The 72,089-nt window shown below is 40.0% G+C and overlaps 1 long non-coding RNA gene across 1 annotated transcript; it reads left to right on the forward strand.

Annotated features, from left to right (window-relative positions):
- The first annotated feature begins 9,920 nt into the window (after positions 1–9,920).
- Positions 9,921–28,780, forward strand: LOC140848705 (uncharacterized). The gene is made up of 3 exons (XR_012129812.1): positions 9,921–10,021; positions 22,508–22,728; positions 28,315–28,780. It is a non-coding gene; the product is annotated as an uncharacterized lncRNA (long non-coding RNA).
- Positions 28,781–72,089: the final 43,309 nt, after the last annotated feature.

Raw genomic sequence — 72,089 nt, forward strand, 5'->3', positions numbered from 1 at the left:
TTTTAACTGCAGCTGACATGCTTTTTGGTTATTGTTTATATCCACCTTGAGCTGGGTTCTAGAAGTTTTCCTACGGCCCTGATGGGCCCTGATGTGTGTGAACGTTCAGCGTTTGCTTGGGAACTGCTGGCCTAGTCCCCTCTGCTCCCCTGGAGTCCCTGTGAAGGTAGGTTCCCCCAGCTGAGAAGCAGCGCCTCTCTCCTGGGGCATTCTGGGCAGCCATTTGGAGTCCCAGATGTAGGAAATGAAATAATCCATGCTCATACAGTCACAAAGTGCCCATCTGGCACCCAGGAACCTTGCGCGCTGGAAGCACACAGGCATGAGCTCACTTTTGTTATGGCATTTCATAAACGGAGCTGCAGCCAGCTAGAGAAGAAGGACTTGGGGCTGATAACAATCATTTTCCACTCCCCTCCCTTTCTGCCTGCTCCCCTCAAAACACACACACATACACACACACTCACATAGTCTTAACCTTTTAAAACAAAAGGGTCAGGGAGGAAAAAAAAAGGGAGATCCATCCTCCAAAAGGTAACATTTTTTTCCAGAGGGTCTGAAGGAGAAATTTCCATTAACAGCTAAATCCCTCCTCGCCACCTCTCTGTCCACATTATTGTTTTTATGCCCTCCACGCTAGGACTCACAGGTGATGGTGTGAAATGTGACCAGTCAACTCTTGGCTAACATCTCTTCTTATACATCACCTTAAAAATAAGGAAAAGCACCAGTGGGAGGGATATCATAAATCACGTAACTACTGTGCTGCTTTCCAGTCCAGAAACCAAATTCACAGGAGGGTCTAGTAAATGACCTCAACATTCTTTCTTTAGTTTCTTTTTAAGTGTTTGTGCCAAGGTAGGAGCCACAAAAAGCCTGGCAGAGGAGGTGCTGGTTAGGGAACACCTTGGGCTCAGTGTGCGCATGTGTGTGAATGAAGGGGTGGCTGTCGCCGACAAATGCTTGCTGCTGACATTCAACCCCAAGTTACAATTAAAGAGCAAGGCCAATGTGTAAACTAAGTCTGCTGGGGCAGGGTGTAATTGTTGTACCAGCTCAGTGTTTAATCTATGGGTCTAACTCTATTATCCTTTAAAAACACAAGTTTCTAAGAGACATCGTGCTTGGGGACAAGTGCGAGATCCCTAAAGGAGCAGGTAACTCAGGACACTGTGAAGAAGTCCAGGGACAAGGATGGGGCTTAAGAGAAAGACTGATTAAGTCATGTGCGGATTTGTGTTATCCTAGCATTACAATGAAGAAAAAAATCACCTTAGACATTTCACTTGATGTTGTTCCGAACTGTAATAAAAAACATCAGGTTGCATTACCCTTCCCAAATATCACATTCTGCTCTCAGCAGTTCCAGCTTCCCAGGGAGATGTTTTCAAAGTAGCTAGTGTTTTGGACCCTAGAGGAGAACAATCACAAAAACACAGGGAGAGCCCATCTCCAGCCCCTGCTCACCAAGCAGCATGCAGGGGAAATGAGGCAGCTAGGGATGTCCCGGCAGAGGAGAGGATCCTGGACTCACGGACATTCAGGAGGAAACAAATGGGTGTCCCCTGGGGGAGCTCACCCACTCCTCTCAGGTACTGCTCCTGCCTCTCAGAGAATGGGATCTGCTTGTTTGCAAATCCAAAGCACCAAGTGGGTAGCACAATGCGCTGTTTGTAAATATGATAAACCATTGCAATATTACAGCTTTTCATTTGGAAAGCCATTTAGGCAAGAAATGATTACTGACCCATGATATGTAAATGACGGAAAAGCAGAAATTAGTATTTGGGTCAACTCGTGTATTTTTCAACCATGAAATGAAAATCTCAGTGTTCACATTCCAATTCATACATGAAAGCATCACGCTGCTATTAGTTGACTATTGTGTTAATTTATTATTGTCTTAGTTAATGTTTCCAGAGCCACCAAGAAGTTCTATCTGCACTTTCAATGAACTAGTGATGCAACCGAAGAGAGGAGCATGTTCTTCCGGGCTGGCTGGTTTCCTGAGGGAATTCTCCTTTAGTTAAGGAGAAAAGAGGTAATTCTAAAGGAGAGGCTAGGGACCTCCACCCCAAATGTTTCAAATATGGGATCAGTCTATCACTTCCCTTTCTTCTGAGCTCAAGAAAACCACAAGAATGTGTTGGACAATTAGACTACCGTAACAAATTCTTAGGTGCTATTGGGGACACAAAAGAATCCCAAAAAGACCTTTGTCTTCAAGGTTGAAGCCAAAGAAACTCACTATGAATATGGTACAAAGGCTCAGAAGGGGAGAGAATTTAGGAAGGCTTCTTGTAGGTGGTGTAATTTATCTGGTTCTGAAAGGGCTGTTAGACTTTAATAGGTGAAAGGAAGGAGTCATTTCAGTTAGGCAGCCAGAGAAAAGTCTTAGAAGATAGAGCACCACACTGCAGAACTGGGGCCTCCTTTTACTGAAACAGAAGGAGGGTGTTGATGAGCAAAAGGTGTAGGATCTCCTAGAGATGTCAGGTTGCCACTGAAACCACACAAGGTGGGCTACAGACCACCAAGCAGGGGTCCTTCCTGGAGAGAAAGAGGTGAGGGCGACTGGAAAACTGTCTGGGCCCACACAGATTATGTAGAAATGCAGCAAGGATTGGGCCTGGAGAGATTGTAGCAGGAAGGCCTGCTGGGATGTAAGACTTGCAATTTAAGGTCAGGGAGAGAAGGCCTGGAGTTGGGCGTTTTCATCACCTGTTAGGAGGAATGGCAGAAGGATGGGAAGGAGAAGGTGGTTAGGTGGACAAGAAATCGAAGTGTTAGGGATATATCTAAACACTGCATGCAGAGGATAAATTTACTGTCAACCCTTAAATTCAATGGTTTCAAAGAACAAAATGAGTATATGATGCAGAGAGTAAGTGGAATAAGGAAATGCTAATGGTTTTGCCTTTTAATCGAATTAATTGGCTAGAGGAAACTCTCGGTATATCCATTGTGCAACTAAATCTCTTCTTGTGGCCTCATACATCACATCCTTGAGATTGGGTTGTGCTGAGATCTTTGGCTCCCTCCAACCATGCCCCTTGGATCTAGGGTGTGCCAGCACCTTAAAACAGGCACTTCATCAATCCCTTTGCTCAGGGATTTCAAGGTCACAAGAGATGTCCTGCCTGAGGGGGTACTGCAGTGCAGGACAGCTTTGAAGAGGTGGGTTGCACCAGTAATTCTCAATGGAGGTAATACTTCCTCCTACAGAGTGTTTTGGAAATTCCTGGCAGCATTTCAGGATGTTGGGTGGGAGCCAGGGATGCTGGACCATCCCACACAATGAAGAATTATGTAGCCTCTCACATGGCTTTTGAATGTCCTGTCAGGCATTAATGTAGATAAACCTGTTTGTAATTATCTAAGCCTAACATCTAGCTCAAGTTTACATATTTTGCTGCCCAGTTTCATACACACTAAATTTTCCATGAATTTACAACTACCGTGTATATTAAGGGAAGATTATATTGTGTTTTGTTTAAAACTTTGCCAAGCACTCGTGATTGAGAAAATCATATTGTTGGCAGTAATGATGCTCTATGTGAGTGACATTCCTGCCTGTCATTCCACACATAGTTGCAGGTATTTGATCACGTTTTCTTGCCTTCCATATGAACATGTTTAAGCAAGTATTATTTTATTGCAAATTACTTTCCTTTTATTTCTCTTTTATATTATGTTTAGGGCATTATGTTAATGTTTTAAAAAATGTAAGTCTAGGTAATACACAATATATATGATATAAATATTCTATATATTTTACTTCAGGATAGTAAAGAGTAGAGTATACAATATTTGTTATAAAAAGGAGACATTGGGTCTAATGGGATAAGAACCACAGAGTTTGAAACACAAGAAACTTGGATATGATACCTTATGATTGGTGATCTTTTAGGTTTTTCAATTTTTTATGCTGTATCAACCAGTGAATCTTTACTGAGCTCCATGGTAAGCCTACAGTGGTTCAAGCACCATACAGAGATGCTGGTGTACAGTCATAGACACTCTTAACATCTTGTATCTCAGACCTCTGGCCTGGTGGTTTACCACAGGCTGGGTCAGGCCAGAGGAGGGTGCATAAAACATAACATCCTGGGGGGTACCGTACTGGCAAATAGTTGTGAATACGGCCCAAGGTGAGTGGTCCAATAGTGGAAACCTGAAAGCACATTCCCAGAAGGCCCAATAGGCAGGAGACTTCCAGCATCAGGAGCAAGAGGATGCAGATCATGCAGCCCCAAGCACCAGTCTGCAGATGCAATAAGGGACTGCATTCCCTGGGGCGGGGGGTGGGGGTACGGGCAAGGCCAAGCCTGTACCTCAGATGACTACAAGTTGGGGCCCAGAAACAAAGGAACAAAGCTGAAAGCTAGTAGCCAAGACATGGGTAAAGGTAGCTTCTCAGGTTCAGGGTAACAGGCCAGAACACAAATCAGGGGCTGAGTTCCAGGGCAGACGAGCAGTGAAGGGGCTCTATGTTGAGTCATAGATGCTGGGATTAGAGCAGCTTAATTAATATATTTTGTTACAAGAGCAGATGAATTCGTCTGCTGGGTTTTGAGGGGGAATCCAGGTGTGGAGGCTGGGAGCCACACTGAACCTGACACTTGGTTTTATTATCTAATTGGAAGAACCAAAGTATAAATACATAACAAATGAATCAACTGGAAAATTGTTGACAAAGAGCACCAGCAATAGTTCCAGAGAATCTGAAAACCTTGCAGAAAACCTTAGATCAAGGAAGGCATGAGACTCCAGGACAAGAGAGAGGCCTCTGAGTTGGAGTAATTTTTGAAGGTTTCATGGAAGAGCGAGAGCTTGAACAGCCCTTGAAAAGCAGATGATTGAATAGTTGAATTCATTCCTCTATTCATTCATTCATTCATTCATTCATTCAACAAATTCTTAGGAAATTCCTGCTATGAGATAGGTGCTAAGAATAAAGAGATGAACAAGAGAGACACTGACCTTGGTGATACAGATTACAGACTAATTTGGGTTTCGTACAGACGAGAGGGCTAAAATGGGTGATTCTCAGCCCACGACTTAAGGGGGTTCCTAAGACGTGGGGCTCAGCCAAGGACTACTTTCAAGGAGGCATCCTTCTTGCAGTCTGAGCTGCCGCTAAGCCTGGCATTAATTGTAGAGTGCCTGCGTTCTACCTGCTTTGAGGCTTAATCCTAAAGGAAACTCACACTACCTTTAACATAAACTCTTAGAGTTAGGGGTTAGCAAACTTTTTCTGTAAAGATCCAGACACTGTAGACTTAGCAGGTGTGTCATGAAATGGAATTCTTGTTTTGATTTTTTTCAGTTATCTAAACCTGTAACACCCATTTTTAGCTCAGAGGCTGGATTTGAGCTGCAGGCTGCAGTTTGCTGGCCCCTGGTCTGCAGAGTATCTTTTATCCAGAGACCAATATACAGCATTCAAAAGCATTGGTCCATGGTGATAAATAGTGTTTATTGTAAGTATTATTTGTAGAATGCGAAACGTCCAATCCTATGTGTGTGTGTATATATATATATATATATATATATATATATATATATATATATATATATTGCTCCACTTGGCTGTCAAAACAAATATAACTGGAGTAGGTAAATCACATGCTACCATTAGCCCTCATTTTATCTATAAGTAGATGAAGCTCAGGAATGTCCCATCAACAGATTAAGCCCTAACAGCCACAAAAACCAGAGGGACAGTGGATCTGTCTTTTGATTCCAGAGCTGATGCTTGACCTGCAGCTACTTTGAACTGGCCATAGAACCGCACTATTGACACCTCTCTCAGGAGTTCTAGTTTTGAGTCAGAATGCATTTTGAAATTAAAGGCTTACCCTTAAAAAGCAAACAAACAAACATTGGATGTGGTCTGATTATGTCATCACCATTAGGAGAAGAGGACTGAGCAGACTGTTCTATGTTGGGGAACTGTTCTAGGTGCTGGGGACACACCACTAAATTCAGGACACAACCCTGCTTTCATGAATAGGTTGCATTCTAATGAGAATCATTCTAATGATGATGACACAGTAGTATGCGGAAGAGCAGCAACCCCAATGCCACGTGTTGTGTTTGGGGTTACGAATGTTTGATTGCTGATCTTTAAAATAGTGTCAGAAAATGGGTCTGATTTCATCCATTGTAAAAATACTTTAGTACCTATACCTGACATATGGGACTTACTCTATGCTCAGAAAGAAATGCTCAGAGGAGCTACAACAGCAGATAGGTGGCCAAGGGGGATTTGAACTTGGGCCTACATACGCTAGCATCTGAAGCCTTCCACTCTGTGCTGAAGCCAAGCCCGGAGCCCTGGCCATTTGCCCATTCCCATGTCCCTCCATTTTTCTATGCCCAGTGAATTTAAATCAGATTCCTTTGTCTTTAGTATTCTGTCATTTATGAGCCAAGGCAGCCAGAGAGCTCTTACTCACTAGTGCCTTACACCGCAGTGACGGCTGAGATGGCACTCTAGTTTTATATAATGCTGTTTTCCAAAGCTTGTAACTCTGGACTAATTGCCTCATGGGTGAAAATTTCATCAATGCTCAAATGCTATTGTTCACATGCAGTTGGGCAATGTTGAGGCATAGGCATCTACCTCAAGGTTTCCAGGGGAACCTGAAGTTACTTTAAAAGTACTTAAAAAGAAAAGGTAGATGGGAATAATATGCTGGATGAAATTCCTCCCTTTCTTTGTCACACTCATTCTCTTCCCTTGCTTAATTCAAAAGAAGGCCGCCGGAAGCTCTCTCCAGGTAGTGTTCACAGTATTATGTAACTTGCGTGACTGTAGCAATATTTGAGGTTTGGAGTCCAGTGACCTTTCTTTAGCTCCTCAGCCTGTTGTGACACAGTTACACAGGGAGGTTTGGGAGAACTCGTTTTTCAGTCATTGGGAAATTACGGAACCTCAAGCCCGAGGGGGCACCCTAGGAGGCTTAAGTTTAAATTTCCCAAGTCCTTTGTGATTAAGACTGACAGAAAATAGATTTTTTCTTTTGCATTAATAAGGAATACTGAATGGTGTGTAAATTCTCCTTATAAATACATTTATCTGAAGAACTTCATTATTGCCTAATTTACTTTTACGAAATTAATTTCTACTTTTTCTAAAAAAAGATGAAACCCGTGTTTTCAATGTGCCATTAGAAAGCTCAGTGATCACATATAATAACAGTGTATTAAAAGCCATACAGAAAAGAACCCATTTTTAAAAACCCATAACTCAACAGACTAAAAAATGACAGACTAGCCATTCATGCAAATTAGCTAACTCACATTTATCAGAGGAAATATTTCACAGCATTAACAACACTGTCATTTAAGAAAAATTAAATGGGGCCCAGAACTACACATTTGTTTTTACTGCATTCATTATTCATTTACTTGTTTCTTTCCTCTCTCTCTTTCTCTGTCTTTTTTTTTTTGAATTGCAAGTTTTGAATTCAAAGTTTAGTAGAGGAAGAAGCAGATGATTTTCCCATTTTAGTGACGCTGTGGTTACCAGCAATAAAGCAACAGGAACAAATCTGGCTTGAAACATGTCCAAACCCACATCTCCCAGTGTGCACAAAAGGCAAAAAGTAAGATGTGCAGCGGATATTAACATGAGTAATCTTGGAAATCTAAATATTAAACATATGTCAAAGATTATCAGATACACACCCACGTGTCTTATAGAGACGTCTTTCGTCTGAGGAGCTCCAGCCCATTTCCCTGTGCATGGGCTGGTTCTCTAGCCCTGGAGGCCTCATAAGAGCTTGGCATATTCAGTGAGGACAGCCCAGTTTTTCAGATAGGTGTTTGTGAAATAATAACTCCTCAGCCTCCACACCTTCCTGAAAGACAGTCTTATTAATCTCTACCTCCACCTGGTGATAAAGTTATTTAAATCCAAGTTGATTAAGTCATTAATCCAGTAAGCTGCATAGTTTGGGAAGTTTCCTGGGGTCTTTGATTTGTATTCTGATGCCTAAGTCACTAGAACCCATGTTTAACCCTATCTACAGGGCTCATATCACAGTAACCCTGAGAAGAATGCTCTAGGTGTGACATTGGGAAGGAGTACTGTCCCATCTCCTGGACACTGTGTGGGGCTGTGATGTAATTCCCCATGTCCATTAGTAAAATGGGCTCTTAATACTTAGCATCTTGTTCCCTCTAAACCTTATTCTGTGGGGTCATTGAAGTTATATTTCGGATTTACTACTGGCGTACTATTGTAATAGGGAGCCAGCCTAACTATTTTTTCTGTGTGGATATTGGCTGCTGAGCAACATTAGTCTGTAAAATCTCTTAGTGCAGCGTGACCTTACTTTATCCTAGCCTCAGTTTTGTCATCTGTAAATTGCAAAAGAAAAGCTGACTTTCAATATTTCACAATGAGATCATGTTTATGAGGAGATTTTGTAAACTCTAGGGCTTTATACAAATGTAGACTATTATTATTACCATAAAGTCACTTCTACTATAAAGGGGCCCCTGAGTGATAGCTGGTGCACTGAAATGAAATTTCATGTCTGCATCCATTCATCCTTAGCAAATGTCACAGCTTTGTACAATGTGCAATCATCATTATTAAGCTAATTTTATTGCCCTGTGAGTAACACGCAGTAGGTGGGCTGCGTGAGGCAGAGAGTAATATTTATTTTTGTGCCACTGCCCTCTCAGGGCACCTAATAGTGCTCAACCAATGTGTTCTGAATTGAACTGAATTATGTGGAGGACTTGGAATGAACCAGGCAAGTGAATACAAGACACACTGCCAATGTGGTTGAGCCTCTCCAGGAGAGTGGTGGGACAGGCAGTGTTCCAGGGCACTCACTGCCCAGAGACAGGTGGCTTGGGAGCTTGAGAGAGACACCAGCCATCCTCCACCAAGGGGAGCGCCCAGAGCAGCTGCACTGGGAGCGCTGCCTTCGGGTCCCCTCCTTCCTCCTGCTGCCGCCTTGTCATCCATCTTTTACCACGTGCAGAAGGGAAAGCTGTAAGGCCTTTTCTTAACTGTTGCATGTAGGCTTTTTCTCAGTCTATGAGGTAGAAGAAGCTTAGAATCTTTGGGGAATAGCATGGCTCCTCCAGCTCTGTTCTTTAGGGAATTTGCAGGAGCTGTAAAGCCAATGTGCAGACTGTCACTTGGTGGCAGTTTGGGAGGGGTCAGAAAGGAATAACATTTTAAGGAAAGACCTGAAATATGTCAGCACATACTTTTGGGTGGAAGACATGGTTGTTGAAAAAAAAGTATGTTTTGCTCATTAAAATAAGACATCACTTATAAGAATAATTACCTTTCTAATGTGTCTCTTTGACCTTGCATATTCTCCTAGACTATAATTTGAGAAACAAAGAAAAATAAATCCTAAAATTGTTTAACTGGCTTTTGTCAATGAGTTCCCAAATAATATGACTTGATTCTCTCCAAACACATTTGACACCCACCATCTCCAACCTTTGGAACAGAAACTATTATCAACTAAAGAATCTCAAAACTGAGCACACTCTTCTCTTTCAAGAACAAAGGGTTAAATGAAAGGCATGGCCTCCTTGCTAGTGTCTGAATTATGCAGGGTATATACTCAGGCATCACACTCAGGCTGCTCTCTTCTCTTCCTGCCTACCTGGCTTTCTTCCATCTGTATCTTTATCGTTAACCTACATGTCATAAGCTGAGTGTGCAAGACTCTGAGTCCCTCAGAGCGTCATCTACTCAGGTAGAGATGCAAATAGCTCTGGGGCTGTAGCCACAGCCTGGACCATCTCCCTCTGGACTAAGGGAACTGTGCTCTGAAAGAAAAACCTAAGCACAAAAGTCTTATTTTGGCTGCTCTGTAATTATTTCCTTTTTGTCTTTTTCCCAGCCATTTTCTCAGAAATACATAGAAGGCTTCTCCTTTGATTGTGAGCTCCAGGGAATTGAAGAAAGAAGAGTGAGCTTGGAGAAGATCTAGATTTGGGGTCATTGAGACAGAGAATTATTCTTCAGCTGTTTCAGGTGAAACTATCCATAGCTAATGAAAGTTGCTGTATGTGACGGCAGATCAGCCCTCCAATGCTTGTATACTTTCTCATTTCTATATTAGAGCAAAATATTAGATGAAAATAAAAAGAATGTGTCTAGAATAAAACTCTAATAACTTATATAAGTTCACATTTCAGAGAATGGAGGATGTTCAAAAGAAAATATTTATAAAATATTGACTTAAATCTATCACACTCAACTCCTAACTGATCAAAGGCTTAAAGTTTGTTTATACTGAGAAACTCTTTAGTGAAAACGATTCACTTGTCATTTGCATACATGTGTACATACATTTCCTGGAATCAGCCAAAATGGTAAACTGCAGCTAAATGGAAAGTCAACATGTTCATTGCTAGTTAGTTTATTGAAGAATGTGTTTAATTCTTTAGAGACACCATATGAAGATTATCATGGACAGCTATAGGCATACATGTTTTTGCTTGGGCCTTGACTACTATAATTCAAGTATTTTGAAACTGTTATTCAGAACCAGTGAGACACTATAGTTGTATCAGATGTTCAGAATCTTAGAAGTTGGGAAGGATATTAGAGGTCATCTAGTCCAGTGTTTTTCAGATTCGCTGATGATGATAATAATTCCTGGTCCTTATTTCAGACCTATTAAATTTGAATCTCTAGGGGTAGGGCCTCAGAAATAGTATTTGTTTAAACAATATGGTATTTTTATCATCGGGAAGCATGAAACAGACCTAGTCCACTGGTTTTCAGCCCCGTTATGTATCAGGATTGTCTGTAGTGGTTGTTGACAGCACAGAAGGTTAGGTAGGGGCCACTATGTCTTAGATTCCAATCCCATTTTATGCATCTACACAGGCAATGCCAAAGCAGGTTTGGGAATCAGTGACTGAGTCTGACCTCCTACATGTTAGAAATCTCTTCCACAATATTCTTACTCAAAACCAGTCCTTCCCTTTTGGAGGGATCATAATTTTAGACATTACTTCCATTTACTGTGCCAAATTATGACTTCCTATAACCTCTACCCACCAGATTGTTTGTTCTCTAGAGCAACAGAATAATTATTTTAAATGTGCAGTCCTTAGATTAGGTTCTGTGAATGACAGGCCTGTTCCCTTGTCCCCACATAACTGTCCTCCAAGTATGAAAGATCCCATACTTGAACAATTCCTTCACAAGTGGGGAGCACAGATCATCTCCTTTTTATACAAAATATTTTCATTCTTAAGAGCACCCTTTGTGGTTTCCATATTTTTAAAATCCACGTGCTGTAATATCTGTATTAAAATTAATTTATTGCACAAGTATTATTGAGTATTCACTGAATGTCAAACTCTACTTTAGACACAGTGGTTACTGCAATGACCAGAACTAAAACCAGGATGCCAGATGAGGACTCTAAGTGTACTTAGTGGGGATATGGCTCTGACCCCATTGTTTCAGTAATGTAGCCCATGACTCTCCTGGCTATTTTGAAAGCTATGTCATACTGTTCATTTACTCTAGGTTAGAATTTAACTGAAACCTCAGGACTTCATTTGAGTTACTGTTACTATCATTACTATCCCATTACTATTACAAGCATTATAAGAGATAACTTTTGGAGAGTAATACAGTTTACAAAGAATTTTCCACATCACTAATTCTCACAGCAGCTTTGTGAACTTGCATTATTATTTCTAAATTACAGATGGAAAAATTGAGGCTCAGTTACTTAATTTTACTTAAAGTTGCATATGTAACATTGAATCAAACTAGGACTTGAACTCAGGCCTATGACTCCAAATTTGAAGTATTTCCTATTGCTTCATGATGTTATAGTAAGTGAGTTTCCCTGCCTGTGTTTTAGCAAGTGGGACAAAGCAGGGCAGGATATTACTTTTTCCTTCTTAGTTATATATGATTACCTTAGACTTTTTATTCCTGCCTCTTGAGATCTTTATAAATCCTTGATTGATCTTAGTATATTGGCTGTATTTGTCTTCAATTACTATCACCCACAAATTGATCACGTTTCTATGTCCTTATCTAAATTATTACTTCGAACAGACTTTGAACAACTTCGAACAGAGCACAGCCACAGAGAGAACTCACTGGCATATTTCAGTGAGACCTTTCTCTGGGTTAGCATTAAAATAGCAATTAATGTGTTGGCAACCATTTTTCAACCAGCTAGAATTTTATGTACTTGTGCCATCATTCTGCTCACAGGTCCCAATCTTGACAAAGAGATCATGAAAGCCTTAGTTAAATGTCTTGCTGAAGTCTCGCTATGTCTATGGAATTTGCCTGATCCATAAGAGATCCAAAGAGAAAATGGTCATCTTTCAGCTGAGTGGACCATTTTAACTGTCACACAAATCAAGTTACCTCATTATTCAGAAGAAAACACTCTAGGTGTTCTTTTAAATCTTGGAAGGGTCCTGTGAGAGCCCCATCTTTCAAGATCCAGCTTGGATGTATCCTCCTCTGAGAAGCCTTTTTTGATCCTTCAGGCAGATTTACTAACATCCTTTGCTCTGTCCCAGCATGCTGATCATTTCTGTAGGGTAGCACTTAACCACATTACCTTGTCATTATTTATATTTCCTTTTCACCCTCAATCTTTGAACTTCTTGGGTAGGACTGCATTTTTCTACCTTTGAAGTCTTCCACAGTATCTAGTATGGTAAATGGTGCAAATAAGAGAGTCACAGTATTTGCTGAATGAATGAATGTGTGATTGTACACATACAAGAGTATGATATAAAGTTCTCATAAAGTTTTTATTTGATAAGCAACATTAACAAGAATCCTCTTTCAATTTCTTTTGGGCTTTGGCACTTCTTATTGAAGATATTCAGGAACAATGGACAAAGCCTGATTACAAAAGTCCAACATTTATCTGTTCCTGAAAATGAAGAACTATGCCTTTGGCCCCCTAGAGTAGTTGTAGTTTTAAGATTAATCTTAACTCTGTTTGTAGCCTATAAAACAAAACTAATTGCAGAATGCAAAGCTTTAGAGCATTTTTAGGTGGCTTGATGGGAAAGCATTGAAATAAATACAAACATTTAGATAAAACAACCATTTTAATAGTATTAACTCTGCCAATTAATGATAATGGAAGAGCCGTCCAATTAGCTAAATCGCTAATAGTTTTATCAAGCAGAGGTTGGTAATTTAAAGCAAACAAATTCTTTCTAATTTTAGCCACTTGTGCACCAAGATATTTAAAGGATAACAGGGGATCCAATAAAGAGTATTACTCAAGAAGAGCTATATTTAAATCTCCTAATGGCTATAGCATAGAGTTACCCCAATTAGTCAGAAAACCCAAGCAGTCAGTAAATTCTTTCAAGCCTCCATAATTTGGGGTAAAAATAAATGAGATACAACAAAGGTGCTGCTTATAATCATTAGCATCATTACTGTGGTATATTTGGAAGATGGAGAGTTCCCTGAGACAGTCAGTGGTGTAAATTTAACTTATGGAATCCAACAATTTGAGTGCTCTGTCCTCACGCTGTGCTTCACGCCACAGCATTTCTGAGGGGGTTTTCATGGAGCACACTGCTCAACTCCCCTTTTCAGGGCAAAAGCTCAGGGGCGAAGTTCATGTTTTCAGTGCCACACCAAGGCTAGATCTTTCCCTATCAAACCTCTATGGAGGAGTCAGGCTCGCCAATTGGGTCATACAGGAAAATCCGCTTAGGAACAGCATAATGTTAGCATTTCTTATAATGCCAATTTTATTTTTCTCAAGAGAACAGACTTTTTTAAACATTTGTGGTGTCTGGTTATGTGAACTTCATCCACAGAGATCAGTTAAGGATAAGTGGCAAATGACAGACTGAAAAGGGCCTTTGTGTCTACTGCTTGAGAAGAACAACACTTAAGATTTCAGAATGAATGATGCTGCTTATTCCATGTTAGGGTATTGCTGACCAAGTACTGTGCTCCGATGGACAGGCTCTAGTGGGAAAGAGCACAGTGGAGAGCATCTCCAAAGCATGGGCTCTGTTGGCATTAGCAAGAAGGAAGGATTCGTTGGTGATAGTAACAGCTACAGTTTATTCAGCCACTTACTGTGAGCCTAGCACTGTGTCAGTATCTTTATATTCACTATTTCATCAAGCTTCCTATCACTAAAGTGGGTATTGTCCCTATTATATAGATGAGTTTACTGAGGTTTACAGGTTAAAGCGGCTTGCCCACAGTGACTAGTCTTGGAGACAGGATTCAGAGTTGGGTCTCTCTTAACTAGAAAGACTCTGCTCTTTATCCACATCATACACGGCCATCCTGGTCCCAGCAGCTGGCATATTGTCAGTGCTCAATGTATATTGCAGGAGAATGATGGTCTCCATGTGTTCCAGTGGTACAGAGAACAAATACCCTGTGGACAGCCCTGTGGGGTAAATACAGAATGAACTGGACCCAGCTGGGCATTTGCATCAAAGCGCCTCACCAGAGATCCCAGCTGCTCTGGCACAATGCCCGAGCACTGCCTTGGAGTCCAAAAGGAATGCTCTTTGAGATGTCTCTGGTTTTCATTTTCTGAACATTGCCACACACTACAAGTGGGTTTGGGACAGGCTTCAGAGTTGCAACCCTGCCTTACTTTTTGTGAAGAGTGAAAGGTTGTGGAAATAAAAGTAACTGATGTCAATACCTTGGTAGCAAGAATAATCTTTCTCTAAACTGTTAAAAGACTTGTCAAACCCATTCATGGAATCAACTCTCAACGAAGATCATTAGATAAAAGACTGTCAGTGATACTCGTGTCCACCAAGAAATAAGAGCAAAGGCTAGTTGAAAGATTTAAATGTAGCTTACAGTTTTCAGGATGAGGGCAGAGTGGGCTGAAACAACATTTACCCAGACACCTAAGCAGGCAGGCTTGCCTGAGCACGTCCTGATCAATATTAGGAAGCAGTCTTAATTTCTCTCCCTTTATATTCTCTACTGTTCAGTTAGGTTACTAAATATGTCCCTCTCAGGGAGGCGACTGTGGAGACAGAGCTACTTCTCACACTAAGTTCAGATATTGGCTATGCCACTTAGTAGCTTGGAGAGGATGGACTGTCATTTAACCACCCTCAAGCACAGGTCTTGTGGATAAAAGGATCTTGCAGATTTTAGATACTCAGTGAACAGTTTTTTTCTTTCCAATTCTGCTATTCTTCACTTCTTGCAGAACAGTATAAGTGATAAGTGGGACTGGTCCTCAGCAGAGCTGGCACTTAGGTTGAGAAAGAATGATAAAAAAAAGAGCTGAAAAATGCTAGGAGCAAACAAAGTTTAGTCCTAGAGATTTTCGCAGTAAGTGCTACCTGCCTTTAGCCAAGTGTGGGGGTAAAATGCTGGCTGGGAGTTGGAATCTTTGGGGTTTTATTCACTTTGGCCACTACCTTAGGTCGGGTTTCCTGAGAAACATACTCTAATATGGAGATGGCTATGCAGGAGGTTTATGGGGGACACTCTCAACAATGCCTGTGAGGGGCTAGGATAAGATGAAATGTAATGTAGCTGTAACAAAGGCCTTGGCAGATCGCGCAGGCCTTTGTTACAGGAACTGGGGTAGCCTTTCAAATCTGTCCTGAATTGAGGCAAAGTGGCCAGGCCTTTAAACTGCTGCATTGACCAGTCACTGTATACAGGCTGACCCAGGGGAGGGGTCATAATCCTAGTAGAGGGCAATGCCTGCATGGGGCTCAGCTGTAAACCATTAGCAGGTAGCACTTTTCACAGCTGGGAAAATGAATGCCTTCAGGAGAAGGCTAGAGGGTCTGGGCAGGGTGTCATAGCATCCATTATAACTATCCACTATAACCATTATAGCTACCAAATGAGGCAGGCACTTTGCTATCTTTAAATCAAACAATGCTTTCAACAAATATTTATGAACACCTATTTTGTGCATTTTGTTTCATTTATGTGGAATGTCTTCACCTCACTCAGATACCTGATGAATTAATACATTAACATTCAGATAATATGCCAGTTTCTCTAAGAAGCCACTTTTAACTATCAGGCACAATTATACACTATCTTCCCTATTTTTGTGCCATCAAAACGTTTCATACTTACCTTTCTCAGGACTTATTTCATGTATTAAAATTATTGTGGTCAGGGAATCTTATTTATATGTGTTTCTTTCTCTTTTTTCTCCAACACAAAACTTTAGTGAACAAGTCATTATTTAAAGTCCATTTTGTCTAATATTAGCATAGGTATGCCTTCTTTCTTTTGGTGAGTATTTGCATGGTTTAGTCTTTTCATGACTTTACTTCCATTTTTTTCTGTATTGTTATATTTTAGATAGTCTCCTGTAAATGACATTTAATTTAAGTTAACTTTGTTATTATCCTGTCTGACAATCTATGTATTTTAGCTATAGCATTTAAGCCATTTATATTTATGTCATCACTGATGTATTTAGGTTAAAATCAACCATTTTGTGCTGGTTTTGATCTACCTGATCTATGTCATTTGTTTTTTTATCACTTTTCTTAACTTCTTTTGGATTGAATTTTTTTCTTTACCATCTTTTTTTCCCTCTCTGTTTATTTGGAAATCATATGCTTTTTTCTATTATTTTAGTGTTACTGTAGAAATCATAACAGTCACCCTTCACTTAGCAAGGTCTAATATTAATGAACACTTTTACTCTCCTGAAATACATATAAGGACCTCAAAATAATTTAACTGATTTCCCCCTTTCTCCCCAAATTATAGTTGACAGTATATGGTTGCCATGAATTTTAATTCTCTAGATATTAAAACTCTATAAGATGTTCATATTATAGCTTTTAAAGTCAATGTTTATGTTATCCTACATACTTAATTTTCTAGTTCTTTAATCCTTCTCCGTCTCTGGTACTTTAGACTAATCTAGTAGTTGCGAATTCGTAGTTTTTGCTCATCTGAAAATTTCTATATTTTACTTTCATGCTTGATGGATATTTTGCTGGGCATAAGGTTCTATGGTAGTTTTTATTTTCTATGAGAACATTGAAAATAAATACTCTTTTTCCTTGATTTTCATTTTTGCTCTTGAGAAATTTAACTGTTGTTCCTTTGAAGGTAAATCTGTTATTTTTTTTTCTGTTGTAAACATTTTTCACTTTTTCTTTAGTTTTTGGTAGTTTCACAGTGATACATTTTATATATATAATTTTCTTTTTCCTGCTTGGTATCCTTAGATTTTGTTAAATTTGTTCTGGAAAATTTTTCCATTTCAGCCATACCATTTTAAGTATTATTTTTGCCCCATTTCTTTCTCTTCCTTTATTTCTCAACCTACAATTAAACATATGATAGGCCTTTTCAATATATGCTCTGTCTGTTTGTCTTCTATAGCTCTATATCTTTTTGTATATCTTCTACATTTTTTGACTCATTGCGCTATATTAGAATATTTATTCTGACCTATTTTCCTGTTCAATAATTCTCTCTTAAGCTATGTCTAATCTGCCATTAAACTCATTCCATCTTTAATTTATTATATTTTTCCTTTTTAAATAGATCTCATTTTTTCTGGTTTCATCCTGAAATTTTCAGGCTTGGTTTTTCTTTTTTCTTCAGCTTAGTAAGTGTAGTTGTTTTACATTGTGCATCAGATAATTCCAATATATGAAGTCTTGTTGGTCTGTTTCTATCATGTATTTTTATGATTGGTTCTTGCTCATGGTGTCTTGTTTCCTGTGTACCTCATTTACATTGATTGTGTGCTATGAATTGCATTTGATAATTTATTTTAAGAATACATTGAGACATAAGAATAGTGGGTGTTATATCTGAGTTCTAAACTTCCTAAACTTTGGTAAACCCCATGCTTTGACTTGTTCCCTCTGCCCTCAAAGACCTACAAAAGTAAAGGCAGTTTCACTATTATTTCTTCCAGATAGAAAAATGTCCTTAGGGAAACACAGATTTGAATATAGGACTTTCATTTGCTCCTAGATTTTTGACTGAGAAATTTTTATTCTTTGATTATCTCTTTGGTGCTTTTGAAAATATTGGGTTTAAACATTTTTTTCCCAATTTCATTTTACTTTTTCTCAGCAGAAGGGTTAATCTGAGATAAATAGTCTACTAGTCCACTAGGAAGTAGCATTCAATTGTTACATTTTAGGGTTTAGCACAGTTCTTGTCACTCAATATTTACTGAATAATAACTACAGCCATACCTATAGATATTGCAGACTTTGTTTCAGACCACCACAATAAATTGAATATTGCAGTAAAGGGAGTCAAATGATTTTTTTGTTTCCCAGTGCATATAAAAGTTTTGTTGACACTACACAGTATCTATTGAGTGTGCACTAACATTATGTCTAAAAAAATTGTACATACTTTAATTAAAAAAATACAAACCACCATAAAGTTTCAGTAATTGTTTTACTGGTGGAGGGTCTTGCCTCAGTGTCGATGGCTGCTCACCTATTAGAGTGGTAGTTGCTGAAGGCTGGGGTGGCTGCGGCAGTATCTTTAAATAAGACAACAATGAAGTTTGCCTCCTTGATTGACTCTTTCTTTTATGAATGTTTTCTCTGTAGCATGAGATGCTGTTTGATAGCATTTCACCCACATAAGAACTTCTTTCAAAATTGTAGTCAGTCCTCTCAAAGCTTGCTACTACTTTACCAACTAAATAAAGGCAATATTCTTAATCCTTTTTTATCATTTCAACAATCTTCATAGAATCTTCAGCAGGAGTTGATTTTATCTCAAGAAATCACTATCTTTACTCATTTATAAGAAGCAGCTCCTTCTCCATTCCAGTTTTATCCTGAGATTTCAGCAATTCAATCACATCTTCAGGCACCACTTCTAATTCTAGTTTTATTACTGTTTCTACTACATCTGTGGTTACTTCCTTCACTGAAGTCTTGAATCCCTCAAAGTCATCTGTAGGGTTATAATCAGCTTCTTCCAAACTCCTGTGAATGTTGATGTTTTGATCTTTTCTCATGAATCATAAATGTTCTTAATTCATCTAAAATGGTGAATCCTTTCCAGAAGCTTTTCATATGATTGCCTAGATCCACCAGAGGGATCACTAGCTATGGCAGTTGTAGCCTTATGAAATGTATGTCTTTAATAAGACTTGAAATTTGAAATTACTTCTTGATGCATGGGCTGTAGTATAGATGTTGTGTTAGCAGGCATGAAAACAACACTAATCTCATGATAGGTCTCCATCAGAGCTCTTGGGTGGCCAGATGCACTGTCAATGAGCAGTTGTATTTGAAAAAAAATTTTTTTTCTCAAGCAGTAGGCCTCAACAGTGGGCTTGAAATAGTAAATGATGTTATAAACAGATGCACTTTTGTCCAGGACTTCTTATTACATTTATAGAGTACAGGCAAAGTAGATATAGCAGAGTTCTTAAGGGTCCTAGGATTTTTCAAAATGGTCAATAAGCATTGGCTTCAACTTGAAGTCAGCAAGTGCATTAGCTGTCCTTTGATGCTTTGAAGCCGGGACTGACTTCTCCTCTCTAGCTATAAAGTCCAAGAAGGCATCTTCTTCCAACAGAAAGCTATTTCCTCTACTTTGGAAATGTGTTGTTTAGCATAGCTACCTTCATTATCTTAGCTAGACCTGGATAACTTGCTGCAGCTTCTCTATCAGCATTTGCTGCTTCACCTGCACCTTTAATTTGTGGTGATGGCTTCTTTCCTTAAACCTCATGAACCATCCTCTACTAGCTGCAAACATTTCCTTTGCAGCTTCCTCATTTTTCTCAGACTTCATAGAAGTGCAGAGAGTTAGGACCTTACTCTGGACTAGGCTTTGGCTTAAGGGAATATTGTGGCTGGCTTGATTGTCTATCCAGACTACTAAAACTTTCCCCCTATCAGCAATAAGGCTGTTTCACTTCCTTATGTGTTCACTGGATTAGCTCTTTCAAGTTCCTTCAAGAAATTTTCCTTTGCAGTCACAGCTTGGCTAACTGTAAAGGAGGCATAGCTTTTGGCCCATCTTAGCTTTCAACTCCTTCTTCACTAAGCTTAATCATTTCTAACTTTTGATATAAAATGAGAGATGCATGACTTACTTTCACTTGAGCATTTAGAGGCCCTCATAAAGTTATTAATCTAATTTCAATATTATTGTGTCTTCAGGAACAGGGAGGTCTGAGAAGAGGGAGAGGGATGGGGAACAATTGGTCAGTGGAGCAAACAGAAAACATAACATTAATTAATTAAGTTTGTAGTTTTATATGGACACTGCTGGTGGTGCCCCCAAAACAATTACAATAGTAATGACATCAAAGATTACTGATCACAAAATACCATAACAAATATAATAACAATGAAAAATTTTGATATTTTGTGAGAATTACCAAAATGTGATAGAAAGATACGAAGTGAACAAATGCTGTTGGAAAAATTGCACCTACAGATCTGCTTTATGCAGGGTTGCCACAAACCTTCAATTAGTTAGAAACGCAGTACTGATAGAAGTATTTTGTAATAAAAGACAAAGCAATCTAAATATCAACAGGGGTTAGTTAAATAAATTATGCTGTAGCATATAGTGGCTATTAAGAAAAATGGGAGGTTTCTATGTATTGATAAGGAATAATTTCTATGTCATTTTTAGTAAAAAAAAAAATAGAGAAGAAGCATAAGAGTATATATAATATGCTACACACACATATTTGCTTAGAAATTTATAGTGTCTCTGAAAGGCTCTTCATGGAAGTGCTAACAGGGTCCTACCTGAAGAGAAGAGCTGGGGCTTGACATACAGGGATAGGAAGGAAAATTTTTACTGGGTGCTTTTGTGTTCTTATATTACTGTGTTACACCATATCATATCATAATTTATTTTTACCATGTGCATGGTTTTAACCACTCCATTAAAATACAAAAAGTGCTAGGAATGTACTGTATTAGCAGATACACCATGCTGGTGATCAGTTGACCTATACTGTCGTTTGGTTTTGTTCTGGCAAAGTCCCACGACCTTTCCAGCACTCAATATCTTCCTCTATGAAATGAGGACACTGACCTAGATAATCTCTAAGGCCTCTTTCAATTTTAACATTTCCCAATTCCATTTACTAACATGGAGCTACTTCTATTGCAGAAATACATCAGTCAGGCAGTATCTTTGAAGATAATTTGGCAAATGGAAGTAGTAGTATTAGTATTAAATGAAAAAATTGGTTGCAGAGAATGCTAACCACCCTTTTGGTTCTCCTTGAAGTATTACACTGTGCTTTTACTAAGACAATAAAATAAAATATTAGATTTGTTTGGCTTCACACTTTGAAACTGTGATTTTTTAATATAACCTCACATTTGAAATATTTTAGGCCTGTTTTTCTTTAAGATTGGGCAGGTGTAAGTCTCTGACAGACTGTTCAAATCATATTACTTTCTATTTATTGTACAACAAAAGCCTGTTTGTAAGTGTTGCCGTGTTTTATGCTCATATAGATCTAAGTGGCCAAAACATTTAATTAAGTGGACTATTCATACAATCTCATTTCCAGGCTGGTCATCTATGTCAATGATAACAGTAGCATCCACTCCATGGCTAGGACTCTGAATCTTAAAAAAATGAGAATAACTATTTAAATCTAAACTATGCTCAGAATAATGATTTGAAATATTTTTAAATTCTAAAAGTAATTCAAGTTTATTTTCAAAAGTTCAAATAGTAGGTAAGTGTAGAGTAAGAATTGAAAGTTTCTTCTCCTTATCCACTCTTCAGTGGTAAACACTATTAGTATGGCATAAATTGCCCCCTCATCCACACACACACACAAGAATATTTTTTACAATAATAGGCTTATACTGAAAATACTGTTTTACAGTTTGTATTTTCTACTCAGCAATATATTATACTTGGGTTACATGTAGCTGTCTCCTTTAAAGGCTGTAGCCTATTCAATCACAGATGTATGATGGCCTGTTTATAAATTTTTTAGTAATGGACATTTGGACTTAGTTTTCATTTACATGCTGTCAGAACTTAGATAAATGGCTAGAATTTTTGTAGAATATATTCCTAGAAATGGCATGTTTGGTTACATGGTGCTTCCTGTGTACCAAGCACCATTATAAACACTTTACAAATATTACCTTTTATCATTCCCATAATAGTAGAGATACTATTATCTCCATTTTGCAGATAGCAATCAGGTTTAGAGAGGTTAAATAACTTGCTTGAGGTCTCACAGCTCTAAGTGGTAGAGATAGGATTAGAATCCAGGATCTCTGAACATAAGGTCTGTGCTTAAGTCCTACATTCTGCTGCCCCATAGGATGGGTATATTTGGAATTTTGGCATGATAGACACCACCAAAGGATTGTCTTGATTTATACTTTCACCAACTGAATGTGAGAGTTCACCTGTTTCCTCATTTCCTTCCCAGATACTACCTTCTTCCCTGAAAAGTATTTTGCTGATTTGAGTTTGGAAAAATAGTATTATATTATTATTTTAATTTATAATTAATGTATTATTAACTTTCAGGATACTTAACTTCTGTAGGATGTTTACTACAATAAAGCGGACCAAAGAATTTGTCACCATGCCCAGATTATTGTACCAAAGCAGTGAAGCCCACACACAGCCTCTTCAGGAAATGCTGATGACATGGTGCACACATGGCTTCCATGTCTGTGCTGCTTCCAAAGTTTGCTTTTGAGTTTAATTTTTTTTTCTTGTGGATAAACTTCTCACAGAGGACCTGGGTAAGTAGAAGCCTTTCAAAATTACAGGCCAAACTAGCTCTTGAGCAATCCAGGAACTGATGTACAGTACAGTCCCCAGATTCACAGAGCCGAGTTTGTGAGAGGGTGTCCCAGGCAGTTAGGAAAAGCAAAACAGCATTTTAACAGTGAGGGATTTAGCAGGAAGATCTGACCCAACAAGTAGAAAACTCTTTTAAAGGTTCAATCAAGTTTATTCCCATCACATTCCTCTGGAATGCCCAACAGGCACATGCTTTGTCAATGAAAATTATTTTCAATCTCATTGATGTTTTGTTTGGCAAGAATCATTTCTTTGAACAATTTCTTATTACTCATCTATGATATTTCATTTCTGACAGTGTTATCACCAGCTGCATATTTATGAAAGAGCCAAACTTCAACCTGTATTCAGTTTTAATCTGTTTGTTTCTTGAGAATGTAATTTGAAAAAGAATTGCCAATCTATTTGCAACCAAATTTTAGATCTTCACCATTACACAGGGTAAGAAATGTGAACTCACATAATTCTTCTATCGTCCTTATTTTGTGAGACCACATTACTACATGTCTACCTTACCAGTCCTTCATTTAGCTTCCTCCCCCACTTTGTGGCTGACGGTTTTCCTTTTCTCCGTACCTGGTTTTCCCTCTGGTACTCCAAACATGAATAACAATACCTAATATCGTACCGATGTCTTGCTTCCCAAAAACCTCACGGTGGCTGTCTTCCTGCAGTGCTGATGCAAACTGTTTGGGTCACACCGCCCTCTGCACAGGCATATCCAAAGTACACTCAGGACTAGATGAAGGCGTGTGGCTCGTATTATTTTAAATGCTGGGGGCAGTGTTGGGCCGCCCTGCCTCCCGGTTCGGAGCCTCCTGGGGGTCCCCAAGGAACATTTCACAGGGCTTCAGCTTGAATGGTGTTTATACATAGCCACTGATTTCCTTTACCAAGAGCTGAGAACCCTGGAATTAGCTCCACCTGTCAAGCAACTCCACTCTCTCCTCAACAAAGTGAGAGGCACAGAAGCTGCGTGAGGGGAGGGAGAAATGGCCACGCTGGCAATCCAGCGCCATGGTTCTCAGGTTCTCAAAGGCGCAGCCTCGGCATTTCCTGGGATCTTGTTAGAAATGCAAATCCCTTGCCACACCCCATGTCTCCTGGTGATTTGGTGGCAAGCCACAGAGTTTTGGTATCACTGCTCTAGCTTAATAGGTCAGAATCTTCTGCTTTTTCTCTTTTTACCCTTATGCTATATATCCCTCTTAGTCCCTGTTACACTTTTCCCCCATGGATTCACTCTCTGAGTGTCTTCGGACTGTCCTGTGGAAGGGGCTAACCCTGGGCAGTGAGAGGTGTGCTGGCAAACGTTTAACAACAGGTTCGGGGGGAGGAGGACTGGCTGGATAGCTGATCACCGTCTCTGTGTTGTAAATAGACCCACCATGGCTGCTTTCAAATTACTCATATGGTGTTACTGAAATTGGAGTGAAGAAGAGATGGGCAGAATTGCTCTTGAGAGCTGGTGTGAGCTGGCTTCAACGCCTTATGGGAAGGTATACATAATCCTATAGGTATTGGCTCAACACGGTGTAACTCACTAGGGAATTTAGATTGGGTTTACATGCAAAACTGGAGTCATTATTTGCAGGCCATTTGTTGAATTATTGAATACTTTTGATCATTAATGTGACTTAAATATTCAGCTGATATCCTTTAAGATTACGCTGGAAATATTCAAAATCAGCCTCAGCCTACAAATGGCATTTGGGGGTCCCACACACAGCATAGATTTAAACCTACACCTATATACGATACCTCTCTTCGGCATGCCCTGTCAAAGTCACTTGTTTGGTAGACAGTAAGCCCTAAAGCAACATGCACTTTGTTTTGCTTGCCCTTCTATCTTTATTACTCTGTCTTGCCAATGGGTTTCAGCCCTGGGCAAGATGGATTCAGTGTGACCAAAGAAATGACAGTAGAAAATTCTTGAGGTGAAAGGGTTATACCCAACTTTATTTCCATGGTGGCAGGTCAATCACTAAAATTCTGTTCACTCAGAGTGAGTCTGCATGCAGCAAGCTGGTCTCTGCCTCTGGGCCTCTCTGCCCACACAGCTGTCTCAGGCTCTGTCCTCGGCATTGCCACCACTCCAGGCTCCGCTCTGCTCTCCTGCAGCCTTGCAGCTGTGCTACCACGTCACGCAGAGTGCTGGGCAGGGCTCCTAATAAAGAGTCAAAAATGATGCATTGCCCACATGTGTGTAGTGAGCTAGCCAACCAGGTCCAGGTGAGAATCCTGGCCACAGGAACCTTCCCTTTATCCACATGCTCCCACTCAGAAATGGTCAGAAAATGTTAGTTGGACTAATAAATTAGTAACTATATTAGTTTAGTAGGGCTGCCACAGAGCAGGAGGCTTAAACAACACACATTTATTTTCTTACAGTTCTGAAGGTCAGAAGGTCAAGATCAAGGTTTATTTCTTCTGAGGCCTTTGTCCTTGGCTGGCAGATGGCTGCTTTCTTGCTGTGTCCTAACATAGTTGTCCTTTTGTCTGCTGTCTTTCTGTGTGTCCAGATTTCTTCTTTTGACATTAGTCATATAGGATTAGAGTTTCTCCTAACAACTTATGTAACTTCATTGACTCTTTAAAGACCTTATCTCTACACAGAGTTATATCCTGAGTACTGGGGGTTAAGACATCAACATAGGAATTTGGTGGGAGAGACAATTCAGTCCATAATTGTAACAATCAAAGCTTCTATATCTTAAGGCTCTAATAGTACAATAGAAAAGCAAAACATTTGTCTTGCCAATGGGTTTTAAGCCCCAGGCAAGTTCACTATGGATTCAGTGTGACCAAAGAAAATGACAGCAAAATGTTTTTGGGGTAAAAGGGTTATACCCAGCTTTATCCAGGTGGCAGGTCAGTCACTAAATCCCATTCACTCAGAGCGAGTCTGCATGCAGCAAGCCAGTCTCTGCCTCTGGGCCCCTCTGGGCCTCTCTGTCCACACTGCTGTCCTGCACAGCCGTCCTCTGGGCCTCTGTCCTCTGCAGCTCTGCTCTCCTGCAGCCTTGCAGCCCTGCCACTGTGTAGTGCCTAGAGCACTGGGTGGGGCTCTTTTTATAGAGTCAACAGCCATGTATTGCCCACAGGTATGCAGTGAGGTAGTCAGCCACGGCCAGGTGAGAATCCTGGCCACAGGAACTCTCATTTTATCCACAACATTCGTTGTAGATTTGGAGTATGTTGGGCACATGCCTCTACATTTGCTTTGATATGATAACTCGTATTGATTATAAAGTGGATGCAATCTCATTTAAGAAATGACAGACTAATCTTATAAATTGCAAAAATTTCCTTCCAATGTCTTTTCTCATATCATTGTTGGCAATAAGGTTTTGTTCCTGCTAAATGAGTTAGAAGAATTGAGAGATGGAAATGTAATTAGCTTACATACACAAAAAAAATCAGAACTTAATTTTTAAAATATATATATTCATATAACTATATTGCACTGTAAAATAAGATAGATATATATATATATATATATATATATATATATATATATATATTGCACTGTAAAAATAAGAACTTTATCCCAGCACATACTTTCACCTGAAGGAAAGCACCATTGAGAAGGTTCACCTGCAAAATAGTTTCAGCCTCTCACATTTCTGAGATTACTTTCTGATTTGATGACTATCAGAGCAATAGGAAGGTAGTTCAAAGTGAGGCAAGTCTAAAAAGCCTTTGGAGTGTCTCTGCTGGGGAAAAGTAGGCTTTGCAGAATGGAAATTTTCTTGGTTGAGAAATGTATCCACTTGAACCAAAAATTCTGGGCTGGTATGAAAAGGGTAATGTGTCATCAGAAGTCCAGCTTCTGTTTTCTTCCTTATTGTCATTCTGTCACCTTATATCCTGAGGTGACATGAGTGAATCCTAACACAACATTTTACTTTTACATTATAGGTTTTGTTAGGTTAGGTATAATTTTTCTGCTACCCTTTGTGATTCACTTAGACCTAAAAATTATTTATTTTATTGCTTTTTAAGTTGAGGGTCTCTTTTGATCAGTAAACTTTCCTTGGAAACCCTCAAAATAATTTTAACATGCCTGGAGGGCATATGTTCTTGTAATATAATAGCATGACTAGGTGGTTCTTGGCGATCAGCCTAGCACGGTGAGGCATGCTGTTATTACACAATTGCACACATCCTGGTGTATGTCTTATTTTGTAATTGTTCTTCTCATTTAAAGATGCTGCTGAAAATAATTATGTAAGTCCTGTTCAATCCATGGGGAATCTAAAGGGTGGAAGGAACACAGAGCCAAGCTCATAGGCACTGAGGGCAGCTGTACTTCAGATGCAACATTGCATCTCGTGATAGAACATTGAGCTACATTCTCTGGAGACTGAGTTGGCACATTTTGGCCTTCTTATCCACTAGCCTTTATTATTTTTTTCTTTCCCTACCAGCAAGCAACAAGAGCAGCACCTGTAAGTCCTGCTTGTAGAGTTAATTTTAGAGTTTTTCATAAAGTGAAATTGAGTGATAAGAATGGTGACATTCTGTGCTTCATGACTGCAAAACTCGACTCTGTGTGTCTAACAGTGTGACACATCTTAGATTGAGTAAAATAAAGGCCACTGACTCCCAAAAGAAACATAGGGAAGAGGGCCAGGAGAATTGCTTCCATAATAGAAGGTGGCTCTCAAAATCAGGGACAGAAGGGGGAACCAACTGTAAATGGGGGTCACCTAGGATCAGACTGGCCTGATCTTAGCTTCTGCTAAGCTTTTAGGGTCCAGTGTACAGGTCTGTGGAGGGAGAATCCTGAAAACTGCCGAGTTCACGTGGGAATTTTCAACCTGCCCCATGGACAATGTGCAGTTGAGGATACATTTGTGGATTGCAGATTGAGGACTGTGAAATGTATCAGATTGCCATATAACATTTTGAATGAATGACTTATTAATGAGAAAGCAGCCTGCTTCCTTTTCCCTTTTATTGCAGTATCTCTTCAGATCCAAAGGAAGCTTTGATCTGCTTGGTAGCTTTGTGTCAGGTCGAAGTGACAGGAATTTGGTTTGGAAAGGGCAGGCTGTCTTCTGTGTGGTAAGGGTTCCCTCATACCAGTGCCTTCTCTTGAGAATGTAGCTGAGAGCACCCCCACCCACGTGCCTCAGGAGGGTATCCTGAGACATTTCAAAGAGAAAGCAAGGGATGGAACCAGCTATTGATTCTGTTGGGCTGTGGAATTTTGTTGTGAAATCTTGGTAGCAGTGATGGGGTAGACCGTAAGATCCTTGAGGCCAGGACTGTGACACTAATTTTATTTTGCCAGGGTCAAACCTAGGACTTGATTATAAGAGATGCTTAAAATATGATGCTGTTCTCATGTCTGATGTCTATATTACTAATTTTGTGTGGCAACTTGATTGGGCTAGGGTACCCAGGTATCTGGTCAGATATAGATAGATGTTGCTATGATGGTCTTTTAAAAATGAGGTTAACATTTGTGTCAGTAGATTTTGAGTAAAGCAGATTACCCTCTGTGATGTTAATTTTAGGAGCCATCATGTGGGTGGGCCTCCTCTGTCAGTCAAAGGCCATAAGAAAGAAGACTGGCCTCCAAGGAAGAGGGAATTGTGCCAGCAGACCACCGTTGGACTTGAACTGCAATATCAATTCTTCCCTGAGTCTCCAGCCAGCAGGCCAACCCCAGAAAATGTGACCTTGCCAGCTTCCACAACTGCATGAGCCAATTCCTTATGAATGAATAAACAAATGCCTCCAGTCTTTGCTTTATGCTGCTGCTCTCTCCCCCACCCCCAATTCCAGTGAAGTTGGGGGAGACTATTTTGCCAAGTTAAAACTTTGAATCTTTGTCCTAAAATCCCAAATAGTCTTCCTCTTGAACAGAGAGTGAAAGCCCTGATACTGACAAGGATGCCAAGCCAGTGGGAAGATGATCTGCCATGGTGGACGAGGAGAAGAATTCCACAAGCCTTACCCAAATCCTTGATTTTATATTTACTGTTAACATCCATTGTAAAAATTGTTGGCTTGGTTGAAGTGTCTCTGTTGGGTTCAAAGCCCCCTCACCACCACCACCAGCCGCTCTGCCTGCTGTGGCCTGGAGAGGCTGAAGACCACTTTTCAGCCTGATGTGATTTCGAACAGCTGAGATATTAAAACACTGAAAAACGGGGTTTATAATGGAAATGCTGACAGACTATTAACTATAGCAGCACTGCTCTAATAAATGGAATGGCCTGTCATAATCTCTAGTTCATAAATATGCAAATACAAGACTGGGGATTTGCTCCAAAGGATGTCTCTATAATTTTAACTGACCTTTACTGATACCAAATGAGCCTGTTGCTTCTGTTTTTGTACATTGGATATAAAGTACAGGAAATCCAGCTGCCTGTCAGCCTAAAGTATATAAAGTTTAAACTGCCAGCTACTAAACTCTGGGCTCAGATTCCATTTCTCTTCACATTCATACTCTTTATTGACATTTTCATTTTTTTTTTCCCCAGGGGGTGGAAGCAGAGTGGGGGCAAAATCAAACATTGTTCATCCCCCTTTCCCCCCACATTATTTCCACATGTCACAGTGCCTGCCTGGCCAAAATTCATGGATTGCCTCAAGGACAAACAGGCCATCTACACTGAATTATAAATTTGAGTTTTATCCAGTTTTCTGCTTTTGGACCAAATGGGCAGCAAATCCAGTGACTTCATATTTAATAACCTAGATGTCATTTGTCCCATGTCTTTCAGCACAGAGCAGAGTTGGAAGGCTAGTGATTTTGCAGATTTTTTCCCCTAATTATTTTAAGCTATTCAGCCTGGTATCCGAACTATTGATGCAGAGCCAAATTGCCAGCAGGGGAGAGATCTGTCCAATCCAGGAGCTAAATGAGTCACTGCAAGTCAATCTGTTTTTCCCTCGCTGCTGGGGTTTCCCCAGGCCCCGGCCCCTCTCTGGCCAGTCACACACAGAGCTGCAGGGCGGCCCTGGTTGGCTTCCACCGTTTCCCCCTTCCTGCCTTGACCCTGCTCGCCGCAGCTGTTGACGCGTTCTGACCGGCTGGTCTTGGAAATCTAGGGCTTCAATCACACTGTAGTTGAGGCCTCGCTTTGATAGGAAATAAAGACATCTTGGCCTTGTTGAGTTTGCTTCCGCAGTAATACATCAGGTATCTGGAAAGCAAAGGAAGACACATAAACAGAATGTGTGATTGGGGTGCCCAGCCAGTTCGCTACTCCGTCTGCCCCAGTCCCTCAAAGCCCTCTCCCACTTTGCCCAAGTGTGCAGCTGGAGTCCTCAGGCACAGAATGCTGCAGTTAGTCACAGAAAAATAAAAAATAAAGGTGGAACGCAGAGGACGTGGGGCTATGCTAGGAGTGGTGGGTGGGAGGAACGCTGTTAGCCTAAAGCCAGAAGCCGCTGAAGTGGTAGCTTTTCAAATGCTGGGGAAAGAACTCAGAGTGCTTGAATAGCATTCTTTTTTTTTTTAAGTTGAAACATTTCATTTCTAACAATATTGACTAAACAGAAAAATCCTTGAATTCTTCCTGGTAGGACCAGTATTCAATTACACAAAAATATGCAACCAACTTAAGGACTGCACAGAAGATTAAGATAACTGGTATTTCATGGTAAATGATTAAATTAGCTGACACAGTTCTATCCCGAACTTTGTCATTAGGACTCACATTTTTGTGCAGGGTGCATTGAGAATCGTGGGTAATCTAAACTGGTATGAGCTCGTCTCTTTGAAACTCAGGCACTGCCAAGGATCAGTACTCTCTGCAAATATATAGAGAAGTTAATACGGAGTTTGAAAAAACAACCACAAAAAATTCTACTGTAGTAAGCTGAGCTGCCCTAGGAGCACTTATAAATGAGAAAACTTGGGGTTCTTGAGAAACAAGGAAAGGGACAGGAGGCAGGGGAGAAATATTGATTCATTGGTTACCTATAATTTTCAGATAGAAATGTCTGGAAAAAAAAACCCTCCCAAGGGACAGAGTTGTTTCTTTTTCACAGAGAAGGCTCGAAGGCTTGGAGAAGTGAAAGCCTTGTTCGCTTTGGGGCAGCCACTTCTATTTCTGGAGTGCTAACGAACTTCACCTTTTTACATGTTCATGCTGATTTTGGGCTTCCCTTCTCCCCCCTGCCCTGCTAGTGAGGTGACAAGGGCAGTTAGAGAAAAGAGTCAGATTTCTGTATCACAGAACAGTTTCTCACTGAAATCAGGTGTGTATGAGGGAATTGCTTTTCTCTTTTTTCCTGCTGTCACTCCTATGATGGGGTCAACCGCTTCACTGAGGTTTTATAGTGGCTTTCTGGATTCCAGAGATCCAGGAAGTTCCGGGAAGCACTCCCAACATCTTAGTCATGAGTAATTAACTAAAAAAACCTAGGCCCCTCTTTGTCTTCACATTCTGAACCGCAGATCAGCTAATACCAAGCATGAAACATTAGTTTTCAGATCATTAGTAGAAAGCATCTTCTGCAGGAGGTAAAATGTTGCTACAGTCACACTGCTTTCAGCAAGCAGGAATCCCCGTGAAAAGAAATTTACATGAAAACAGTCCCATTGTTTGAGAACTTAGGCAAATGTCACACACAAGGGTTGACAGTGATTTAAAAAAATTAAATCGTTATCATTGTCTCGAAGATACCCAGAAACTTGGCTCCCTATGGAGAATTCCATTGCATTTATTACTTAAAAAAATGTGTACAATATAGAATTGTTTACATTTTTTTTTTTTCTCTAAGCACTGAACTTTTTTCTAAGCTTCAAAGCCTTCTATAATCAATGTCCTGCAGAAAGTCTAGTGCTTTTCGGTTTAACACTTAGGAGGATCACTCATTACTAGTTAAGAAAATTGAAGATAACCACCACAAAAACTGACATAGCTTCAAGTATTTGGAACAACAGAAAACGTTTCTTTTGTGGGTGTAGCTTTTAGGGACCCATGGGTATACATACCCCTCAGCGCTCAATCAGCACAAGATGAAGCTCTAAGTGTGTCAATTCATTTTGATTGCCTCCCAAACTCCCTGGTGCTAGGAATCTGGATGTGTCCATTACCGCACATTTAAACAATAGAAGTGCCTGTGCCAGGAATCCGTTGAAAGATACTAAGGGGATGGATGAGGAATAAGGTATTGGACCAAAAATTTTGACATTTCCCTTTGATTTTTACTCTCTTTAAATTCTTCTGCATTTACTACCTATTGTCTGTCTGGTTTGGTATCCCCTTTTCCTCTTCTTTTCCTCCTAATTCAGTGTGGGAGATGATCAAATTACGGAGTTTCTTCTGCCCTAGAGGTTGGCACTCTGTGGGCACAGCCCTGCCCTTTACCATCTTTGACACTTTGGACAAGCCATTTTAAACTCTATGAGCTTCAGTTTCCTGTTCTTGAAATGGGAATCATCATCATCATCATCATCATCATCATCATCATCATCATCCTACTCATCAGTCAAAGAAAAAAGACTGACCAATTGCTATTCACATACTCTCAACATATGTGTGTGTGTATGCATATATACATTTATTTTTATACAGGTACTGTGGAACTATACATTATGTAAATTATAAAATACACAAAAATGGAAATTGAATGAGATTAAAAAATAAATAGAAATTAATATTTTAATATTTTCTTCTCATCTTGCACAACTCCTGGGGTATATAACTTGGCCCTGGAAAAGCATAAAACATATAACATGCTCAGCACATTGCCTGGCACAAAGCAATACTCAGTACATGTCAGGTATTATTTATTTTTATGCCAAAGGAGAAGTCCAGTTGCAATGGAGAGCATGCAGCCTCCTACTGGCTACTTTTGGAACATGACTTTGCTCTTCTGTAAGCGGCAGAGAATGGCGGAGTTGTAAGTCAGGCTCTTCCAACACAAAGGAATCTCATTGCACAATTCTGCCAGCGTTTTCTTTGGTAAGAGATGCTCTTCAGTCACAATTATTTTCAACAGTGCCTCATGTTCCAAGGAAGGTTGGTGACTTCTCCCCTTCAGACAATGAAGATGCAGTTGTGTCCCCTGGTGTGAGGCTGGAGTGACATTGCCTACCTGAGAAACGAAAACTATATTATGAAAATTTGTGTAAATGGGGAAGAGAATAGGGACAGATTCAAAACTGGAGAAAAACAAAAATCTCTGCCTTTCCTTAATTATCTTTTTACTGCAATAGTAACTGCCCTTGGCATTCCTTCTATGCAATTGGTAAGACACACTGATTTTGTTGCTGTGGCATTGACTGTAAGTCTAGAAATTTATGTAAATACTCTTGGTATAAATACTTCTAATTTCACACTCATTCATTTTTTTATTCCTAAGCATTATTATATATATGGAACATTGATTATATGTCAGTACAGGGCTGAGCACTATTTCGGATATGAATTTCTCTTCAGAACAAAGACCAGTAAGCCAAGTGAACTGATGGAAATAAATAAACTAAAGAGCCTAAGCTCCCACAGAGGAACTTGAGATTTTCTAGTGAATTTGATGTGAACCAAGCAGCAATTGATCTCACACTTTTAAATTGGGAAGAATCTTTCTCCTTGGAAATTATTTTATTATCTAACATGTAAAACCTTGACACAAAATATTACAACAAAATATGGAAAAAAAACCCATGGAAATATGAGCAGAATAAGAATTTGCATTCATTGTGACCAGAGCACACAGTAAGTATGTTAGTTCTATTTTGGTTATTCTGGATGCACTGGATATCCAGGCTTAGAACTTCCTTTGTGTACAACCTTTCTGTTGATGTCACACTTTTTGAGGCATAAAATCGTAATGCAGACAGTGGTGATGTGTATGTGTGTGTGTGTTTGTGTTAGACATTTCTGGTTCTCATTAGTATCTGGTTTTCTCCTCTTATTTTTGCACACAGAGCAGACCACATCCCCGTGTCCTTAACATGACCTGTGACTAGTTCTTGCTAATGGGCTGTCAGCTGAAGTGGGATGATGTCCATTCTGGGTCAAGGCATAGAAGGGTCCTGACGAGATCCTCCTGACTCCTCTTCCTTCTGCTGTGGAGGCAGGACCAGGTGGTCTAAGCTCCTTCAACCTGCGTCCCTGAGTAAGCACATGAGTGGAGCATCTCACTGTGAATGTGTATTGGACAGCAATGAAGACCTTTGTATTGATCATCCACTGGGATTTCAGGGTTAATTTGTTACCTCAGCAGAAACAATTTTATCCTGACAGTTACAGGGTTTTTGTTTTTGTTTTTCCTGGAAAAAGAAGGGATATCTAGATCTTTCTCCAAAGATGTTCTGCTATGAGAAATTGTGAGCAAAGTACTAAGATTTGAAACCATCTTGGGATTGAAGTGAGAGCAACTTATGAAAACATGAAGAAAAAGACTCAAGTATCTGGAATAAAATAAATGTTTTGCTGGCCGGGTTTGCATGATCAGATGCTGGAGAGGCAACATCACCTGGTCATTTTTCAAACAATTCCTCTATGCATTTTGACCTGTGATAAGACTTATTCTTTATTAAAGAATGGGGCACAGTGTCCAGTCAGGCTTTGAAAAGTGAGAAATGAAGGATGACTTCTCAATATGAGGATTTCAGGAACTTACAAAATGAAGACATTTTACTATGAAAATCTCTAGGAATGATGACCACTCAGGTCTCTGAGAAAGAGGTCCTAAAAAGTAAATCATAAATGGAAGCAAACAGAACTTGCTACAAGAAAGTTCCAAGGGAAAAACAACAGTTTGTGCAAAAGCTGTCATTAAAAGCGTATTGAGAAACTCCTAGGGTAACATTTTTCTTCATGGAGCTAATAGGCCACTACGTGAGGTAAAATAATTATCATAAACTGCCAACTAAGAGGCCTCATGGAATAAAACTAGTATGAGTAGAGTGGATATAATGAATGTTCTGAGTTTTAAATATAGGGATATTTCTGAGCCCCCTAATGACCTGGGAGCAATGGTAGAGTGGTAGGATATAAGGATGACTTGTTGATCTGTGTAGCTTTTATAAATGTACTTTTAAGGCTGCTTTCTCCCTAATCTTAAACACTTGACCTTTCAGTCTGATATTCTTCAGTATTATTAGATTAGATGATTAGTTATTAAATATACTGTCTCCAGTAAATAGGTAATTGTATAATGTGATGGCCTTCAGCTCATCCAGGCCATGTTCCCATGACATTTAGAGCTGGAACACCGAGTCTTTTTTGTAGTAGGAATGTTTAACCCTTTCTGTGGGTAGAAGAATGTGCAGGGATTTCTCTGGCTCTCACGTTCAAGCTGATTGAATGAAGGGCAGTCAAAAATGCAGAGTATCACATGTTTCTGAAAATTATAAAACTCAAGGATCATAGAATTCTTATTACATTCATGCTTACATAATTACAGTGAAAACCACATAATCCAAAATTTTCCCGTGACAGTCTGGGTGTGATAAACACCTGTGTTTATCACACCATAGGCTTTAGGTTGGGGAGCTTGAGAAAAACTGGTGCTATTCTGCAACCAAAAGCACACCGGTGGAGAAGTTTTAAATGTCTCTGTTGGTTTCTGCCCAATTTTGCCTGGTATGAAAGGATGGGTATGGAGAGAGGTGGAAGAATAGAGGAAGAGACAGGATCTAGCATGTTTTAGTCTCTTAATATGTGCCAAGCATTGTGCCAGGCATTTTACATACACAGACTCAATTAATCATCCCCTGAATAGAAATAAAGTTTGTATTAATCTTTGTTTTACATTTTAGGAACTTGATGTTCAAAAAAGTTAAACTAGCTCAAGATTAAACAACCAGGATAATTCAGTTGGGATTTGAACTTGGGTCTCCGACTTCAAAGTCCTTGCTCTTTCCTGAATCTTCTGCGCCTACTGTGCGCAGATGTGGTGTCACTTATGTCTGAAAGGGGGATGATGGTAAGGAAAACCTAGGGACTAATTATCCTCTGATGTCTTTTTAACTGAGTGCCTACTGTGTTCCCAGTGGCACACTGTGAAGAGCACAGAGGAAGTATTGAGACATAATTATAGGCCTTCAAATTAGAGGTTGAAATCTATTTGAGAAAGCAAACCAACACACATAAAACAATTCCGTAAGTGGGTCCGGTGAAGGGTAAATCTAAAAGTTCACCATGGCTGGGGTAAGTATGGTCTGAGATGATTACTGGAACCTGAGGAAATATGATCTTTTAAAGTAATCAAGATTTGGATAGAAGGCTGTTTCAGGTATGAAGTATGGATGATATGAGCCAAGGCATAGTGTTAGTGCTGCAAAGGAGAGACTCTCCTGGCTGGGGACGAGGAGAGGGCAGACTTGTGGGCTCCCCCAACACCTCACTCTGGACCTTCAGAATATCCTGAACTTCTTTTTTACTGTTTTTACCACACCGAGGTAATTAGCCACATGTGAGGCAGACATGTCCACCTTTCCCTGGGTACTCCCTGAGAATCAGAACTACATCTTATTCACCTTCCTATTCCCAATACTTCCATCAGTGCGTGGTTCCCATGAGGTGCACAATAACTGCTTGTGAGATGGATGGATGGAAAGATGGATGCTGGAAGTAATAGGGAAAGAAATGGGGCCAGACTGACCCAGACGAAAGAAAAATGTTGAGCCAGATACCATGGTATAAAAGGTCTTGATTGAGTATGTAAACAAGATAAGCAGTGTTTATGAACGGATGAGAATGGTGAGACTGGGTGGGAACCATGAGGTAATAAGAGGGTGGGGCAGTAGAAGTAAGAACGGGAAAAATGAAGAACGGAAGTCAGAGAGGAGGGAGCAACACGAGGCTCTGGTAAGAGGTCTGACCTAAGGGAAAGGGGAGGCTAGGAATCCTGTAAGAAGAAGTGTGAATGCAGGGGAGAAGGACCTTGTTTTAGGGATTAACGAACTACTTCTAGACAAGTTGAAGATTTTGTAAATAAACTTAAATGATTATGTGGTGTGTTAAGTGATAGGATGCTCAGCATGATTTCAGGTACTGAGAAGACATCTGAAAAGAGGCTGAGAGTGTGGATGTGGATGGATTCATATGTTCGAGCTTCAAGCTGTTGGAGGAAGGGTCCAGATGTCTGGAGGTGAATGATTGCCTCATAAACTCCCAAAGCTTATGGGTTGTTCCTGGAAGCCATGGGGAAGATTTGAGCTATGAAATGACCCACTTGATTTAGTTCACCATGAGATCTCCTAAGGCCTTGATGTGTGACTTCAATCTCCGATTAATCAAATAAAATTATTTTTTGAAGCCTCTTGACTGGTGGTTAGTGCTTCACAGACAAAAGCACTCTCACAAGCTACCGGCGTGTTAGATTTCTACCCTGGTTGACTTGAACTTCTTCCCCTCTGGGACAGAGAGAAACACACACACACACACACACACACACACACACACACACACACACACACACACACACCACACACACACACACACACACACACACACACACACACAGACACACACACACACACACACACACACACACACACTGAATGTCCTTACATCACCAGAGGATGCTGAGCACTGAATACACAGCCGAAACAGTGGTTAGTGTTCTTATCACAGCACAGCATGTCCGCTTACAGACAAACCCCTGATGCTCTCCACTCTTCCAAAGTCATGAGCCAAGGCCGACTCACAACTGAGAACTCGAGGCATCAGTCATTTCTCCTGGTCATGAAGCCAGTCCATTTTTGAACTTGAAATAAAACCTTAAATAAACATCCCATCCCCCTCTCCCCCCACCCCCAGCATCCCAGACAACTTGGTGGACAGAGAACTCTGCAATTCACAGGAGATGCTTGCAGATGTTCTAGTGAGCTTCCAAAAATAAAAGCACAAACATTTTGCCTCATATTTAATTGTAATGATAGCTACAGGACCAAGAAGAAATACAGGTCATCCTGGGGGTACAGAATGCATGAGGACTAGATTTTACCCATTTTCATAAACATCATGGAGCACAGTTAGCTCAGAATCCTACAGAGTCTACTTGGCATATTTACAGAGCTCAGACCCATATCAGTGCATCAGGATGGTTTAAGGTTTGGGGAACAGGTTCCCCTACTGACAAATAGCATAATTAGGCATAATGTCTTAACTGAACATATTAGCTTGGGCTTTTAACAGTGTGCAAGCCTCAGCTTCCACAATAACAGCCTAATCTTGCATGGAAGCCATCCCAGGCTTGGCTTGAACATAGGCACTGTGCGTCCACCCGCAGATAAACCTTGGGATGGTTTTACTTCTGTCTCCTTCTTAGTCATGCAGTCTGTGAGCAAACAAAACAACATTATTCTTATCAGCTCAGAAAGTTTAATTCATCAGCAATTAAGAGCTGATGCAGGAAAAGGGCCAGGCATCAGGCAGAGGTTCATCCGTCCCAGACAGAACATTTGTGGGGCCAGCTCTCACAGATAACAGCACCACAGTGTCTGCCGAACTGTTTTTAAGAAGTAGTTTACCCACGTAAGGATGATCCTGTTGTAATTAAATAAGAAAATGTCACCAGCAATCTCTTCAACAGCACTCTGTTGAAACTTGTTGTCCTCAGGCTCTTGCCAGAGCCCGTTCCTGCCTCCTGCTCCCTGTCTGGTCTGGCTGGCTTGTGGGGGAGGTGGCCGCTGGGCTAGGTTCCTGTTGTGGCTGAGTGTTCAGGAGAGGGACTGGCTGGTCCTGGCAGCTCTGAAGGCCTCTGGATTGAGTGCTGTTTGGAACAGGGCTGTGCCTGCCCATGTTCTTTGTCATCTTAAGGTCAGGGACCTTAAGAACCGCAAACCTGGACCACACCAGCAAAAACTCCTGCTCCGGGCCAGGTGTTAATAAGGAGTGTGTGTGTGTGTGTGTGTGTGTGTGTGTGTGTGTGTGTGTGTGTGTGTGTGTGTGTGTGTGTGTGTGTGTGTGGTGGAGGGGCTGTGGGAGTGGGGGTAGGGCAGGAGAGGGGTATATGGGAACTTTGCACTTTCTGCTCTGTTTTCTGTGAACCTAAAACAGCTCTAAAAAAAATAAAGTCTACTATTAAGAACAAATAAAGTCATGCTCACCCATGGTTCTGGGGTGTGAGGGGCCAAGATTTATTTGAAAAGGCTTTTTCTTCCTCTCTGTAAGAGACTGAACAGGAAGAGACCCACAGGTTTGGAGGGCTACACCCAGGACAGAGAATTAGACACAAAAATATTCCCTCCTCTGAGCATTAGCAGTTTTGTTGATAGGGTGGAAAGTGAGACTTCACCTGACTGAGAGGTTTAGGGTGACCTGCGTTTTGCGGGACCCTGTAGCAAATAATACATACATTTGTCTGTTGGACATTGCATGGGTCAACTTGTTACTTGATTAAGTGTTTTACTTTTGAACTGCTCAGCTTTATATAGGTCAGCCTCTGTGCTGGATGAAGAATTGTACTAAAAATAATATACAGTTTTGGAAATAGGTTGAATCTAAAATAAATAAGGTTAATAAAATAGTAATCAATCTTGGGGTAGAGAGGACTTCAGTCATCATCTGGTGCAAATCTTGCTCACTCTTAAGTGGGCATGAAAGAGTTAAATAATAAAACCCCAGCCAGGCCTGCCAGTGGAAGTTTTAATCCCAGCTGCTGCCCCTGGGGGTGAGAGGAAGAGATATTTGATAGTCCAAAGCAGAAAGTAAATATAGAGTAAATTACTTCCATGTAATTGGGGAGATTATTTCAAGTAGATTGCAACTTGGAAATGGATTGCTTCTTTTCAAAACGTGGGGTGACTTGTACATCTCTCATCGTGGCTTCAAGGTAGCACTGAGGGAAAGAGCAATTCCTGGCTTTCAAGGGAAGCTGTAGATGGTATATTTTGTTAAGTCAAAGCTAAACATCTTTGAGACTGGAATTACTCAGATCTGTGCAGTAGTTAGTAGGAACAGAAATAATGAGAGACAAAGAGATGTAGCCAGCAGACACACACCACCTTAAAAATCTGAACTGTGAGCCCTTGAAGACAGAAAACAGAAAACTCTTTGCAATTAATGTAATTACCCTCATTTAAGAAAATGGTCAATTTGATTTGAAATGGTGTGGAAAAGTGTGGGAGGGGATCTGTGTGAGACACCTTAAAGAAGTATTTATTATACATTTTTTTCATATAATGAGTCAATTTCCCCAGTAACTTCCATTCTTTTGTTCTAGTGCTCTCTCTCAAAGCTTGAATAAGTATGCTCCAATTCTCTGTTCATGTACTAGTCTCTCTAATATTTGTCTCCTCTTCTTAAGAGTCTGAGTTCTAGATCCAGAGAAACCTTATTGATACTTCTGGCTGCCTCCATCTACTACCTCTCTGACTTTGGGCAAATTGCCTGGCCTCTCTCAGCCTTTATTTTCTTATTTGTGAAATGGAGATAATAAGAGGACTTGCCTCATAGGCAAAATGTTGTGAGAACTAAATGAGAAAATGCATGTAAAGCAGCGGGCATGTAGTTAGTTTTATGATTCTGATGATAATCATACACAATGAATTATTTCTCACACAATGCGATGGTTAGCCGACTCACCGTTCGTTTTTCTGTCAGTTCAGTGTGTAGCATCCAGAATTGAACAAAATGCTCCAGATATAGCCTGAGAGTGCAAAGTAAACTATCATCTCCTTCATTCTAGGTTCTACACTTCTGCTAATACAATCAATTCAAGTATTAAATTTATGTTTATGTTTTATCTTTTTTTGAGGGGTGGGTGAGGACTATTCCAATCAAATTTCAATTAAATGTCTTCTCCTAGTTGTACTTTGGTGTTTAGTTTTAGACCTTGGTGCAGGACCTTACATTTATCCCATTACATGTAATCTTTTTAGTATTAGATCCTCTCTCAAACCTAGGCCATCCACTCGTTCATTTCATTCATTTATTATAGAAACTGTCAGAGTCATATTTATCATGGGTCAGGCACAGTGCCAGTTATTTGCCATGATCTGAGAATTCTTAATTCATCAGTGTTTCAGTAGAGCACACTTTCTACATCTTCATTCCAATTCTGTAACATGTTGGATAATACAGGGCTAAGGGGGCAGACCTAACGAATGTTTTTAGAAACTTTCCTCAGGTGTGACCAGCACCCTTAGGGCTCTATAGAGTAATCCTTATGAATTCATCTTCTCATGGTACCATTTAGTACAAATTATTTTTCGAATTGACCAAGCAGGAAATCTTGAGACCTACTCAGAATTCTTGTTCAAGTCAAGTGTCACCAGGTCTATCAAATCACCTAATCTGGTGTGATTTCTTTTTTAAGTAAAATTAGGCTGGCTTCTATTCTAATGGGCTCAAAGGACATTTTTTTCAAAGTGCATTCTAGAAGTTTGAAGAATTTAGAAACAGAACATAATGTCTGAACATGCAAATGTCTGTTTCAGATGCTCATCACCAAGTACAGTATGGCAAGGCATTCATGAGAAGGTTGGGAAGTTTCCTTAGGTGAAAAAGTCTGCCCTTAACCTTCATTGTGGAGCCTTTACTTTATATTTTACCCTGCTTTTTACAGATTTTTCTCCCCTCCTGGGCTCCTTGTGCTCAGGGGCATGCTTTAACTCATCTCTATCTCAGGGCATAACTCATTAATCATTTTTAAAATTGATATATTCCAGGATTATTTGTAAAAACCTAATGCCTAATCTAGTTCAATTAAGGAAAAAGAATACTAGTCCCTTTCAGTCCAGCATATGGCAAATGGAGAAGCTGTCTATAGATCTAGGGCATCCCTAGAAACTTTTGGAAAGGCTTAGGAGATGTCCCTTTACACTGCATGATACTCTCATATAATTAGTAACATAGTCTAATGAATGAGAAACACAGAGAAATGGCTTTCTCAAAATATTTGGAAATTGGTGATCTTTATTCTCCTTTATCATTATTAGGATTTTGGAATTCTAGGGGGAAGTTTGCATGTTATAAAATCATTGTCCCATTCTGATCTTTGTAAAGACTTTCCATTCCTTAAATTTGTTCAGGGTAGAGGTTGCTTCTATGGGCTTCATAAAGGTAAGTATTATCTCCTTATATTTGTATCTCCAGTGTTTAGCACAATGCTTAGCAGAGAGGAGGAACTCCTTAAATGTGGGATGAGCAAATAATCATGAAAGTGCTTTGAAGACTGAAACCTTGGACAAATGAGATATGTCTTATGAGGCTTATGAGGCTTATGCTTATGAGGCTCAGAAATTGAAGTGGAACTCTTATCTTCTCGATCACACACACACACACACACACACACACACACACGCAGATATGTTTTCCCTTTGAGCAGTGGGTACATTTTTTTTTTAAGTGGAAAACATGTGGGACACTGGGAACTTTTTAAAATTTAAATAAGAATGTGTTTGTCCATTTCTTATTTTTGGTTGCTCCATTTGCTCTTTTGGATTTTGTTGGCAAACATGTATTTGCATACTTAATATCACTGTTCTTAGTTACCCTGATGCCATCCCATTTTACCCATCTTTATTCTGCCATACAGTCTTAAGTTAGCTTTTCCAGCTGTTACACTGTCAGGCTTTGGGGGATGCATTTCTAAAAATCAGTTTCTTTGGAAGCACTTGAACCAGAACCCAAACAGCATGATGTAAACCAATAGTTTTTCAATGAAGAAATGAAAAGTCTCAATAATGACAAATAAGGAATCGAACCTGTTGACACCAATTTGGTTACACTGTATTGATTCCTACAGAACTAGTAGCAAAGAGATGCTGCATATGTGCTACTGAGCAGATTACAAGTATACTTCTTGGTCAACACAAAAATAGTGCAGGACCCAAGAGTTTGCCTTAAAGTGTCACCTGATATTAGTTGTTCCTCATTGATTCAAGTATTTTCCTGGATTCCATTGAGCCTGACCATCAGTGGAGAACCTACAAATCGCATGTGGCCATGGCTGCACAATTGACTAGGAGTCATCTGCAGATGTAGTAGGTGAGTCCAGCATGTTCAGGCAGACAACAATGACCTGAAAAAACTGGTCCTGCTACTTACTCAGTGACCGTGATGAGCAGGGTGTAAGAAGAGATACAAATTCTACAGTTTTCCATAAACATCTCCATTTCTTAATTAGGGCTCCAGGGTCTTTAGAGATATACTCCAGATTGGGTTCTTGGCTATTTCACTCATTTTGGTGTAAACTGGTAGGAGCGGGGATGGCTTGGGTGGAGTGGGTACTCAGTGTACCAGGAGGAGTCCCTTGACAAGCCAAGGCAGTTCTACATGCCAGCTTCACATGGCTCAGCAGGGACTTGACAATCTCACACTGCATAGCTCTCATCCTGCTGAAAAGTTGGCAAATCCCAAATTCCTAGATAGAGGGCATTGGGGGGCAATCTGAAAGTGGGGGCAGAGCAGGGGCTTTGTCTTCGGCTACTTTTCCCTGGCAAGCATAAAAATTTTACTTAGTTTGAATACTTATTTTGCCATATTTTGGAGGTGGACAGATAGAGATGATGGAAAGGGATGCTAAGGAAACCCCAACACAGCCCTGGATACAGCCTGTGGAACCTAGGTTTGGTAAATGCTCTAAAGCTTCTCATATCTAATTATGCTATATTTACACATACATCAATGCAAATACTTTTTAGGGTTTCTACTGCTTTATTTTGATCATCTTGATTTAATGCCTGTGAGCTTATGTTCTTTGATTAGTCATCAAATTAAAGAAGGAAAAGGGATGTTGGAGGCCCATGTTTGATTTCCCTAAAGATGGGCCCAGCGTGCACCCGTCCAACCTCTGCTGTGTCCTTCCTGTGATAGGGACACATTGTCAGGGATGCAGCTCATAATACCTAGACCCCTCTCATTGTCATATAATCCCTCCCTTACATTGGGCTAAACATTTCAACCTTTATCTTCCATATATATTGATACTTATTTTGATTTCTTAAGTAAACAGATGTCTTGTTCCTTGCTCTCATGTGTGAGTTCTTCAAATATAGGAGCCAGTCATCATGTAGAGCCAAACTTACAGAATTTGGGGATGATATGGGCTGAATTATACTCTCCTAAAATTCATATGTTGAAGTCCTAACCTCCAGTAACTCAGAATGTACTGTATTTGGCAATAGTCTTTAAAGTGGCAATAAGTTAAAACGAGGTCACTAGGATGGGCCCCAATCCAATACGGCTGGTGTTCTCGCAGGAAGGGGAAATCAGGAAACAAGGACACGTGGAGGGATGCGTGTGAAGGCGCAGGGAGAAGGTGGCCTTCCACAAGCCAAGCAGAGAGGACTCAGCTGCAACCAACACTTCTGACTTCTTGTCTTGGATTTCTAGCCTCCAGAACTGTGAGAAAATAAATTCCTGCTCTGTGAGCTGCCCAGGCTTCTGTACTTTGCTATGGCAGCCCAGTGGAAAAATTCAGGAGTCAAATTATACGGGGCTGGAGCCAGGGCCTTAGGGAAGGTCATCCAGATGAGTATGTAGGGTGAGAGGGAAGGAGGGCCACGGGGAAAACCTTTGCAGAGCAGGTGCAGGGAGAAGGGCCTGGGCGCCAAACCCAGAGAAGAATCAAGAGGGCACAGAGCTAAAGAAGACGAGGGAAGTAAGAATTCTTTCCTTTTTTAATCTTGGGCTGTAAATTCCTTAATCTTGTGTTCACTTTTGTGAAAACTCTCTTCTGCCTTTAAGTCCTCTCTCCTTTTCTTGTCTCCATGTACCCAGTTAAGAAGGCATGGGTTTTAAATCTGAAAACCAGTCATCCCAACATTCAGAGCTAAAGGGTTTGTGTAAGTGCTGTTGAATTAGGGGTCAATCTTAGAACTCACTTGGAGAATTTGTGAAAGTACACATTTGTTTGACACCAGATTACGAAATTCATTTTCAATATACATTTGTAGTGGGGTACTACCACTTACTGTGGAAAGAAGCAAATAAACAAAATGCCACATAATTTTCCAGGTGTTCTGATGTGCACATTGATTGAGAGACACTAATGCAGGTGGAAACAAGTAAGAATTTTTTTTTCTACATGCCTGGAAATGGTGCCCGGCAATTACAGATTTCAAACTTCACAGGAAGTGGAAATTTTCCATTTATTTAGGGAAAATTTTATGAATCAAGCAAACCCTCATATGTTTCCTATTCCTATTGTTCATTACTTTCAAGGTGCTGTTGAAAGTGACTGCTGTCCTGGTAGTATGGGGCCTGCTCACTTTCCTCCCCCAGCGGTGGTCTCCCTCGTCCAGCAGGCACTGTTCTTTCCCCATATTTCAGGACTGCAGTCTGAAACGAGCTATGAAAGCTTTCAACAGTCAATCATACTGACCATCACATTATTCTTTCTGACTTGGGAGAATACCTCTGTTTTCTCAAATGCTCTATCTGCTGAGAATTAGGAACCATTTCTATGTAATAAAGAACTATCACTCACTGGGAAGTATACTCTTCCTTCTTGTGGAAGAAAACTTATGACATTGAACTTGATAAAAGCCATCATTTTCACAAGCTCATATAAAACAAGTCTTCTCTGTCTCACCTCCCATCTCTGTAGGTTCAAGTATGTGGAAGAGACCAAACTGGAAAGAAGATATTGTAGGCTTTAGGCTGACACAAATCAGAGCTAACCGGGGTAATCAAATTCTTTATAAAAACAATGAATTGTGCAACATTAGCTTAGCTGTTGTAAAGAAACCCTATCATGCTCTTTATTCATTTATGGGAAACTTGTTAACCACTGCTTCTTTCTTTTTTGGGGGTGAGACAGCAATAGGGTTTTGAGAAAAACAACTAGACTCTGTTAATGTGGTTTAGGTATTCAGGTGTTCAGGTACCAGGTATTAGGTTAATTAGAACTAAATAGTACTAGGTTCTGAATAGGTGGGTAGAGCTATTATACACTATGCCTAAAACCTCACAGTGGGAAGTTGTGTGTGTGTGGTGGGGAGAACACCCTGTCCCGAATTTACCAGGTCTGCCTGAAGGGCATTGACTGGTTCCTCTGCTTTAGGGATGCTGAGAATACGCTTCTCTGCCCTAAACGATATTTTATCCAGGTGTCATGGTGTCTGACATTCAACTTCTAAAGATTCATTCCTGCAGCTTTTCTTCCCTTAAAATGAAATTTCTCTTGGTTTGTGCAAAACACAAAGCTAATTCATGCAGGCATTACACTAAGGTAGTTATAAGCTTTGTTTTCCAGTGACAAAAAGGGACTTTCAGAGTTGGAAGAACGTTGGAAGTTCATCAGTGGGAATGTAGGGTCAGTTTGCTAAGGAGGTGAGAGAAACACACAGAGGGGAGAGGAGGGCCAAGCGACACACATTTGCCCACTTGGGTATTTCGAATGGGGCAACTGCCCACTCATTGCTGCCTCAAAACAAATTGAAACAAAACCAGCATTGTATCTTTGAGAGTTGTTTTAATCTACTGCACTATTTCAATAGTTGAACTGATCAAAAGGAGGGAAGTACAATGAACTTTCATTAAAGGGTGATTAAATCATGACATTTATTTGGTCACAGAGGCTAGATCTTGAATGTTTGTGGAACTCCTTTCAAAACTCAAATGCAGAGGGTAGAAAATGGTATATTTGAATTGACTGTGTTTCAGGAGGGAAAATAATTCTAGTGACCTCCCTACAGATAGGAGCCTCTGGTGTGTTATCAGACTGCCAGGCTGGTCTACAAAGTGAACTCTTTGCCTTGGTGTAGGAGAATAACACAGTAGGTTAACATTCTAAAGTCATGGCCAAGTTGTTAAGCGTGTGGGGAGTCCTAAGCACCGTTGTGGGTAGGGAGACATGGCTACCACTTGCACCTGCCTTCAGCTATGCAGGTGGAGTTCTGGTTTGTGAGAAGAGTATGGAGTATGGAGTCTGTGGTGTGCTGACCTTTCTTCCTCGTGCTGCTTCTGAGGACACAAGGGAGGGGTGTTCTGGACACAGTAGTTGGTTACTGGCTCCCCACGTAACTCTGGCTGCACGCACCTGACTTGACTCTGTGAGTGAGCGGGAGGCTCTTTTCCTTGAGTGCCTTTGCATGCTGGCTTTCATGTCACTGAAGGAACATTCATCCCACAGAGCGCTGCTATCTAATCAGGTGCATCAGTCCACGGTGGGGGTGGGAGGGGAGGAACGCCCCTCTGACTCAGATTTTGCACAAACAAAACTCAGCCTTGTTAGCAAAGACAGGGAGAGCACCCTTGGCTGATCAGATCAGATCTTCCCCCAGCAATCTGCAGGGCAGTGCAAATGGGTGAGTTTTTATGGCAACAGAAGCAAAGCAAGGGCTCCACTCTGGTATGCTAAATAAAATTAAAATGTCAATATTTACACATGACCTTCAAGGCTCTTACACTCTTCCTTTCTTAGGATTCCGTACAGACTGCATTTTCTTTAGTCCGTTACCAACAGCTTGGAAATTCAGTTAGAGGACAGAACCCAAATGTTCTCCAAATGTTGCTTCCAAATGGTCATCTTCAAAAGGGCTGTTTTCAGGAGTGCCTCCTCTCTGCACTGTGAGAGAGAGGGCTGTTCTCTCTGCTTACCCAACTGCAGGGAATTATCTGAAGATTAAGACCACTGATGAAAAAGATAGTGCTGCACAGCATACTTTAATTTGTCGATAGCTGAGGCACAAGAGGCCTTTGTACAGGCTTCTAGAAGCCTCACTATTGTGTATGGCACATTCAAGCCCTGCTTGTGTGCTGACACAAACAAATAAATGCGATCATAACGGTTGAAATGTAGTTAGAAACACAATTGAGAACATCTGTATTGTAAGCAGAAATAAATTAGGAATACTGAAGTGTTTTGTAGCTGTGAAAACGAAGGAATAAAAAAATAACCTACAGTACCTGGATTAAGTGGTTATAAATAATGTATAAAGCAAAAATCTCATTACCCCCTGTGTAAACTCCCCCCTAATGAAATATATTTTATGAATGTAGTAACACTGTAATAACCAAAGCATTTGTTTTTTCCCCCACAAACTTTCCACTTCATAACTGTGAGATTGTTTGGATTTACAAGTTCAGGACAAACACCCCCAAATTTACCGGGTTTGTTTCACTTCCTCGTGACCTTCAGCTCCAGGACTCTGCACACAGCTCCATGCTCCACCATTTATCAGAATGCCACTTTGCACACGTGAAAGGTTCTCCCAAATACAGCCATGTAAAAACCACCTGAGGTGAACACAAATCCCCTCAGCTCTGGAGGAAAGGCCTTGAAACCCTCGCATTACAAGCCACTGGGAGGACGCGTTCTACCTGAGCAGATCAGAAACACCTGCTGTAGCTCCCAGGCCCGGGCAGCTGTCCATAGAATCCATCATGCTTCTGATGTCACTGTAAGTAATGTGACAGCTGCCAGAATAGTGAGCTTTGTCCATCGGAGCTATGGGGCCATTCTAGCGGTGGCCAGAATGTTCCCCAGGGCATATTTTCTGCACAGAGGGAAACTGGCAAGATAGCACCCCTGCCAGCTGCCCTTCCTTCTAAAGTTCCTTGGTTCTTATTTTCAATCATAAACCCAGGTCAGGCTCTGGAACTTCATGGAAACCCAGCAGCATGTTGAAGGGTCAAGCCTGACTCTGGAGTCCTGTTGTTTATGAAACCCTGTTCTCCTGGGTTAGGTAAGGGGATCACCATGTCTTTAAGATATACTAGGGCAAGAAGTAAAGCATACAGAGCTGGCTCTATACAATTTTGTTGTATAATAGGAGCCACCCTAAGCCTAATCATTTCCTGCTTCAAATACTTAATGATTCCTCCAAGCTTTTAGTTAATGAATTAATGTATATCCTATCTGGCTCTCCTAGCCTCCTTGGAATGGTTCCTAAGTGAAGCACAGATACCCATGCAGATAACTGCCAGAATCCTAGTCTGATGCCCGAACACGTGCTGCTCTTACTAGAGTGACTTGCCTCATGTTCTGTTTTCGCTCAGCCCCATCGGGATAGTAGTGGTGGCTAAGCAGCTAAGCAGTGATCCCACTCGATTCCATTCTGGTATGAAGTCATGCATGGACTCATTTTTGGAGTCATAGTCAGAAACTTGTAATTTCTCCTCACTGTGGTTTGTAGCTGTGGCATAGTGGGGGAAACATTCATCAGAAGACTTGCCCTGAGTCTCATCTTCCCTCTCCCTCTCTCTGTGACACGGGGTCAGTCTGTCTATGCACCTTGGTTATCTAGAAAATGGGGATTATAGGAACTCATACTTTTTTCTTTTAGTGGGATATAAATAAGGGAATGCAAACAAAGGGGCTTTACACAGCTTAAGGTGTTATATTGAACAGTGTGGTGTTATTTGTCTTAGTCCATCGGGTTGCTGATAAAATATCAGGAGCTGAATAGCTTATAAACAATAATAATTTTTTTCTCATAGTTCTGCAGGCTGGATCCAGTTTCTAGCAGGGCTGGGTGGGGCCTTCCTCTGGGTTTCAGACATCTCCTTTTCTTGCTGTGTGTTTCCATGGTGGAAGGGCTGGAAGGATCTCTCTGGAGCTTCTTTAATAAGGGCACTAATCCAGTTCATGAGGCCTCCACCCTCATGACCTCATCACCTCCCAAAGGCCTCATTTCCTAATTCCTTATAGGCTAGGACATCAACATGAATTTTGGAGAGACATGGCATCATTGTTAGATATTATTAAACATAAATATTGTCATGTCTTAAATACATGACAATGCAGTTTGAGGGTCAAACTAAATAAAAAATGTGAAGAGTCGTTTGCAAAGTGTAAAGAGCTAAGCAGCGCAAAGTTCATCACTCCAATATGGATGTAACAGCTATAAGCATGTCAGCCAAATTACGTGTGGTGACTAGTTCATGGACACATTTGCCAGAGTCACAGTCTTCTAAACCAAAAAGAGGATGTAGAGGCTTATTAGGTGTTATGTTTACCAAAATCCTTTTTTCATGAGCACCTGAATTATTTTGAAATCTTTGTCTCATTTCTTTTACTTGTAATATGAAGAAAAAACAGTCCTCTCCTAATATGGGCATTGGGAAAACATAACTGAAATTGATTCCAAAAATAACATTTACGAACAAAGTTATGTGAAGGACATAAACTGTGCATGAACTCTTTCAGCAGTGAATAGGCACATCTCCACATACCCCTAGGATCTCAAGCTGATAATGTAATAACAAGAACCTACTGAATCAGGACAAGGTGATGGTTCTGCTCGCGTGACAATCTAGGTCTGAGTCTGGTATGCGGGCAGGGTGTAAAGAGCAGATTGCATGTTCAGGAGAAAGGTTAAGCTTGAATGTTTTGGACAGGAGGTGGTTAGATGCATTTTTAAAAAGTCCTTGAATTTACCTGATGAGTTTTATGTCCTTGTGATAGTTGTAGCCCATTGCAGGTTACAATATAAATTTAGCAACACAAAAGAGGTCACTTAAAAATCTCTCCCTCAGCCACTCCATTTCCTTTGGTACCCCTTCCAGCTTTCTCTTCTTCACTAATTTGGCAACCTGCAAGGCCGCCCTTCTGATCATTGGTGAGCTTCAGATTAGTGATATGTGGTTTTAGAAATGTTTTGAAACTTTTATAGGAGAATTGTGGAAAGGTGGAGGTTCTTAGAAAACCCTTAATAGAACTTAAGAGATCCATTTATTTATTTATTTTTGGCTTTAAAACAACATCTTCAACTAAATTTAGGCTTAAAAATGTTGAAAAAAATTCTGTAAAGTGTCCCTTTATAGCCCTCACTTGGCTTCCACTTATGTCAACATCTGTCATTATCATAATTATCAAGAATAGGAAATTAACATTACTACAATATTATTAATTGAACTATGGACCTTATTAGAAATTCACTAACTTAATCTCATTTTCCTGTTCCAGGATCCTATCCAGGACTCCACATTGCATTTTGTTTTCAATCTGTGACAGTTCCTTAGTTTTTCTTTGTCCTTCATGACTCTGAGACTTTTTGAAGATCAGTAAGATTTTGTAGAATGTCCTTTAATTTAGGTTTATCTATTTTTTTTTCATGATTGGGGGAAGATCATATATGAAGTTTTAGAAACAATATCACAGAAATGATACTGTGTCCTATCTCAACACATTATACCAAGGGATTCATGATGTTGATATGTCTTATTACTGTTAATATTTACCTTGATCATTTGGTTAAGCTGATGTCTGCTGGTTTTGCCATCAAATTACTGTCTTTCCCTTTATATTGGTAAGTATTTTGAGGGAGATATTTGAGTTTATTCAAATCTGGTTTATACTTCTTGAGTCTCTTTTGCACAAAGGAGCAGGCATTAGTGTATTTTCTTATATCAAACTGACACAAAGGATCACATACTCAAGATACTTTTTGGTGTGCTAAAGAATAAAAATTCAACTGAGTAAATTTGAAGATCTAATTGGCTTTATTCAGTGATTCATGTATTGGGCAGCATCCCATCTAGCAAGTAGAAAGGAGCTCTAAGGAGTTGTATAAAATGGAAGATTTTTATAGGCAGGAGGAGGGTGGGACAAGGAAATTAAAAGAGTGGATTATTTCAGGCAATGTTACCTTCCCTTAGGGAAAGGCAAGTGTTTTATCATGCAGATTACTTCACTAGTGCTAATCAGGAAATTCCAGACTGATTAGTTTAAAATTCCACTCCTGGGAAAGGCTGAAACTGCAATTAGGTTAAATATGAAGTCTTGGTGGAACTTAGCAAAAGTTATTCCATTTTGGGCCTGTTATTTCTTTTTAACAAGGTCTGTGCCTTTTTCTTTTAATATGTTTCTTGGTTTCCCTTGTTCTTTTATATAGTTACATAGTACTCCACTGTGTAGATATACCGTTTTTTTCCAAGCATTCTCCCACATATGGGCATTTAAGTTGTTTCCAATGCTTTGGAATTATAAATAATGCAATGATGAATAAGTTTATGCATTTTTTTTTTGTATTGTTGGAGATATATCCTCTAGAAGTGGGATTGTTAGGTCAAAGAGAAAATGCATATGGAATTTTGTTAGCTGTCTCTCTGGAAGACTTATACCAACTTGCATTCCTATCAGGAATGTATGGAAGTATCTGTTTCCCCACAGCTTTAGCAAAGAACTTTGTTAATAGAAAGTATTCTCATATTTAAAATTGTCTATTTGGTGGGTGAGAAATGGATTTATTTAATTTTAAGTGATCTGAGCCTTTTTAATGTTTGGAACAATTTTTATCTCTTTTTAGTGAATTATCTGTTTATGTCTTTTATTTTTCTATTAGGATTTTGGTCCTTTGCCTTTCAACTTTTATGATTTCCATATACATGAATAATATTAGCCTCTTTTCTCTAGTATATGCTAAAATATTTTGTCCCCATTTGTTAGTTGTCCTTTGATTTTGTTTATGGTGTTTTTTGTCATATGAAAATTTAATTTGTATGTAGTCAAATTAATCAAATTTTTTTTCTGAAATTGCTCTGGATTTTAAATCATAGTTAGAAAGCCTTTTCCTTATCAAGGTCAAAGAATAACTTAGCAATATTTTCCTCTATAATGTATGGTTTTAGCTGTTGTATTTAAACCCCTAATCTACTTGGAGTTTATTCCACTGTATGATGTGAGATAAAGGTCTAATTTTATCTTTTTCCATATGGCTACCTAGTTGTCCCAGAAGTATTTATTTTAAAAGTTCATTTTTACCCCTGTGGTTTGACATGCCACTTTTGTCATATACTAAATTTCTATATGTATTTGGGTTTGATTCTGGACTATTTTATTCCCCTAGTCTATTCATCTGTTTCTCTATTTATGTTTCAGCACCACACTATTCTAATTATCAAGGCTTTACAGAATGTTTTAATTTCTTGTAAGACTAGTCATAACATGCATTTTGTCCTTTTTCTACTACTCTTGCATTTTATTCTCCATATGAACTTTGTTGTTAAATTGTCTAACTCCAGAACATGATTTGATGGTATTTTATTGTAATTGTATTAAATTTACAAATTAACTTAGGGAGAACTAACATTTTTATAATGCTATAATCCTATCCAATAACCAGGGATATATTTCCATTTTTCACACCTTTATTAGTGTTTTCAGGGGTGTTTAAAATTTTTCCTTGTGCATATTTTCATACTTTTTGTTAAAATTATTCGTAAGTATTTATTACATTGTGACAATGTTGTAAATGGGATTTTTTCTATCATTAGTTTCCTTATTTGTATGAAGGCTATTGATTTTTATATTTTAACTTCATATCCTGTTACTTCAATAAATTTTTTGTTTGAGTTAGTTTTATTACTAATTTTCTGGGGTTTTCCAGGTATCATATCATCTGCAAATATAGTTTCCTTCTTCTTTAATCATCCTTACACCTCCAATTGATTTCTCTTGTCTAATTGAATTGGCTAATACCTCTACTATTAGAAGAGATAGTGGACATTTTTGTCTTGTTCCAGATCCTAGTGAAAATGTTTCTAGTGTTTCTCCATTACATAAGACACTGGCTTTAGAACTAGTCATCATGTTGGGAAAGTATACATCAGTTCCTGGAATACTATTATGCTGAATGTACGTTAAATTTTTGTCAAATGCTTTCTCAATGTCTGTGGAGATAGTTGTATTGTTTTTCTCCTTTTGACTTATTATTATGTACAGTGGGCTGAATAATGGCCATTAGTACTTGGAATCTATAAATGCTACCTCATGTTATAAAGTTTTTGGACATGTGATCAAATTGAAGATCTTAAGATGAGGAAAATATCCTGCGTTATCCAACTGGGCTCAGAATGCCATCACAAATATGGTTATAAGAGAGAGGCAGAGTGAGATTAGATACCATAGAGAAGAAGGCAGTATGTAAATGAAAGCAAAGGTTGGAGTGATGTTGTCAACAAGCCAAGGAATGGTGGCAACTATCTGAAGGTGGAAGAGGCAAGGAAAAGTTTCCCCCAGAGTCTGTGGAGGGTGTGTGGCCCTCATAACACCTTGAGTTCAGACTTCTCACCTCCAGAACTATGAAAGAATACATTCCTTTGTTTCAAGCCACCAAGTTTGTGATAATTGTGACAGTGGCCATAGAAAACTGATGGAAATTTTGGTATTGGGAAATGAAGTGCTGCTGTAACAAAAAGATGTGGAACTGGATTTGGTTTTGATAATGGGTAGAGGCAAGAAGAATTTTGAGGTAGGTATGTAATAGAAAAAGCCTGCATTGCCTTAAACAGACTGGTGGTAGAAATACAAAATGTTAAAGAGGCACTTTTGGTGAGGACTCGTAAGGAAATAAAGGGCATGTTACTGGACACTGGGAGAGAGAAGATCTCTGATATATAGTGATAGAAAAGTTAGATGAATTGTGTCCTACAGCTGTGTGTAAAGCAGAATTTGTAAGCAATGAACCTGGATATTTAGCTGAGGAAATTTCCAAGCAAGATATTGAAGTTGCAGCCTGGTTTCTTCTTGTTGCTTAGAGTAAAATGACAGAGGAAAGAGATAAATTGAGAAAAGAATTGTTAAGCGAGAAGAAAACAGCACTCCATGTTTAGGAAAATCTCTGCCTACCTTGATTGCAAATAATGCCAAAATAAGGAGATTTACTGTTAGGAAAGTGGGCTCTGCAGAGAAGGCCAGGGGTGTGGCTAGACAACCTTGTGTTAGAATTGAAGAGATTTAAGCATGTTAGATACTTTGCTAATACAGACAGTCTAATTTACAGTAGTTTGACCTGTTTTGACTTCAGGATGGTGCAAAAGTGATACACATTCAGTAGAAATTGCACTTCAAATCTTGAATTTTGATCTTTTCTCAGGCTATCGATAGGTGTTAGGATACTCTCTCATGATGCTGGGCCATGGCAGTAGATCACAGCCTCTAGTCATCCATGCTATCACAAGGATAAAAAGCCCATACTTGCAACCATTCTGTACCTATACAACCATTCTGCTTGTCTCTCAATATAATATTCAGTAAGTTACATGAGATATTCATACTTCATTATAAAATAGGCTTTGTATTAGAAATTTTGCCCGGCTATAGGCTAATGTGTTCTGAGCCCTTTTAAGATTTAAAAAGCTATGTTGCTTGTTAGGTTTGATGTATTAAATGAATTTTTGACTTAGACATTTTCAACTTAATGGTTTATTGGGACATTACCCCATCATAAGTTGAGGAAAACCTGTATTTTGTTTAGAATTTTTATACTGGTATTTGTGAGTATTGTTTTGTAGATTTATATCTTTGTGTTGTCTTTATCTGTTTAGGTATGATGAGTATTATATTTATATCATAAAAAGGAACAAAAAGGTTTCTCTTATTTTCAATATTCTGGAATAAGTTGTAGAGCATTGGGACTAGCTAGTATTTGAAGGTTTGGTAGAATTCTTCTTGGAAATTGTGTATAGTGATTTTTTTGTGTGTGAGGGAGTTCCTTAATAACATTCTCTGCTGCTTATATGGAAATTGGTCTGTTTAAGCTTTCTAACCCTATATATGGGTTCTATATATATTTCACTATATATAGGGATCTATATATATTTCCCTAGAAAATTATTTGTTTCATCTAGGTTTTGAATTTATTTGTATAGACTGCAACATTGTCTCTTAGGATTCTTAAATATTTTTTGTTGGGTTATTTCCCTTTTTTTCATTTTCTTAAATATTTGTACATTTTCCTTTTTTGGGGGATCAAGTTAGCTAGTGACTTACCTATTTTTTAAAACTTTTTCCTAAAATCAGGATTTTGATTCATTACTATCTACTTAATGCCTACACAGCAATGTAAGCATATTCACTGTTCTCTCCCTTCTTTTCCTATATTTTAATTGCAGCATTTTTACTTTGTCACAATACAGAACAGCTGTATGCTATCTTTCACTCCCATCTCCACTTTTGTTTTAGTATGTATGTATGTACATTCATATATTTTAAAATTCTCCATATCAGTCCTTTTAAGTTTTTGACTTAGACATTTTCAACTTAATGGTTTATTGGGACATTACCCCATCATAAGTTGAGGAAAACCTGTATTTTGTTTAGAATTTTTATACTGGTATTTGTGAGTATTGTTTTGTAGATTTATGTCTTTGTGTTGTCTTTATCTGTTTAGGTATGATGAGTATTATATTTATATCATAGAAAGGAACAAAAAGTTTTCTCTTATTTTCAATATTCTGGACTCCAATATTACAAATATTATTCCTTCTTTGCCTGTGTCTATTTTCACTATTTCACTATTTTGACTATTAGTCAAGGTTTGGTTGTTTGAAGCTCATTCTTTAGTAGATTCTTCAAGAACAGTTTATGGGTACAGAATTCCATAAGTTCTTATATATTGAAAATTGTTGTTTTATATATTATACTGTTAATCGAAATAGTCAAATTCAGCTTGGGCACATATAAAATCCTTTGTTCACAATTTCTTTCATTGAACTTTTAACAAATGTTACTCTATTGTTTAAAAAATGTTACTCTTTGTAGGTTGGTTTAAAAAACCCTAATGCCAATTGAGCTCTTTTACCATTACTAATTTTGCAAAAAATACTTTCCCAAAAGTTATTTGTTCTTTTTTCCTGGAAGTCTTGAAGATTTTATCTTTGTCTTTGAAATCTCATAGTTTCACTAGAATATGTCTCAGTTTTGATCATTCTAGGCTAATTTTCCCAGGTACCTAGTAATCTTTTCTAAGTCGAGATTCAGGTCTTTTTCTATTTCCAGAAAAATTTATTAGATTAGAGTTTTAAAGAGTAGTCGTATTTCATTTATTTTCTTTTCCTTCTTTAGGGACTCCAATATTACAAATATTATTCCTTCTTTGCCTGTGTCTATTTTCACTATTTTTCTCTGATCCACTTCCTTTTTGTCATTTTCATTCTCTTGCTTATTTTTCAGTCTCTTTTCAGTGTCCCTTAAAAACTTTTCATTTGAGTCTATTTTCTTCTGGGTTCTTTGTAATTTCTTCTTTGTTTCTAAGATAATGTCATCTTTTTTCTTCCATATCTTTCCTAAGTTCAACTATTTTCTCATTTCTCCTCCTCCCCTTTTTCATTCTTTTATCACTTCTGTTCTCAGTGCTTGAAATTTTTACCTAAAGTGGTTTTTCATATCTTGAAATGCTTAAATTTTAGAGTATACTTAATTCAGTATAAAATGTAAAAAAAGTTTCCTTCTGCTTCATGTTTTTTCTTTTTCTTTTTTCTTTTTTTTTTTTTTTTTTTGGTGGGGAAAGCCTGGCTTTTCCTCAGTTGATTTGTGTGAAAATCCATTCTGCAATTGTCCTTTTTGGATTTCACTTTTCTGTTTATCATTTTGTAGTATTGGAATGTTTTACATAATTGCTAGTTAAATGACCCTTTTTTTTACCAGTATAGTAAAATTCAGGTGCTTGAGCAGGTTTCTGTTTGTTTGGGTAGTGAGGAAGGAATTGTGAATCTACCTTTTTGTTGACAGTTTTTTTTTCTTACTGGAGCCTACATTTTTCTTTGTTTCTGCTTCACCACCTAATGGCTCAAGTACTGTCTCCCTTCTTCTCCTTTTTCCCTCCTAGAAACTACGTGTTTGAAAGGCTGTCTCTTAAAGTCTAACTTGCTCATTTCAACGGTGTCTCTCCCTTCATATTGTGTATTTGGCCCTTTAAGTAAGCTACCTATCCTTTAAAAGGCACATACTCTGAAATCTCCTTTCTGAAGTCCTGCTTTATTTAATCTTTCTGGTGCCCTCTCGAACCTTCCCTAAGGCCCCCTTGCCTGCGCCTTCTCTGATTGCTAGCAGTTTTTATTGGTCTCCCTTTGCTGGCAGCAGAGCTCTGTGGTGGCGAAAGGGAGAGGCAGAAGGGCATGGGGTTTCTTTTTCTCTTTTTACTCACAATTTTTTTTAAGCACTCTTGATATTCTCTTCAAGTAATATTGAGAGTGTGGTTTTGCATAGAGCTTTCATAGTTCTGAGTTTATTTCATATTGCTAGTTTCGGAGGTTGCTTAATATGCACCTGTCATTGTCTTCAGCTACTTTAAAGTCCTCAAAGAGTACATGTTTGCGTGTTACATTAGCAATTTCATCCTTGCCTATGGTTTTACTTAACAGCTATACAACTAATGGCACTCATATTTAGGTTTTGAATTCAGACTTTTTTCTAGAGTTTGATCCATGCATCCAAGTCCAATCACACAAACTCAAACTCACCAAGTTAAAGACTCAATAATTTCCTTCCTCTTGAAGCTTGATCTACCCCCTCCCCTCACACATTCTGTTTCTTATTGAATGAAAGCAGCAAAGCAGCATTCTCTATTTGGAAACTCAAGCTAGAAATCTGAGATTCATCTATTTTCCTTGCTCACACATCAAAGTGGTACTTAGAAATAAATGGCTATTGGATGAATGTCCTCACAGTTTTTTGGGAGGTGAAAAAAGAAACATTTCTGTCCCTTAATGATACCTGGCATAAGATTGGATGGGGTGTTCTTTGCTACTCAGGTATAGATCTTGTTAGTGGCTTATAATTTAATAAGGAGTTTATAGGAATGATAAACTTTTTTTTAGAGTCCAAAATCTTGGAGGACGGGATACTGTCTTATTCATTTGATAAAAAGGTCATTAGGAATATTACGTAAATGAATGGTGAAGTGAATGAATGACTATGATAGCATCTGTGATAATAGCACACACCAATTAATGCAAAAAAAAAACTGATCTAAAACATCACGAAACTTAAGCAAGTCAATCCCAAATCCTACAAGAATTAGGAAAGTCACAGAAATGAATGACATGGACATTCAGGAAATCAGGCAAAGTGGGGAATGTAAAGGAGGGTTCTTACCCATTTTTTTGTGTGTGCCATGATCCCCTTTGGCATCTGGTGAAGCCTATGGACCCTTCTCAGAATAATGCTTCAAAATGCATAAGATAAAACACATAAAATTACAAAGGAAACCAATTATGTAGAAATATAATTATCAAAATATTAAAAAACACAAGTGTGTGATAAAGTAATATATGTGCATCTTTATTAATGCATTAAATAATAAAATCTAGCAGCCAGACTAATACCTACCATATTTTCAAGTAGTGGTAAATATAAGCAATTTTTAAAGATATCTTCAACCACTGTAATGTGCTATGAAAATGTCTGTGATTTCTACTGGTGACACAGTTAAGGTACTGCTAATACCACAATAGTTCTTGCCTATATTCTTAATTGAATAAAAGGCTACATTTCAGTTAGATGTTAGTAAAAATAAATGTGCAACTTTTTTTCCATTCAAGTTCCTGGCATGAACCCTATCCACACACCTACATTTGTGAATTCCATGTTAAGAATCCCTGGATTGGAAGGTGCAGCTGCCTGTCAGCATTATCTGACTATAGCCGTGCGAAACTGGGAGCTCTGTGGTCTACGGGTCTTCAGTTTTGGGACCTTTGACCTAAGGCCCAGTGAAATTATAGGTCCATCAACTTATGTTCCCTCTAAGAGTTGCCTTTATGGGGAAAAAAAGATCGAAAAAAAATTTGTCCTTTGGCAGGATGAAAGGTCTGTTTTGCCCAAGACAAAATAGACTTGCAATTTACAAAGTTAAAGATGATACGCACAAGCCATTCTCTCCCAACGCTAGCTGAAGTGCTCATGGTGCTCTGGGCCATTTAGAGAAGGGTGTGGAAGGTGATGGAGGGGGGCTGGGACCTGGAAAACAAATTCTACAACCTGTAGATAATAAATGAAAAGGGTAGGGACTTCCCACTGGCTGATAGAAAGAAAATGTCGCAAACATGAAAACATAATAAAGCTGGGTTTGAGTCCTTGGTGCCTTCCCTTCATGATTAATGATTGGTCTCAAATAGGATGGGTAAGGGAAAGTGAAGTTCCTCCTGAAGTAGCTTTAAAAATGCCACAGCTTAAAAAAATTATTGTGACATCAATTTAAGGAAAAAATAAAACTCTGCTAAAATGTAAAGGTCAAGAAAGATTTGGGTGTTTTTAAATGCTGTCTTGAAGAAATTCTTATAAAGGTTAAGATGTCATGTAGTTGCAGAGTTATGGGCATGGGAGGGGGTCCTGGGCGAAAGCCGCTTTACCTCGGGGCCCTGGGAGACTGTGACCCACACCAGCAGCAGGCAGCAGGCAGATCAGGGTGTCACCGTGTCAGCGGAGAAAACCGGGCCCCGCCCTCTCAGCGCCTGGAAACCATGGGGACACTTCACGCCAGAGCCCAGGTCTGGCTACCTGCATGCTGTATGATTACTGGCCATTGTACCCCCAGATAGCCGCACCCAAGGCAGCCCTTACAGGCCGAGCGCAGGGCACCGGAGCTCCTGCTGTCTCTCGTGCGTCCTCTCATTTTGCCCTGAACTACTCAGTCCTTCAGCAGGAAGTTTCCACAGAGAAAGCCACCCTGGTTTTTAGATCTGTAGGATATGGGAGAATCTCCTGACCTCTACATCTATTCTGTGGACATGGCAGAGATTTCCATGACTTCACACTTCAGTGGTCTGGGAATAGGTGTCCATGTGGTCTCAGGTGTTGTAGGCACAAGCTAACAGACACTTAAGAGCCCTCTCCTGCTCACGGTAGTCCTCCCCCCGGGAATGCAGAGCAGATTGCCTGCACAGCACCCATCCCGCAGGATTATGCCTCAGGGCCTCGGGGGTCACCGGCCTTTGGAGAGCAGTGGTTCTCACCCAGGCCTCACAGTCATGACACCCGAATCACCTGAAGCATCCAACTGAGCCTCACAATATGACCTGTGGAACAGCAGTGCTGGCATCGCCCAGGAGGCCATTAGAAATGTAGAATCTCAGGCCTCATCTCAGACTTACTGAACCAGAATCTGCACTTTAGCAAGATGCCCAGTCATGGGTATGCCCATTAAAGTCTAAGGAGCACTGCTCGCTAGAGATCTGTCTTCTGCGTGAGTCCACTCACATGTGTGGACACCCACAGAGGCCAGCTCTCCCATTGCCAACCTCCACTGAATGCTGAGGGTAGGTCATAGACCTCAGAAGGAAAGGCAGAAACTATCATTGTGGAGGGTTCTAATCTGACTTGCCAATAGCTATGAAAGGAAATACGAGCTTGCCACTACACACTTGTTATGGGTAGTTATCACTATGTGCTCTCTGTGGGAGTTATCTTAGTGAGCTCGGTCTGGATGATGTAGGTCCTCTGAAGAGCCAGCTAAGACATTTGACCTCTCACACCACCTGATCTTGAAAAGTTCTTTTTGACTTTAATTGATCTTATGTGGCAGAGCTGGGCTGTCAAGTAGGAGGCTACACCTTTGCAAAACATAATTTGCCGGACATTGGGAAGCAATTCTCAAAATGCAATCTGAGAGCCCTGTTAATTGAGCCTGGAATCCACCATCAAAGAGCCAATCACTTGGGTCACCCTGGAGTTTTTTGTTAAATATGCAAGCCTTGCTGTTGCTGCCCAGGCCACGTACCCTGGCACGCATGGCATGCTATTCCGTTCTTCCCTTCTGGGGTGTCTGTCCCAAACTCTCCCCAGGAACAAGCTTATTACCTTGGCACTTCCTGTGTATTACTGCATCTTCTTGTTCCTGGTTGTATTCATTTTCTATTTCATTCATTTAGCCCAGGAAATATACTCTTTTGCTATTTCATATAGCCTGTCTTTCAACTAACTTTTTAAGCACATCAAGGACAGGGACACCCTCTTTCTTATATTACAGCCCCTGGCTAAGGGCATTGCATCCAGGAGGGGTGTAATAAACTTAAAAAAAATGTATCATCATCAGTTGTTAATAATACTAGTTCTGGGTGCCAGTGCTTTCCAGACCCTGGCCAGTTCACACATGCAGCTCGTGGGAGCCTCACAATTACCTCAGGTGGTTCCTGTGATGCCCATTCTAAGAGAAGGAGACCAAGGCTCAGGAACCACAGGGAACTTTGCTAAGTCACATGGCTTGTGTGAGGCCAGGCCAAATTTGAACACAGATGTGTCTGTGACGTGTGTCGCTTTTCACTAATACTTCTGTGGGAATGAATTTTTGTTGCCTCCTGAAAGCAAAGCAAACAAGGGCTGTGGTTGGAAAGGGTTGGCTTCTTAGAGTGATAGAAGGCTAGGTCCCCATGAGCAGGCATCACATGTATGATACTGGGAAAGTTGTTTCTTCTTCTGCATCCCAGTGTTTCAGTCTCTAGCATGGAGAGGTTATCCCTGACTCACGGTGTAACTGGGATGTTCAACACTGTAGTGGGATTCAAGAAGCATCAGGGAAGGGGAAGGTTGCTGAATGTGAGACTCCATCTCAGGGGCAGTCGCCAGGAATTGGGGTCCTTCAACACTCCCGAGGAAGGGAGGGCCATTCTGTGTACAGCCACCACAGCTGTAGGGTCTTACTTTTTCTCTCTCTCTTTGTCTCTGATTTCTTAAAGGAGTGGCAGCAGATCTTTTTGCAGGTGGCCCTCTGACCGTGAATGAGCCCGCAAAGGTCTATCTCCTACCTATGTCATCAGAAAGAGCGTCTCTATTCTCCACACTCAGGATGCAGAAGCCAGAAATTGCGGATTTATGAACCTATGTTGATTCGAGGAAACAGTTCATGCTGAAGAGCCTGGGTTACTTTGACATTCACTACAAACATCTTTGCTTTTGCAGACCTCCAAAGAGCAAAACAAAACAAAACAAGCCCCGAAGCCCTGCAACATCCTGGATTCAGGAGCAAGCAGATCTGGTGTAATTCTTCCCAATCAATAGGCAGTGAGGGATTTTAATCCGTGAACACAATCACCGTGATTACGATGACCCCTGTGGAGTCACTGCATTTCACAGCCCTTCCTGGGAACTGGATTTCTATATTCAGGAAGGAAAGCAAATGCTATCGGGAATCTTGTGGGGCTATATAAAAGTCTTTCCTAAATATGGAGTGCTTTTCCAAGAACCCTTTCTGACTAAATGATTCAAACTAATATAAAAATGTCTTATGGACATATAGTTCACCACTCCAGTTAAAACAAATGTTAAGTAAAGGAGAAGAAAGTCAAGGTGTCTGATGTTTCTCTCGGAGCTGCCCCTACTACACAGATGTCCTCTTTGAGCTGACCCTAATGACCGAGATTCTTGCATTTGAATGATTCTTACAATTAGAGAAATTTATTTGGGTTAAGGCATTGTCTTTAGAAGAAACCTATTAAAAATACAGGTTACTTGGGCCTCCTAACGTAATTCCCACAATAACCATTATTCTAGCTGCATGAATTACTTTATCAGATTAATTAGCTGTCACCTATCAGACAATATGGCTCTGAGGAAATAAGGCATATTTTTATGGACATCATTGTCTGAAATACGAAGCTGTTCTATGAGGGACAAACTTGCTTGGGGGCCTTATGCTGGGGGTTATGGGAGGATGAAGACAGAGAAAGACACTAATCAAGAAGGGGGTGCAGAGGAGAGATCACAATGAAACTTCTATCCTCTTCACAGTTTTGCCTCTGATCACCACAGTCTTACTTTCTGCTTAAATGTTTTTTTATATAAAGTGATCAATATGATCTCTTCTTTGGCCCAGGCCTCCAAAATATAGGTCCTACTTGTATCAAAATATAGGTCCTACTAGAAGTGAAATAATTCCTCTCACCCACCTCTTCTGGAATGTTCACTCATGTCTGGTTCTCCTCTCCTTCCTGGGCACATGGCTCAGCAGCATATCCCAGCCTTCTGGGTCTAGAGGAGTTCATGTGACTGAGGGCTAGACACCAGAATGTGGTGGCCATGAAACATCTCACCTAGAATTCTATTCTCTCTCTGTCTCCTCTCTTGAGTAGCTGAAAGCCAACAACAGGAAGACACAAGAGAGATAGAAGAAACCCCTCGGAAGTAGACACCTGGATCCCTGAGTCACCACTCGGAGAAGAACAACCCAGGGGTGTAGCAGACCTGGGACACCCACCCTGAACTTGCCATTATTGAGACCCAAAACTTGATTGCACTCATTGAGATCTGGTGCTTTTATTACCTCACAGAATATCATTTACCTTGACTGCTATCACTTACCATCTACATTGATATTTGTCATTATAAGATCGCAGGAGACAAATCTCCTGAGCAAAACAGGACTTTAAAATGATGTAAAACAGAATATTGTACTTATTAGCAGCCCTAGTTTGCTAAAGATTTTCTATCAGGCACTTGAAGTGCTTCCTTTGCATTCTTACTCAATGCTTAATAATCTTTTGAGGTAGATTTGTTATCCCCATTTTATAGATAGGGAAATGGACTTAGTTTATTACAGAACTTGATTCAGATCATACTGCTAATGAGTGGGAGCATTGTGATGGTGAGCCAAGTCATTCAGTGTTTGCACAGAGCTCTTTACCAATGCGTGATTCTATTCATAAAGCTAGTCAGGGGAAACAGAATCAGGCCATGGAATGGCACAGCATGGTCACACCATGAACTGAGGAAAAGTCCCGGCCTTAAAAAGGTACAAAATTATCATATCTCTCTGCCCACAAAACAGTTGAGAGAACATTTCCTTTATCTTCATTCCACACCTCAAAAATATTGAATTGATTTTCTGTGATTTTCCTTTTCTGTCCTCCATTGAAAGTCTTGATTATGCCCTAGTTTTCTGCAAAGAGAAAAATTCTTGCTGCTGACTTGTAAATTCTGCAGATGAGGAGGTTCTAACTAGGTTTCAACTGTGGAACATTTATCCCTCCATTGATACATGCATACAATTCCCATCAGGGGAACACTTTTCTTAGAGGAAAAAAACCTTCTGTTTCTATATGCAAAACACAGAAAAAGGTGGACACATGTGTGGTAGAAACATGCAGCCTGAAGGGAGAGGAAGAAAAGAACGAAGCTAAGTAGATGTAGTTTATTGACTGTTCTAGTGGATAGGGAATGTTGCATTTCAAGTTTTCTTTTTAAAGAAGGGGTGGCTGTGTTCTGCCTGACTGATCCCTATCATGATTGTTGCAATTCGAATTCAACAAGAGAATATATGTGGAAGGCGTTGCATATGTGTGTAGTGCATCACACACGAAAGATTAGGGTAGTAGCCTTTATTCATAAAAAATCCACATATGAGCTGTGCTAGATGGTCCCTCAGGAGCCTACAGCCCGAGAAGGTGGGGAAAGTAAATGTCCGTGGTGGGTCAGAAACAGGCTGTGGAGGCAAAGTCTGGGGTTAACTGGTCAGTGCTGCCTTGTCTAGCTGGGTAGTAGTTTGGTCAGTTAATCTTCTTAAGCTCCAGATAGTGTTACCTCCCTCATTGTGTTTTGAGAATGACACAGGGTCATAGATATGAGCACTCATCCACTGTCACTTGTTCTTAGGATGTCAATGGTGGTGTTGATCCAGACACAACAGACAGAAGAGAATCAGGCTAGCCAATGACAAGAGCATATTTACTTCTCTGCTTTTATGATACAGGTTAACATCTATTTTATGGATTGGAAGGATAGAAACAAATTCAGACTAGAAGGAATCCTAGAGAGATTTGGCCAGGCAATGACGCAGACAGCTGGTAGACGCGGCAGCCTGCCGGAGTTGGGGCTTGAATGGTGGGGTACTAGAAGGAAACCACAAGTGAACACAGTAGTTTTTACATGAGACTCTGTGTAATTTGCGATCTGGCCCAGGTCACAGTAAGCACCTGCTCATCTGAGAGGGAGTGAGGTTTCCATGGAACACAGCTGGAAGCACAAGTAGGCTTGTGGGGGGAAGATGGGGCTCCATGTCTGCAGGCAGGGGTCGGGGTGCAGACAACACTGAGAAGTCTCCTAAGACCAGTTTAGGGAGGGGTTGGACCACCCTGGGCTTGTCCTGTAGGCCAGTCCTTCATGTTCCAGGGATTTAATGTCCATTCTAGGGTAGGGACCAATCATAGTTACCAGAATTCAGAAAACAAAATTTCCATGTTGTTTATTCTGGAACTGTTTCATCCTTTCAGTATTCTACACATTTCTCACCAATCTACTAAAGAAGATCACTTCTCAGAGGAACAGAATGCTCTGCTGTGATACTAGAAGTAAGATTTTTTGTTTTTGAAACAACATAGATTCAAATAGCGATAACAATTCTTTGTGGAAAATAAAAGCATCTTTATATTTATTTGAGTAAACAGCAAAGTAGCACAATTGAAATGATTTCCTACCTGCCAAACAAAACCATTTCCTTTTGTAAGCCGTGCTCCATATACAGGGTGGTAAAAGCACGGCACTGCGCAGTGGGGATTGTGATGTGTTCAGCCAGGGTGAGCCGCTGTGCCTGTCAACAGGAGCTCACCTGGCACCATGTTATGTTCCACCGCAGTTGAAAGAGTTGTCCTGCATTCACTGGACTGACAGGCTCAGCAAAAGGTCAGTTCTCTTCTCATACGGCCATGTTTTCCCTGGGAGTTAATTTGTTGGGATTCATGCCTGTTGAATGAGGCCTAAAGTCAAAGTAAAACTTTGAGAAGGTCAGGTAACCTGGGTCAAACCAGAGCTATTTATTGTGGCCTCCTCTTTCAGTCAGATAGTTCTCATCCTGGAGAGGGGTTGGGATTTTTCCACTGCAAGGGTGTGCTTGTATCTTGGGAGGCTGGTAGTCAGGACCTTTTCCTTCTCTGGGCTCCTTTTGGGGATCTGACAAGCTGATGCGCAGTGCTCCACAGGACCCGCCAGGCAGGACACCGGAGGACGTGATGTTGGCCTTTCACATCCTTACTTTGTGTTACTTCCACTTAATTCTTAGGGCTTCTCAGACCTACTCAGGGGCTTCTGACTGTCTTCGGGCTCCCTGTGCCCTGGGTTGTGACAGGAAGCCGATGTCCAGTAACTTTAATTAAATAAAAAAGTAGCAATAATAACCACAACAATTGTTATTTATTGGCTCGCTCTTATGTGCCTGACATGTTGAGCACTTTATTCATATTATCCTCCATGACTTTCTTCAACAGCTGTACAAAGTGGCTATACATGTGGCAAATGTTGTTGGTAGCCCTCTCTGTCCCCACTGCCAATCCCAGGAGGTCTCCTGCAAGCAGACTGTTCTCCTGTATGACAGGTGTGTGTCTCTACCTGACGTATGCTCTGGCCTCAGGGGAAGGTGCTGGGCCAGTCATGGGATAGGCTGGAAATGCCCCTGAGTCCTTGGGTTAGGGCTGCCTCTTGACCTTTGAGGGTTGGGAGTTCTGGTATAAATCCCCCAACTTCTTCTCCCTGTGGTGGGACGGTTCTGAGGCAGCTTCCCACAGTCTCCCAAAGGTCCTCACAGGGACTGGAAGCAGCTGACTACAGTGCTAAGCCCTTGCAGAAGCCATTTCCTCCCATCTCACGTCCCCATTCCCTTTCAGTGCTCCCTGGAATTACCACCCAAACTTGTTTCGATCCCTGACTCAAGACTTGCCCTTGGGGGGAATCCAAAGCAAGATACTACATGATTGTTCTCACATAACAGAAGGAAGATGGAGGCTTCGGGAGGCTGAGTTGCCTAGTGAGGAGCAGCTGCTAATTGTCCAGGCGGGACTTGAACCAGGACTGTCTCCTCTCATCATTATTATTCTGCTTCCATCAAAAATGGTCTGGACCTATTTTTCTAGTTAATTAATTAAATTAATTAATAGTTGGCTTTTTTTCAAAAACGACTTAAGGCTGTAGAATGGAACCTATGCTCCCTCCTTCTATCCAAGTGTATTTGCCCTGTGTTTTGTTCCATGGAGACTGAGGATCCAGCTAACGATATAATTAGAGATAAATTTAATAAATTAATTAATATTGCAGTGCTATTGTCTGAAAGTGGCTGAATGAAGTACACCTCTAGAGGTATTTATACTTTATAGGGCGTTTTGAGATTGTAATGCCATAACTTACAGAAAAGGCTCTGAGTGGAATTTCTGGCCCCGAGCACAGGGAGCCCTCCACTCCACGCCCTGCAATGGGACTTTTCCTGGGTCCTTCTCTTCATGTACCTAGCATTTGCTTACTCCGCTTACTGACGCCAATGCTTTATCTAATCATCTACAAGATTCCTCTTTAGTTGGAAGGCAAAGTTCAACCCTGAGTGTGTGCTAGCCTGGCTCCTGAGTGACAAAAACATGCAGCCTTCCCTTCTTTAATTCCCTGTCCCACCAGGGGACACAGAAGACCTGTTTACCTGCCTTGGTTCCCCAGCCTGTAAAAGGTAGATAACACTTGCTCCAACTTGCTTTTCAAGGGATGATGTGAAGATAAATGCAAGAATGTCTACAAAGTCCTCTGAATTCTTGGGTTGAAAGATTATGTAAATAGACCACAGTCTTAATATGATTAAACTTTACTGCAGCAGCTCTCAGGCCATGAACAGAGTGAGTCTGGCTGGAAGGCAGGCTTGCAGAGTTGTCCCCTCTAATCACTGCCCCTGTGAGTTCACCATCTGGCAGCCAAATCTGAGGAGTGCCCATTCTTTCTCTTGTTCAATTTGGTTTTTATTTCAAGAGACCAGTTATGTAGTTATGTTTTTGCCTTTCATATTCTTTAGATTTGAGGTCAGGTTTTACCAAACACATATACACAAATATCCATGTATCATCTAATAGATGACCCACCTCTTGGAAGGCCTGGGGGCAAGATCAGGAATGAGACATTTAGATAAAAATTCTACCCTGAAAACAATATTCTTGGCCCTCTGCATGTTTGTCTGTGGCCTGATACACGTGTAAACACAGCCCATTTTCCAATCACAGAATGGGAACTACTGGATTTCTCAGCAAAAGCAAAATAAAACAACTGTAGAAAAATACCACCTTTTCCTTTGCAAATTAATTCTTTCAGTTTATGCTCCTAACTCCATAAAATGTGTTGTAGCTTCTGAAGTTTTTATTAATATTTATAATGCCCGTTTGCTGCCCTTGAACCTCACGGAAACAGGGCCCTGAAATAAACTCCCAGCGTCTAGGTGGTAGTATGCCCAAGTTCAACCATAAACTTTAATGTTTATACATATATATGTTTGGCTTTGCTTTGGTTCTCCTGTCTCTGTAGATTTTTTTAGAAAGTTTTTTAAAATGTAAATTTTAATAGCTTATATTTTAATTTCAAAACTAATGCATGCTTGTAAAAAATATGGATGTGCATATGGAAACAAAGGAAAAAGTCACTCATTCCTGATTTCGAAAATCCCAGTGCCAAGAGGTAAACCATGTACTTTAAGTTCTTTTAAGTTAGGACCTTGTTTAAAAGACTGAAATTGTCTTAAGAGGCTAGTACCTAGTCATATTTCTTTTATTTCTGATTAGGAATATAATAAAAAAACTAAGAAAGTTTAAAAAATACAGTGAGCTATAAGAAATTAAAATCACCCATTAAGTCCAAATAATGAATCTTTAACATTTTAGTGTATTTCTCACATAATTTTCCTCTGCAAATAAGAATAAATATTGGCACCCTACATGCCCCCAAACCCTTCAACATTGTATTGTGACAATTGTCCAATGTCAAGAAAAAGTCTCTTCCCAAAGTACACTTTTGAATGGCTGTAAAATATTCCATCTCAATTTCTTCATCTTAAATTATTTCCAAATAATAAGATTGGGTGGGGTGGGGAATACTTACTCCCCTCACTTTCTGTTTCTGTGGTGGGGGTGGGGAAGTCTTCCCTCCCCTGGCCAGGAAGGAGACACATACACAGGACATTTGTTCATCACAGCTCTGGGTCCCAAGGTGGAGCGGTTACTTCGGCAGGTGACATGAGAGTATACACTCAGTTGTTTTCTCCTGTGAACCTGTGAAGTCCTGTGGCTTCATGACTCAGTGCTTTCACCTCTTTGGAGCTGCTGGGCTCCAGCATATGACCAGCTTCTGTTTCTATTATTCTCCAATAACACCCATATTTGGGTATGTTTTTGCCAAATATTGAATTAAATAGGAGTGTTTAATTCTCAAGGAAAAGTGGTAGGCTTGTGACCACAGGTTTAGTTGCTTTTCTAATCAGTTTAATTAACCATTAGGATTATGTATAGATGGTCATCTTTTGGATTCTTGTTTCTTTCTCAACTGCTTCTTAATACAGATGGGGAGAGACAGTAAGTCAAGAGAAAGTGTGTAATTATTCATGCTCCTATACCCCAACTAATGTTAATATAGTCAACATTTATTTAGTATTTGCTATGTTCCAGGTTGCATTTTCTCATACAGCTCTCCCAACAGCCCTGTGAGATGGTGTTATTACTCCCATTTTACGGATGATAAGACTGAGGCAAGGTGACACTCTTAGCAAGGAAACTGAGATTTGCTCCCATGCTCCAAGAAATTCCACTCTATTGCCTTTCATATCTTCTATATCATAACACCTGAACTTTTCTGTATATGAATTATAGCTTAACCTCATACACTACCCAGTGCTGTTTCTCATTACTGGATACATATCTGTCATTACATTTACAATACTTTATTGTAATTATTGAATGCCTTTTAATACTATTTATAGTGACTTTTTGATATACAAGTTTCTATTTGTATGCAATTAAATCCATTCTTATTTTCCTTCCTTATTCCATCTTGGCTTTGTGCTTTTCTCTTTGTTTTCCCAGTAGATTTTCACTTACATTTTAACTCTAAATTTCTATGGCTTTATTTTGAAAGTATACTTCTTGCCATCCAAAAATTATTTGATATGAGAGCTGTTCAAAGTTTTTCTTTAAAGAAAGAAATCAGTTGAGTCAATACCATCTTTTCTCCACTGATTTAGGATACATATGTTATTTTTTTGTCTTTGTTTTTCTTCACTGCATTGTATGCTGATTTGTCTGTAAGTTCTCTTTTTCTTTGCTTGTTGAAGTGTTTACTGTAGCTTTATGATATATCTCAATATTTAGAAGGATAAATCCTCCTCATTACTCTTATTTTTCAGAGATTTCTTTATCATCATGTGATATTCTCCTACATACATTTAAAAATTACTTTCTTAAGTCTCTGTCCTAAAATTTTACCAGGAATTTAATTAGAATGTGTTACATTTGCAACTTAACTCAGCAATATTTAATATCGTTACAAAGTTACTTTTTCCCATCTTAGTACATGTGATTTATTTATTTTTAACATTCTCTTTTGAGTCTCTGAAAAGCACTGAATTTGTCTTCATGTAGGTGACATTCTTTTTTTTCAGGTTATTCCTATTTTTTTATATTTTTTGAGGCTTTTGGGAATAGAATCTTACATAAATAGTTATTGTGATTTAACATTGTTTAATTTACTGTTGCTGGCATATAGATATTTGAAATACTTACTTTGTGTGGGTAAAATTGCATTATTTCCAGAATCTCTCACCTGGTCTTAGTGTATCTCCTTATCAATAGGTGTTTCCAAGGGATGGAGAGAAGTAGTCCATCTCCATATCAATAGGTGATTATAAGGTGGGTAGAGAGCAAGCACGCACCTGGACAGTGAGGTTTGTGGGGTTTTCCAGCCAGGGTGGGGAGACATGGGCAAACTGGAGTAGATGACTTCTTGTAAGCAATAAATGGGTTTCTCTCACTTTGTTTTTCCCTTTGATTGATTTTGGCTTCAAAGGTTTATTTGCTCTGGGCTGGGAACACATTATCTCCCTGAAGTTACACCTGGTAGTAGTCAGCAGGACCTCTCCCAAAATCTGTCTTCATGAGTGTGATGCTTGGACAGGCTGCCCCTAGAGATGGTGGAGAGTTACCCAGAAACCCCCTAGAACACTGCTTAGAGGCCCTGAGTGACCGTGTAGCAGCTGGGATGGTGGGATGTTTGTTTCTCAAGATAGTGGAAAGGGTTATCGGGTGAGACTCACTTTGGTGTTGCTTGGAGAAGCTGGGCAGTGACCTATGGGATGCCCTTAAGAAAGAGAGACAGTTGATGAGAAGTCAGGTCACTCTCCTGAAAGATACGTTAACAGCAAGGGAGGATGCAACAGGAGAATCCACGTTGCAGTAGGTTGTGGGGGAGGGGGAGGAAAGAACAGTGCCTTTAGCCCTGGAGATGGTAGAGGAGATGTCCGGAAAGGATGAGGGAGTGTGGCCAAGGGCTAAACTGTTGCTGAGGCCACTGCCAGAGGCACAAGCCCCTCCCATGTTAAAGGCCACCCAGTTGTAATTAAGAAAATAAAAATGCAACAACCATGGGCTCCTCAGAGGGATGAGAAGCCCCTTACCCAGGTGTGGAGCACTCCATGCTGCCCCTATAGCCAGGATGAGCTGGTGGATATGAGCATCCAATTTTGGCAGAAGCCGATGTACCTCTGCCTACATGGCTTTCGCATCTTTGGAATATGGGTAGACTGGTTTCCCTGATGACTTACCCTTCCCTCCAGCACTGGTTACAAAGTGCCTGTCACAACCCAGGGAATCATGTGTTTATGGCTGACAACAGCCATCAGGGCAGTTTGGCCTAACCAGGGTGATATACCATACTTACCCACTAGCTTGAAAACATATGCAGAGCTCCAGCATACGTTACAGGAGCT

This window comes from Manis javanica, chromosome 4 (assembly GCF_040802235.1).
Source record: "Manis javanica isolate MJ-LG chromosome 4, MJ_LKY, whole genome shotgun sequence".
NCBI classification, from domain to species: Eukaryota; Metazoa; Chordata; class Mammalia; order Pholidota; family Manidae; genus Manis; species Manis javanica.